This window comes from Bombus affinis, chromosome 12 (genome assembly GCF_024516045.1).
Source record: "Bombus affinis isolate iyBomAffi1 chromosome 12, iyBomAffi1.2, whole genome shotgun sequence".
In the NCBI taxonomy this organism is placed as follows: Eukaryota; Metazoa; Arthropoda; class Insecta; order Hymenoptera; family Apidae; genus Bombus; species Bombus affinis.
The window spans coordinates 5,468,827-5,533,790 of record NC_066355.1 but is presented as its reverse complement, the minus strand read 5'-3'; the positions used below and the strand labels follow the sequence as shown (position 1 = coordinate 5,533,790).

The window sequence follows — 64,964 nt, the reverse complement described above, 5'->3', positions numbered from 1 at the left end:
TTCTGATACTGCCCGGAAAATATACAGAACACGATTCTTGGTATGCGCATCCAGTGGGCAGTACCATTTTTCGGTAGGTTTTTTGCACGAATCCTGTTCTAGCCTATCATAATCATCGTCGGTATGGGGCGTTTGAACAAACGAAATGGCTCACACTGCCCAGAAAATGTACAGAAAGACATTCCTAGTATGCCCTTCCATTGGGAAGTACCATTTTTAGGGGCGTCCCGCATGAAACCACTTCCAACATATAATTTCTTGGTACAAGGCTAGTGCAGAAGGAACGAAAATTCCGAAACTGCCCGGAAAGTGTACAGAAAAATATTCCCAGTATGCTCGTCCAATGAGAAGTGCCATTTTTCGGAGGGGCCCGCGTGAAACCTCTTCCAACATATAATAATTTCCTGCCACAAGGCTGGTGCAGAAGGAACGAAAATTCCGAAACTGCTCGGAAAATGTACAGAAAAATATTCCTTGTATGCTCGTCCAATGGGAAGTGCCATTTTTTGGAGGATTTCCGCCCAAAACCTCTTCCAACATATAATTTCCTGTTGCAACGCTCCTACGCAGAGAACAAAAATTCCGATGCTGCCCGGAAAATATACAGAACAAGATTCTTCGTATGAGCCTCAAATGGGAAATACCATTTTTCGGAGGGTTTCCGCGTGAAACCTGTTCTTACATATGATAGTTTCCTGATGTATCGAGCGTACAGAAAGAACGAAAAATTCCGAAACTGCCCGGAAAATGTACAGAAAAATATTCCTAGTATACTCGTCCAATGGGAAGTGCCATTTTTCGGATGGTCCCGCGTGAAACCACTTCCAACATATCATAATTTCCTGCTACAAGGCTAGTGCAGAAGGAACGAAAATTCCGAAACTGCCCGGAAAATGTACAGAAAAATATTCCTAGTATACTCCTCCAATAGGAAGTGCCATTTTTCGGTGGGTCCCGCGTGAAACCACTTCCAACATATCATAATTTCCTGCCACAAGGCTGGTGCAGAAGGACCGAAAATTCCGATACTGCCCGGAAAATGTATAGAAAAGTATTCCTAGTATGCGCATCCAATGGGTTGTACCATTTTTCGGAGGACTTCAACGTAGAATCTATTCCAACATATAATTTCCTGCTATGAGGTCCGTACAGGAGGGACGAAAAAAACCGATAGAGTGCGGAAAATGTACAGAACAACATTTTTCGTATGCGTCTTCAATGGGAAGTGCCATTTTTTGGAGGATTTCCGCCCAAAACCTCTTCCAACATATAATTTCCTGTTGCAACGCTCCTACACAAAGAACAAAAATTCCGATGCTGCCCGGAAAATATACAGAGAAATATTCCTAGTATGCCCTTCCACTGGAAAGTATCACATTTCGGTGGGCCCGGCATGAAACCACTTCCAACATATCATAATTTCCTGCCACAAGACTTGTGCAGAAGGAACGAAAATTTCGAAACTGCCCCGAAAATGTACAGAAAAATATTCCTAGTATGCTCGTCCAATGGGAAGTGCCATTTTTCGGAGGATTTCAACGTGGAATCTCTTCCAACATATCATAATTTCCTGCTATGAGGCCCATACAGAAGGGACGAAAAAAACCGACACAGTGCGGAAAATGTACTGAACAATATTTTTCGTATGCGCCTACAATGGGAAGTGCCATTTTTTGGAGGATTTCCACCCAAAACCTCTTCCAACATATCATAATTTTCTGCCACGAGGCTGGTGCAGAAAGACGAAGAATTCCGATTCTTCCCGGAAAATGTACAGAAAAATATTCCTAGTAAACTCGTAAAATGGGAAGTGCCATTTTTCGAAGGATATCAACGTGGAACCTTTTCCAACATATCATAATTTCCTGCTATAAGGCCCATACAGGAGGAACGAAAAAGCCGATATGGGGCGGAAAATGTACTGAACAAGATTCTTCGTATGCGCGACCAATGGGAAGTACCATTCTTCGGTCTGTTTTTTGCACGATACCTGTTTTAGCCTATCATTGTCATCGGCTGTATGGGGCGTTTGAACGAACGAAATGGCTCACAATGCCCGGAAAATGTACAGAAAGACATTCCTAGCGTATACTTCCACTGGAAAGTAACATATTTCGGGGGGCCTCGCTCCAAACCTCTTCCAACATATCATAATTTCCTGTTGCAACGCTCCTACACAATGAACAAAAATTCTGATACTGCCCGGAAAATATACAGAACACGATTCTTCGTATGCCCTTCCACTGGGAAGTACCATTTTTTGGGGCGTCCTGCATGAAACCACTTCCAACATATCATAATTTCCTGCTACAAGGCTAGTGCAGAAGGATCGAAAATTCCGAAACTGCCCGGAAAATGTACAGAAAAGTATTCCTAGTATACTCGTCCAATGGGAAGTGCCATTTTTCGGAGGGTCCCGCGTGAAACCCCTTCCAACATATAATTTCCTGTTGCAACGCTCCTACGCAGCGAACAAAAATTCCGATGCTGCCCGGAAAATATACAGAACAAGATTCTTCGTATGAGCCTCAAATGGGAAGTACCATTTTTCGGAGGGTTTCCGCGTGAAACCTGTTCTTACATATGATAGTTTCCTGATGTATCGATCGTACAGAAAGAACGAAAAATTCCGAAACTGCTCCGAAAATGTACAGAAAAATATTCCTAGTATACTCGTCCAATGGGAAGTGCCATTTTTCGGAGGGTCCCGCGTGAAACCACTTCCAACATATCATAATTTCCTGCTACAAGGCTAGTGCAGAAGGAACGAAAATTCCGAAACTGCCCGGAAAATGTACAGAAAAATATTCCTATTTAAATATTCCTATTCCACTGGAAAGTATCACATTTCGGTGGGCCCGGCATGAAACCGCTTCCAACATATCATAATTTCCTGCCACAAGGCTTGTGCAGAAGGAACGAAAATTCCGAAACTGCCCGGAAAATGTACAGAAAAATATTCCTAGTATGCTCGTCCAATGGGAAGTGCCATTTTTCGGAGGATTTCAACGTGGAATCTCTTCCAACATATCATAATTTCCTGCTATGAGGCCCGTACAGAAGGGACGAAAAAGCCGAAACTGAACGGAAAATGTACAGTGCAAGATTCTTCGCTTACACGTCCTGTGATACGAAACGTTTTTTGGTGGGGTTCCCGCGCGCTACTTGCTCTTACACATCATGTTCTCCTTATGGGAAGTTCGATTTTCGAATTACGAATTTGCGCTAGCACTTTTCATGATAAAATACCATCATTATGTGGCTGTGTGTTTTTACGCAAATTCAAATTTTTGATACTCATATTGTTACGCCGCGCAAGATATCTGCACTCCATCCCGCACGGCTTGACAGCCAACGGTCTACGTGCCGTCCTACGAACCCTTAATAGGCCCAGGGACCCACAATAAATTTGAACTCCTAACTGCATTGCTCGCATATGTTTTAAGTCAATCTGTTTGCCCGAAAAGACTTTCTAATCCTAGAAGCGTTTTCGGCTAGTTTTTAGAAAGTTCCTTGGGTTTATTACGTGCTGTTAAGAATTACGGTGAAAGCGGGTAGTGGCCTAACGCAAAAAGCGGAGATTTACCTAACGGAAAATCCGGGTTTTTTTTTCATAAACAATGTCGCCCATGAACCACGTTGGTAGGAGGCTTCTTACTCCAATCTTCCTTCCCAGCATTGGTCATAACCAATCGGCATCGCAGATCATTGCCCTCATTTTCCTAACTAAAAATGTAAGCAACGAATCCGCGTTCTTCGTTCAAAGAGCACACTCATACCGAGCTTTCCTCCGTAATCATATCAGAACGAACTTTAGAGTCCCTATACCTTTCACAGTGCCTACAGGTCCGAGAGTTCCGACGGCTTTCAAAGTGTCTCGCTAGTCAACCAAAGTCAACATATACACGAATTCTCTCATCTACGAATAATCCTTTTCTTCGTTACCTGTATCTATAACAACGGCGTTACTAACTTGTGTGATTGTACAAAGCGTTGGAAATATACATTTTTATAACCCTGTGAATCACAGTGTTATACTACAACAACCAACCCTATTATCCTAAACGAAATAAGGGGATCGAACTATTCGTGGTGTATCGACTCCCGTTGACGCGTATTCTCGCGACCGCGTCTCCCCGCGATAGCTCGAATTTACACATATGCACAATTAATTGAGATTTGCCTCAACTATTAAAAAATTATAAATACTTTATATAGTTTTGTATGTTTTATGTATTCTATGCAATTTTGTATCTTCAATTTTCACATAAAAATTCGCAGTCCAATAATCCCACTAAATGTCAACATTCATTGCACTGCCCATTCACTCATTCTCATTCCAATATCATAAGATTTTCTTCAAGATATTGGAAATTACTGGTACGTGCGGTCACCGCTATTGATTACTTTACTGTTCGACATATTCTTCGCGATGTCGTTTCCGCGCTTTGGTATATCACTCAGAGATGTCAAGATCCGGACAGGTTACGACGTTCTCCAGTTTCCACCAATTTGGTGACACTGTCGCTGTAGTCTTGCTATGCTCTGCTCGAGTTATTGCGGGGTAACGCGTGAAACGAGGCCGTAAATAATATGGAAAACCAGGCTGGGATGTGCCGCGACATCCGGGTGAACGCGCTTGAATACGTTTCCGGAGGACCGAGATACGCGAAATAAAAGTATCAGGTGCGGAGATGGTGATAAACCTGTGGCTATGGGTTGGGTCGTGTACGAGTGTAAGCAAAAGAGGGAAGAGTAGGTGATTCCTGGGTATGCAGAGGATGACCCGAGATGTTATATTTCAAAGTGGGGCGTCCTCCGAGGAGCCGTGAATACCTTAATAGTTATAAGATGTATTCGTATGCGGCTGCTATACACCAGTTGTCCCCTCTAAACGTATTCGAACGTTCCAGTCATCTCCAGCGCGAAACGATGCGGCCCTGGACAGCCGTTTTCCAGTTGGGGATATGACGAGGACCGAGGTACAACTTTCGTAGAAGACGATGCACTGGCTGTATCCTGGTTATGCCGAGGAAAATTGCAGGAATACTCGAAATTGGCGCAGCGAGAGTATCCACGTCGTGCAATAGAATTACGCTCGTCCTGCTACTTGCTTGAAATGTCTGGTTTCCAGGGCAATCTTCTTGATGTTCGATGCAGATCCTTGGGTCTCTGTATCTGTTGCACCAAGAAGGAAGTGAAACCAAGGAAAGAGTTAAAATTCTTGCGTTAAACTTTTCTAACTAAATTGTGTTTCTGTTTAAATAAAGGATTGGGACTGCTTTTGTTAAGTCGATTTTTTAATTGAAGGAAACAGCGTGTTCTTTATTAGAGATGAATTTATTAAGTTCAGGTAATGATCATTGTCTTTTATTTTTTAGTTACGTTTGTTTAAAATATATTTATGAATATAAAATAGATAGTGAAGAGTACTTTGCACAATAGTTTAGCAACTAAATAACGTTTAAACATTTTTGTACAATATTATAGATTAACATCGTAAATGAGATAATCAGATGGCTTTAGCGTGTAGAATTTTGCTTTCTTTATTACTAATTTTCTAACCGTTATGCGCGAGAGTTTATTAGTAGTGTTAATTTGTTGTAATAACAGTGTTTGTTATACACTTAAACGAAACTTGATCATCTAGTAAAAAAGTCAGTAAAAGCAAGATACCCCTATTATATATTCTAAATCAAGAGAATATATGAAAAGATGTCGAATCTTAAAAAATTTAAATACATCTAAACTTTTTCCAAATTCATAGAATAAACCACAAAAAAGAAACGACTAACCGCGCAGACACAATAAAAAATCCAGCGTTAGCACATGAATCGAGAGAGACCGTACCTGGGACATTGGAGGAAGATTCCCGGCGTACCTGTCCGGAGGAAATGAACAGGCTTCATAAATCTGGCCAACGATACGGTGCTCCCGGTAATCACGTCATTACGTGAACAACCGAACGAATGCGCTCACGGACAGCATCTCGCGCTATTTAATAATGAGAGGCTCTCTATTACTCAATGCCTATTAGAGAGGGGATGAAACCAGCGAATGGAAGGTACAGGTAATAAGGGGGAAAGAGAGAGAAGACGAGGGTTGGCTTTCGGTTCCACTCGGTTCACGGTGCAATCGGTTAATCACCGTTCTCTCATCCCCATTTCTGAGACACGATTTAAGCGGGCGGCATGTTCCAGCTACCCCCGCGAGTCCCCATATCAATTAATCTTACCCAGAATGCAATAACTGTCCAATCTGCCCCCGTGGCTGCGTCATGGTGTCGCGCAGTCAGTGCTGTAACGTTGCTCCTTTCTCCTTTCGCTCTGTTCAACCCCGTCTGTATTTCCACTCGCTCGTTTTTCCTTCTCCATTCTCGACAGACGATGTCCTTTCTACTCTTGCGTGTTGCCTCGCGAAACTCGTGAAAAGGCCCTAGACGACGAGAAACGAGAGAGAAAGAGAGAGAGAGAAAGAGACAGTTTCTGGGAAAATCTCACGTCCGAACGGTGCTTCCCTCGCGTAGGTATATACATTTTCTGGGATGTGAAATAATGAGAGGTGTACGGAGACAGAGAAAGAGAGATAGGTTTGTTGGAAGAATAGAAAGGAAGAGAAAAAGGTAGGGTCGAGGAAACTCGACGAACGAAACTCGACGGAAAACATATTGGGCCGTTAAGGGGTTCGCCGTTAAGGGTAGTCTGCTTAATTGGCACGGCCGTTTAACCCTGAATTACACTCGACGAATCGCGCGGCCTGAAATGAGTCTGATCCGAAGCAGCCAGATTCTCTTGGTCAATGATTAATTCGACGTTTGAGCGTTCTCCCTCGTTACTTCGTTAAAGGTTAATGCATTCACTAACCACCCATAAATTTGTATTGTTTTTGTTAGTAGAGATGAATTTATTTTGAGTAATAATGTGCTGTCCACTGCCTTCTTTATCTACAAGCTTTTATCGAAACGTACAAGAATTAAAATGCAAACAATTGTGTCAGTAGTACTTTTTAAGTAATTGAAATGGCGCAACATATGCGCCGATAACGGCGAGTGTACTGAACTGTTTAACGCTGACAATTTATCGCGCGTAATGATTGGAAATAATAAATTTTCACGAATTACTTTAAAAAGTTGTTTTTTGGAATAATTGGAAGTCGATCGTCGATAAAATAAAACTGATAGAGAATAGAAAATGAAATTAAGATATTTATCACGTGCCGATTTATCACGTATGATAATCGAGAGGAATATGCTTTGGAAAATTATTAAAGATACAAAAAATTCTTTTATAGTCTAAATTCAGTATACTGGGGATAGTGAATACAAAATAAAAAGAAAGCTCGATCAATTTGAAATAAATCTTCTTTTTATTCGAATAACGGTGATATAAACTTTGCGTCAGAGTTGATTCAACGAATTGACTACGGGAAATAGAGCCAGCAAAGAAAGAAAGGGATTGATACGTGTCACTGAGAAAGAATTACAAATGGTAACAGCATTTATTGTTAATAATAATAATATTAATAATAATAATGGCAATAATATTAATAGCGAATTCTCTAATTACAATAATTACATAATGATAGGAATGGTACAACAATAAAAACTTCAATAGCGTGAAGAGAGAAAGAATACAATTATTCTTCTTGGCGAGACTGAAAGAGGGATGATTCATCACCCTTCTTTTCCTTTCGATTACGATAAATCGTTTTCAAACGACGCTTCTTCTTTAAATCACGTTTCTATTTATAATATTTATAGCCTCGATTCGTTTTGTGCTTTTTTCGTTTATTTATACTCGTATTTATATATGTATATATTTATACGCTTAGGCTAGGCGAGATACAATCTATGTGCTATTTACAAGTTCTTTTTTTGGTCACTGTTGTAACTTTGGAGTGGGTGATGCCCTTTCTCGAACGATAGGTGCTGAAGATATGCAAAATACAGTACGCTGCTCGTACTTTCTTACACGTTGTTCATTGTCGACGATCAAACGAGTTTTAATAAATTTACACAGTCGAATAAAATAAATTTCTCGTTACACTCTTTACAATACAGTACTATCATTCTTATATACTACATTTAAAAATGTTTGCAAGTATTGTAGAATTGGATAAATTGTATTATTGGAAATAAACTCGTTTAATCGTCGGAATAAACGTTGCGTAAATGTCTACGTAATAAGAGAAGTAGAGAGAACGATTATCGATACTTAACGAACGATTCAACACGGAGTGTAGCAACGCTGAAAACAAAAAGAATTCTCGATGGATTTCACCTTTCGTCTTAAATAGAATCCACTAAAAATACCTAACGATCCTACGTAGAAACAGCGGAAACGATTTCACAAAACAACGTAGACGAATCCAGTAAAGTGTATGTTTCGCTTAAGAAAAAGGATCGTCGAGGATCTAATCCTTTCCTATAATAGTACTTTCTTGCTCGAGCCGCGAGTATTGTGGAATGTACAGCTTTGGTAACAATTATGCGCGTATATCACTTTGCACACTTCGTTTCCAACCTGGAATAACGTATCGGAATGTACGGTTGCATTCCAGTCGGTGAGTCCTAACGCAGCTCTCCTTGAAGCCTCACACTCAATTGCACTCAATAAAAAAAAAGAAAAAAAATAAAAAATAAAATAAAACATATCGTTCATCGAATTATTAAATAATAAATACATGAGTTCGTTAAATGTACAGTTAATGCACACCCTTCTAGTGTATAAAGTTCTCTTGTAACTTCGACGACGAAGAAAAATGAGATCCGTCGCGTCGAAGACGTTTCGTCGATTGCACCATTTGGAAAGAATTCAATTAACGTACATCAACCAGCTTCCTCTCAGAGGATAAAAGGTTTATAGTTTCTTTCTTTTGATTATCGTTTGAGAGTTATTCACTGCATCATTGGTGGATTGCCGTTTGGTAAAGAGTTTTGCCCAGGGATCGATGCGATCGACGGTCGTTGAGACGTGTTCAAATCGGCGTGCTGGGTCTCTCGATGCCTTCTCAGATCGACTTTTCGTTGGAAAGCTCGGCCACAGAGCTCGCAGGCGAACGGTTTGAAGCCCGTGTGCTTCCTCGAATGCGTAATCAGATTACTGCTTTGAGAAAACGCCTTGCCGCATACCTGGCACTTGTGCGGTTTCTCGCCTGTGACAGAAATATGAAAATGTTAAAGAAAAATAGTTTATACAAATGGTAAATTAGTATAATATTTCCACGTTAATTAGCAGAGATTTTTCTTTGTTAACTAACCGTCGGTAGTTTCACTGATAACTTACTAATTTATAATTGGAGTAAATTGATAAGCGACAAGTTGTAAATTATATACTTCTATCACGCAATTTTGACAAATTTCTAGTTTTATATCGTGTGGAATAATCACTTTACGCATAATTTACAAATTTTTTTTATAGAACTTTATCTGTTTTACTATTAAATTTGTTGCCTCGCAAATTTACTAATCTTAATAATTTCTAATATTCTAATTATACAAGAAAATCCAATTTCTGGAAATAATTTCATGGAGTGAACTTTTGGCGCGATTCATGAAAGTATTGGAATATTTACCATAAAACCTTTGGTGTGTATGTAACTTATGATTATCAACTATATTTGTTCTCTATTCTGTTATAATTTCTTCATTTTTCCTTCTTTAAACTTAATAATGTTCCAATAAAACCGCCGAAAGAAGACATCTTTCACCCTATATCTTATTTCTGCAGTCCGAACAACCAGAAAAGTACTCCACTATAGTCATAAACAAGCCACTGTAAAACCCCTGAATCTCTAGATAAACCTAACCCCACCAAAACTTTATACAAGTAGTGCAAGTCGATCGAAATCTCTCCAACGACAGGCTACGCTATTCACGTTTGCCTGGGCATTCTGGCGGTCAAGAGCGTTAATTCGGAAAGCAGAGGCTAACCCTTTAGTCGAGAGCACCTTGGCGATAGCGCGCGTACCATCGCCTACAAGTAGTACAAGCGAGGGAACGGAAGCTCGGCAGATACTCCTGGAGAAATTGTGGAGGTGTTCCACTGGGTGAGGAGGGTGGTATCAGGGATGCAGGGCACGCCCGGTCAAGATTTTCTCCCAAGCGAGAATCTCAGCCTCCCCGGCGGCGAGGCAAAGGGAAGAGATCGCAGTAGACATGGTGGGAGGGGGGACGTATAGGGGTGCAGCCGGGTCTGAAGTTATAGTGGTGGGAGAAGGTACACAGTCGGTGGATGAAACGGGGTAGGGTAGCCGTTCGTTTCTCTCCTGGTAGCCGCGAGATCTGATTGGCGGCCGGGGGCGGCTCCAACCCCCGTGTTACCATGACTACCGGGGATAACCCCGGCGGCGGATCGCGAAAGAACGAGAAAGAGAGATCAAACGGCGGGGGTTGAGAACCGAGAAAGAGCTCGTCCAATGGAAAAAGGCTGGCAAAGAATGACAGAAAGAGAAAGAGGAATGATTTCGTGGAAGGAACGAGACATTCAATCGGATGGTTGAAAAAAAAGGCAAGGTAGAAGAAAGAAGGGAAGGTCTGTCGGAGGAAGAATTTCGTGAACGGAGACAGAGGATAATACAATTGGAGGGGAAGGTGAGGGTGCAGGATCCGAGCAATGCGAACTATTCTGACGGAGGGCAGCACAGGCTCGTTAATGGACTCCCCTATTCCGGTTGCTACGTCCACTCCTCCGAGTTTGTCCGACAGATACAGGATGCACACACGCAAACGTGCGCACACAGCCTGGGGAGATCACTGTGAGGCGGTGGGTGGATCCATAAACAACTCGTTAGCCGAGCCTTCAATCTCGCCCCGCCGATACGACCGGCCCGTCGATCACCTTTGCGATTATACCTGATCGTTATCTTGATTTCTTTTCGGATAAACTGCGAGGCGTTTTGATTTTTGCCAGCATTCTCACCATACGATATGTTTCAGGTGGGAAATCCACAAGATGGAGAAACAGCTAGGAATTCTTTAGGATTTATCTAGATGTTTTACATAGGGGCGGGAGATTAGGATCGAAGGATATGACGAAAATTAAGCATTCGGGACGATGGGGATTCGTTAAGCGATTAACGTCCAAATCTACAAGAAGAACAAATTCTTGAGAATTCTCTTAGACACGTAATTTTGCAAAATAAGGGAAGATTAAAGAAAAGAGGTAAAAGCAGACAGGGCGGTAGAGATTTGATGAAGTAATTAATTAATGACTAAATCTACAAGATGGAGAAATAGGCCATGATTCTCTAAGGTTTGTTCCAATAAAATAAGATAACATTATAAAATTAGGAATAAAAATTACACGCAATTATAATTACATATAAATTTGAAAAAGAAAAATAGTCAAAACTAGAGAATTTGCATAACGAAAGAAAACGTCATCAAATAATAGGACTTTGAAATGGAGAAGAACCGCAATGATTCGGATACACTTAAAATCGAGATTCAAGGGAAGGTTCAGGGTTAAGGGTGAGTCGTCAAGGGCGTTTTGGTGGAATTCACCGGAGCCGGCGCTCGATGAAATTCCACGAAGTTCTCCGTGCCCGGATGAAACGGCAGAATGAATAGAATTTTCACGGCGTTAAGTGAGAAGCTGGAAAACCGGAGAGAAATGAAAGTGGAGAACGAAGTCTGAAAGTACCGTTTGGAATTTACGCGGCTGTAAAATCAAAAACTTTTCGTACCGAGGTTGCCTACTTGATATAAATCGATTCCTCTCAAAAAATCTCACCAATCATTTATATTTATACTTGAAATATAACAGGAGAAAAACGAAACCTAACTTCGCTGCCGGCTAAATACATAGATAAATATATAACATACAAAAACTACAAAATAATTTAAACTACAAAAATTCTATTCTTTAAGAAATTCTCACGAAAATTCAATCTTCCAAATATTCGTTCAAGTGAATTTAGTTCTCCACGGAAAGCATCGAATGGAAGAATTCCCGGTAGTACGAAAGAGAAAGAGGAACGGGTCAAAAGAGAAAGAAAACGAAAGCCTGGAAGCAGGGACGTCTCCGGGAATTTACGTGCTCGTAAAAATCAAGAACCGTCGGAGCTTTTGCACCGAGGTTGCCCTTTTCGTCTTCATCTCCCGGAGAAACCCACCCACCACCATGGCTCCGAAGCTTCGTCTACGACGTGAATGCACACCAACGCATTCTATGTTTCCCTTGGCCATTGCCTTTGGTGCACACCAACGACTACGAATCCGTATGTGGTTTGTCGTAACATCTAGCTTACGAGTGTTGAATACACCGATAGGAAACCATGTTACCGCTAAACAATACAACATGCAAACATTTCTTCATGCAACTACGTGGTTACAGAGACAAAGAGAGAGAGAGAGAGAGAGAGAGAGAGAGAGAGAGAGAGAGAGAGAGAGAGACAGCAGTAGAGATTCCGTGTTCTAGATTTTTTAAAAGACACGTCTCGAAACGAGAAAAGAGGAGAAGGGTATGGAAGAAAGTCGAAACTGAGAGCCCCTGAGGTTTAAGACGCCATTACACCCCTGGGCTGTCGGCCGACGCCCCTAAAACTATATTAAACTCCCGGAAATCTTGCGAGGGTCCTCTCTCCTTCGCTAATTCCCTCCCTACTTCTGCGTTCCTTCTGCCTGCCCCTACAGCAGTGCCCACTAGAAACATCATCCCTCGTGATCTTTCAACCCTCTGTTTCGCCCGGAGGAACTCTCGAGAGCGGAAAACCAAGACGGTAGTTTGATCGTTTCCGCCATCGGGACGACCAACTTTTCGATCGTCTCGTTGTTGAATGGACTTGTTTTGACGACGCGTCCATGAAACAGGGATATTTCTTCTTCTTTCTTGAGGTACTCGTCGATAGGATGAATGTGAAGGAGGGAAGTTTTGGGCGATTCGACTAAGACATTTTAGAGATTTTGTTTTTTTGTGACCAAATATAATAGGAGATGCAAAGGATATTAAAGTGCATAATGGTGTAATAGAGATTTCGTTTCTTGCAATTTTCAGATAGCAAATTAGTTTGATTGTTGGTAAAGGGAGCGTAAATTTTTATAAAATCCGAGTGAAGAAGTGGAAGCTAGATCGAGACTTGTTTCATTCTTTAAATATTGTAAAGAGCACTTCGTTTAGGATATTTTGTATAATTTTGCACATTATGCACATCCAGCATAGTTTACATTTAAATATCTAATGATTTAATAAAATAAGATATGAAATAAACGATTATGTGTAATACATCATTTCAGAAACTACAGAATATATTCTTGCAGTAACGTCGATCAATACTTCACGCAAGAAATCTATTCCTTTTTCGCAACAATACACTAATAATATATGACTATTATAAAGAACGATAAAAGAATTCAAAACCTTTGTTATGTTAGAAAAATATTCAAACTTTAGTCGACGTTTAAATTATACAGAAGAATTATTTTAAGATGATCCTTAAATTACAGGAGGGAAAATACAATACTAGTCTTTACGTCACAAGGTTTGAACAATTTTTCATGTTCATAAAATATTTTAAATGTTTAAGAGGAATTATTTCTCACCGCAGAATTATTTTCATGATTTTGCTTAAATTTGAAGAGAAGAAACGAGGCGAGTGGCACGGAGGAGTGGCCAGAAAAGAGAGACGAAGGTGAACCGGACTCTGGCTGAGGCATTGATTTCCTCTCGTCTTCATCGACCACGTTCCGACCCTCTGGGGGCGTCCCTACCCTCTAACTGAAATCCTCGCGAGAGACGAGAGAAAGAAAATCGAAGGAAAGTACCATATCTCATATTTCATATCGGGGGGCAGCATGGATTTTCTTGCGCGTCTGCAAAGCTTCGCGTAAGCGTTACCCAGCGATGTCAAGCGAATCTTTTCCCAGCTAGAGCTCCGTTTCTGTCACAAGGAACAAGGGAAAAGAATCCAGGTGCTTTCAATCGGAATCCCCGTCCATGTTTTATTTCGATCTAATAATGGGATTTCTCGCGAGAATCTTCGAGATCCCCAAAGGATTCATCGTGGAAAATTATTGTGATAAATCTTGATATTTTATCGAATTATTGAAGAAACTGTGATGATATAGAATGTCAATTATAAAGATCGGATTTGAGAAAAGTTTATTCTAGAAATAGATAACGATGTCATATAATGAATCATTAAACTTTCATGGAATTTACTTGTATCTTGGTACAGCTGATCTTAGTTGATCACTGACTGACTGAAACTAACTGGCTGATCTTCAATTATTCCTGGAACTATCTAGAAACTATCAAAATATCTGAATAACTAAACGACTACTTGAAGGGTTTCTCTCGAGTGCTAGAAGATTTCAAATCTTGGGTAACAAAAACAGATTCTAAGGCTATTGACTCGTAATATTAATATTAATCCTGCTACAATGTTTGAATTTTTCTCATTCCAACAAATACAAAAATTTTATTGTTTGGAGTAAAATTTTAATAGAAAATTAAATCGAGCAATTATTTCAACGATGATTTTTTCATATTTGTATGAAACAGAAACAATTCTTCTAAGGACAGAAAAATTTCATTAGGTAAAAAATGATTCGAGGGCGCAGCAGGATTAATTATTGAAGATATGAACTGATAATCTCATACATTATAATCAAAACTAAGATATTTACTCATTATCACTTTGTAGCAAATAATAAATACACAAAGATTATATTAAAAATTCATCATAAATCCATACTCATTCCATTTATTACCCCAAATCATAAAATCACTAACTATTAACCTTCATTTCCATCAACTAACCAAGAAAACCACCCTCAATGTCTATAAAAGTTCTTATCCTTAAACGATTCTATAGCTTCATCCATCCAGTAGCGTTTAGTCAACGAGTGATAGCAGTCCCATGGGTCAGTCGGATGCAACAACTCGGTTGTATTTACTATTTCACGCGTACACGAGTACTCTATGGCAGACCAGATGAAGTGACCAGCTAAAACGCCAACACGATACGAACGCGTTGTCGACGCAACTACATCAACGAGTACAAGAGTATATGTGTGTTTGCGTTTTACATGCCGCCACGTAACCGTCCAGGCTACATCGTTTTCACTTGCTGATACGTATACAGGGTGGCCGCGTTGGTGAGTGGATGCAGGGCCACCAATGACAAGAGCACAGCCCTGGGAATTTGCAGCGGTCAGGCTGCAGCTGGAAATGTTTTGCACGGTACTGATATTCCGGCTTGACGACGAAATGCATGGTAAACACGAAAAAATCGTCGGCCGGCCCGGTTTCTGGGAATGAAAAATATCGTTGCTTTAACGACATCGAAAGCATTTTAATTTTCGAAGATGGATGGATAAAATGTTTCTGCTACATCGATATTTCCAATGAAAGATGTTGATTAACGAGCTATTGGAGATAATTAAGAAATATTGTAATCATCTCCGGGAGAAAAATTCAAAGATCAAATAATTCGACAGCTCTTGGACATAGAATGAGGATGTGGAAAAATTTTACTTTTTTAACTATAAGACCGTAATAAGTCTCATAAAAATGGAGAATTTCTTTCATTAAAAGATATTTTAATATTTTCATATCTAAACAATTTGCATTAGCAACTTGCGTTAGCAATATGTAAAGTTTACTAAAATCATCAGCTATACATATAAATCATATCAGGATGGATATAAATTTATAATTAATGCGTTTCAAACTCCAAAACCAAGCCTTACGTAAAAAAAATTATATTCTTTTTTCTCAATTTATTTTTCCATGTAGAATCATCGATCGATCAGTTGTACCACGATTTTGGGTACACCTTGTATATAACATCTTATCAATTAACAATCTCTGCTATTTAGAGAGAGAGAAGGGGGGAAAAGAGAGAGCGAAGAATACATGTATATCAATTCTACTAAAATAATTTTTGAATCGTTCTAATTTGATAACTAGAAACTGCAACTTCGTGTTAATCTTTCGACTGACATAAAAGAGAAACGCGAGTAAAATTAATTTGAATAGTGCACGTGTAATAATGGTCCATTATCTTGCACACGTTATAATGCAGATGCGTTTCTGATTGCCAGTACTTGGTCGCGATAATTCAAGAAGGGAGAAAGCCGGGTTCGAAGCGAAGCAAGGAAGAAACACGATATCCGAGCTAAGTCTGTTAGCTCCTTGTGCTTTCAGTATACCGCAGGGATCCGCCGTAATAATCCTCTCTCCCGGACGATCACGGAGGATGTATGGCTATTAAATTATTACAGCGTCGATCAACATTAGGAATCGTGACAAATCCGATCTGCGCGCGAAGGCCCTTCGCCGGCCCGCTTTCCGTGTGCGCGCACCTTAATTGACAATTGTGACTCAGACGATTTCCTCTTATCCGCCTATTGAGATTGCTCTGTCAGGGAAACCGCTAATAACAAATCCCTTATCGACTGTAGGCGAATTACGTGTAAGCTTGAATTGTTCCAAGAAATTGAGTCATTCACAATGCATAAAATAAATAGACATAACACTGTCTGAAAAGCGAAGAAAAAAAAAATGTTTCGAATGAACAATATTGCATATATATGGATAATTCAAATAGGTTTTCATTAAGTAATATATTGCGAGATAAAAATTCTGAGGTATATTACGAATAGTAAATGTATTTCTCGCTTTATTACAGTGAGTAAGTCCTTTAGAATATTTTAGAGTACTTAAGGTGTTTATCAGTTAGAGCTCCAAAGTAAAAATGACGATTATTATTCTTGTTGATAAATTTGATTGACAAAATAACCAGTTATTGTAATTTTACGAATTTTTACGAGATTAATAACGAGTTCCTTTTTAGCATTACTTTAGAAAAGTAGACAAAAACGATTATTCAAGTATGTAAGACACCTCTGTAACTGTGTTCTTATTTAGAATTAGAAACTAAAAATGATACAAATGTCGCTTGACCTTATTTTACCAGTATTACTCCTGTAAGAATACATTTTATTGCTCAAATACTTAAATATCTAAATACAAGTTACTGCTCAAGACTTTATGCTAGGGATATATCATTACATCCAAAGAGATTAAAATACAAAAAGGATTTCGATTCTCTATTTGCAGTTAACCTGTATCAAGGGAAGGATAAGATACATATGAATGCGTGAATGCAATGCTGGCATTCTGGGCGCAGTTAATTTCAACTCCCGAGGCTGGGGTTGGTTCGAACTGCCGGTTACGCGGATAGGTGGAGAAGCGAAAAAGGAGGATACAGAGGGATGAGTGGCGAGATATGGCGGGGCAGGTGGAAGGGGCTGACGTGCTTCTGGCATGTCGATATCCCTGGAAATTTAATCATGCCGCTTCACTATGAACACTATGCGCCACTCGCCGCTATATGGATGATGCCTTGGAACCGTGGAACGTTATACCGGCGAATTTGCATGTTTAATGCAGTATCGGTTGCTTATGCCGCCTCACCGGCGTGACATTAAATATAACGCCGCGCAGTCTAACGAACACTAAGGTTCTATCTATTTACACCCCTGTCTAAAGATGGTTCACCCCTTGCAGTCTGAAGCTGGAAAACCATCTTTGGTGACAGATCTTTCATCTTACATTCGTTACGTTCACGTCAATTTTCTTAATATTGAAGAACTAATCATTGTATAGAGTACAATATTACGAATGAACTGTGAATTTGGATTTTCCAAAGCAAAACTTCTTCTTCTACAGTAATTTATACAATAAAAAATTCGACAAGTGACAAATTGTAGATCATAGATTTCCGTCGCGCAACCAATTTTTACAATTTCTTATCTGAAAGATCTAAAAATTCGACGAAGCCCTTTTTCTCTCATTATAAACTTATTTGTTTTATAGTAAAGTTGATTTCTGTTAGACAAAAAACAATCTATTAGCTCTAGCCACTTAAAAGATACTCTCTGGATACAAGAAGGACTGGTTTAAAAAGAATGCAAGAACCAGCGGGAACATGATTCGTGTCGCACGTGAACTATTATTTCGTCGACGGAGGGGATACGTGGTCGTCGTTAACGAGCCGTAAAGACAAAGACAGGGCGAAAGATGAGGAAGGTGGAGCGAAAGGCGTGGGGCCAGTGCCGCTCGTGCGGAGCATGTCGCGAAGTTTAAACAGCTTAGAGGGATGTTGCGGAGCCCCCGATGCTTGGGGCGCCAAGTCAGCCGGAAACCTCTAATAGCCCTGTCTCGTCTACATAGGAAGGAGAGGAATGAACCTATACAGCAGACTGAGACAGAGGAACACAGCCGGCATACGGCAAACGCGGCCACAAAGGTGGCTGTATAGGTTGCACGGTTGTATCTCGTCGGGTATACGATAACCGCACCCTCGAGGTGAGTTTGAGGGAGACGTTCGGCCAGGTATCCCTACATTAGAGCCACCGCTAAATTCATAATACGACGGCAAAACGCGTCCGTATCTCTTTCATGTTTATAGAGTTGTCTCGTTTAGTTACCGACCCGTCCCTTTAACCGCAAACTGGAAAACTTCCCACATTCGAGAATTGTTCCTTTATCTGCATTGTCCAGGAATTATCGTCTTTTAAATTTATTCCGAATGTTCTTTTAGACAGAGTTTGTCAACATGTAGGAAAATATTAGGAACCGTGAGTTTTTAATTTAGAAACATCATTTATTTTTGAGCAACTTGGTGAGAAAATAGTGTGATAGTAGTAACATAGATGCAAGAATATTCCTAACGATAACGAACATTCCTAACTGTTTGAAAAATTTTTGTAAAAATTTACAGGTCTTTGTGAATATGTGTAGCGATTGACATGTTGCAAGCTATATAGTATTTAAATTAGAGTAAAGCAAGAAAAAGTGCACTGTTGTAAATTTATAAAACTCCTATTTCTACTGCAGTTCTAATATTAACAGAATGAATGCTGAATCTTACTCTTCGTCGTTTGCCTGATAAAATACCGTTTTCTTTTATTTGCGACATGTTGCACCGAATATCGAGGAACGGTTCGATCGAAATCGACTCCTGAGTTGATCGAGATAAAACGTCGGAACGTAGTACGAACGTCCAAGGAAATCGGGAACGAGGAAATCGATGACGATTTACGATGAGCGTGATTGAACCTCTAAAAACGAGAGCCTCCGCTTTGCAACTAAAGTGCACACCATCTCAGGGAACGTAAACATCGAACTTATATATAGGGTAGTCTACGTGATGGGATCGAAAATTGTATAGACTGTATGGTAGCCCTCGCCAATCTTCATCCCTATGTCGACTTCGCACCGTCGGTGGACAGGTTGTGTTTATTGTGAAAACACCGAGGTCACTGTTGCAAGTTCGATCGTAGTGGCAAGCATGTGTATTTAAGCGCGCATGCACCCTGCAACTTGATGGTCCTGATGCTAGGAAGACACGCATTTTGATCGATAATATTTTCCTGTAATCAGAAGCCCTGCTCGCAAGCTACACGTTCATGTAACTGATCGCACGGGCTACTGAAGTTGCACCGGAGCATGTTTCTCAATGTAAGGGAGCTTGCAACCAATTTAAGTTCTCTGATGCTCTCTGTTAGAATTCGTGGAATATTACGGAACTACAACTTGAAATACCACACAAGCGCACATTAGAAAAAAGGAAATTTTTAGCATTTATAATTGTCAAGACTTGTAAATCTGTTTGGTTCTTTGAAACATTGATCTTTCAATTATTTTGATTTATGAATCTGTTAAAGAACGTAAGAACTGTCAAAAAGACACTGCCATTATTTCAGTGTTTATATCTAAAAGCATAGAATCTCTATGTTTCTTTAACAAATAATATAAATATATTGATTCCATAAAGAAGATAGTATTGCTGATTCTCGTCGAGCTACTATTGCTTTAGACAGTTAATTTGATGAACTTTCTATACTGTTACCAAAAATCCATCAGAACTTCTAAACGATACTTCTGAACTATATGATACGCTAAAGAAATAAAACCTATAAGACAATATCATCACCTACCGCTACATATTGGGGAATCGAGTAGATTCTTCATCCTATCACCGGCTAACGAAACTTATCAACGAGTCTCTTAGTTTCCCCAAATCATCAGGACGGTCCACGCTACTCGAACGCTCACATTGGCGCGAACTTCAAAGAGAAATATTTTCCTGGGGCCACGAAGGATCATCAGAAATAGATAAGTTGAATGTTTTCTCATCGGAAGCGGTAGTGTGTGGCCACTTGTCGGTCTGTCACCGGTTCGTCCGTACCATTCAAGCGACTCGTCAACCCCTTTTGCAGCCACCCCGGGACCCCGCGCACTTGACTGGTAGGCCAGAACGCAGCCGAAAAGGCGCAGCTAACAGCGAAGGTAACGCGGAGTAACGCGCGCTCGACCCCTCGCTAGCTATTCCGGCTGCTGGCTCGCGCACGAACAATATTTGCAGAGCTCTTATTCCCGCACTTCCCAGCCCTGTAAGCGCCGTTTCAGCCCCCTCGCCTCGCTGTACGCGCTCCACCAAGCCTCCGCGTTTCTCTCGCCGCCCCTCGTGTGCACCAGCAACCACCTACCTACCTACCTACCTAATAATGATTTTACGTTACGCCATGCCGGTCCCCTGGGAATCCGACGGTGCCGCACCCTTATTGCACATGGCCCGTGCTCACGACGAACAGAATACGGAGGGGGACAAGGGGCTACTGGAAAGAGAGGACTGATTATCATTAGCAGCGGAGTCCCAGAACACCCTCGGTTTACTGCTTGACGCACGTACGCACGCCACCTCGAGGTCATGCCAGTGAGGGATTTCGTTTTACGGATTGAATATGGGAGTAGGATATGGACGACACACTAAGATTTTAATTGAACTAGTTAATAGTGGAATTGTTGGTTTTGTAAAGTGTAAGAAGGGAATTTAACCCTTGGTGATCGTACTTGGCACAGATATGGATACATGTCAGAATTAATTTTTATTCGACGAACATTGATAACTCAATAGGAGGAGGGGAATGTTCAAAAAGTTACAATGAAATTTATTATCACTTAACTTCGTAGTACACGTCTTTCGCTATTTTTTCCTCCTTTTATTTTGGAATATTTCCTATAGAATATTTTAAGACGGGATCCAATTGAACCAACTTGTAAAGTTTTATTAATATTCACATTGTTAGTATGATAAACAATGAGAATTGTTTTCTGTTGCAGTGGCTGAAAGTAGATATACGACTCTTAAAGGCTAAAAATTAATTGACGACTGTAGAATAATTTTATGTTGGAAGCAAAAGGAGATATTTTATAATTTTGGAATAATTTTAGAATAATCTTATATTGGCAAATCTCTCGAGAAAGATACGATGATGAAACAAATGTAGGGAAAAGAGGGAAACGTAGACGGCAAAGAAAATTGCGTCGACCTCCTCTTTCAGCTCGAGCAGCTCTTTCGACCTCCCTTGAATTTTTCATCCCTTTGAATAATGAATTAAATGTTCCGTGGCGACCCTCGAGGATGTAGTGCGTGAAGGTGACCAGCGCGTAGACAACGGTCCCATAGGTTGTTAGAAACCAACAGGAAGTGACCATCGCTTTGTATCCTCTTTCGACGAGTCCTTCTTCGGTTGTTTCACCGAAACGAGGGTGAATGAGAGGGAGGTGAACGACAGTTAGAGCGACAAGGTGGCGGAGAAGGAGGAGCGTGGGGGAGGACAAGGTGATAATTTGATAAGACATTGGGAGAGTTGCCATGGAGACGATACAAAACCCAGGCTCCCGACTGGAACACTCCTTCGCCTCTAGCTTTCTTCCACCCTTGGAAGAACCTACTGCTCCTGAAGGAGCATCGCTCCATCAGCCGTGAGACACCTAAGTGCCAAGTGTCCCAACACCATCGCCCACTCACCTACGACCACCTAAGGGATGCTCCCTTGCATGGGCTGGTCTTCAACTTTCGACAGGGATGCGAACTGTCGATGGCAAATACGGAAAGGGAAGAGGGTAAACGTTTTCTCTGACACGCCGTTAAGAGACCTCGATATGTAAAACTTTTCAATTGATCTTGGATGACTGTGTTTGACGAAGTCTTTGAAAATTTATATGCTTTAAGAACCAAGAGATAAAGATTACACGAAGAGGGTTCTGTATATAAAATGTCCAATTGCTATCAAAAGACTATGTTTGAGCAACAATGTTGTCGAAACGTTTTATTATATATTTTACGTGATAGAAATCTAGACTAAACGAAGAATGATAAGAAGTTTCTGCATGTAAAATATTTCTCTTTTCGTTTTGAATAACCACGTTCGACGAGGTTTCCAAAGCTCTTTATGTTTTAAGAATCAGAATTTAGAAATTTTAATTAATCGAAGAACTTAAGCAGGTTTCTCGCAAGGCAAAATTTTTGGTTAATTAAAAATTTTGCTTAAACGAAAAATTCTTTAAGAGAACAAAATAAAAGTTTACATCCAGGATGGTTGTTTCTGGAAAATAGAGTGGATCTTGTTCGTGTTTCCCACGAAAAATTTTCGTCATAGAAAAATTCCATCCAAAGATTGGGGGTCTAGTGTGTCAGGCCAGATTATGAGAGCAAAGAGAAAGACAGAATGATGGGCACCCCGAAAGACATTACGATTATTACTGAGTGAAGCTCGCAATGAGGGGCTTGCCACCCCTAAAACTGCACTGGCCACATGTGCCACGATCCGACTGGATCCTCTTGCTTACGACAAGACTCTGTCCAGACGGTTAACTACATTATTTATCGTAGCAACTTGCTCTGCTAATTGATCCCCAGCATCCCATTTGCGATCAACCGAAACAAAGAATTCCATGTGTACGATTGTAGATATTAAAAGTGAATGCACACGATTTCGCATGGCACCAATAAAATAATATAAATATTTTCAGAATTCTACAGAGATCTTTATATCGAAGATTCATAAATTAATCGCATTAGTGTATAGTTTGTAAAATTTGTTTTAAAAAATGTAAATCTTCCATATTCTTTACTAAATAGATTAAATAAGTAAAATTTTGATGTCTTTGTTTTGGGTGCATTTAGTTCCTAATTTCAATTCGAATATTTTATAACATTTGTTGTAATAATATAAAGCTTCTGGTTTTTTAACTAACGTCGAATAGGTAAAACTTTATATTATATTTAAGAATTTGCTGAATTTCTAATTTTAATTAAAAGCACTTATCTTAAGGAATCACTCACCGGTATGAATGTAGGTGTGCTTCTTCATGTCGCTCTTCTGATGGAATCTCTTCCCACAGAACTGACAGGGGTACGGTCTCGTGTCCGAGTGGATTAAAAGATGAGTACTTAAAGTACTGGAACGCTTAAATGCTTTGCCGCACTGCTTACACTCGAACACCTTCTCCGCGGAATGCACGGCTCTGTGTTGGGTAAGGCTGATTTCATGGCCGAACGTTTTATTGCACAGCTCGCAGGCAAAGGGTCTCTTCCCATTGTGCGACCTCCTTGCATGCACCTATAAAAGATGCGTTCTTCGTAAGAATTTTTTAAAAAGACATTTTAAGTTGTTATATCTTCGCTGGATACATATATCTCATACAAAGCATATTTGTGTACAAGACATTAATGAAATATATTTTTACAAAATATTAATCAAACAAAATGCTAAGTTGTATAATGAAATAACCATTGCTAAGAAATAAGCTATTTGGAACCCATATTGATTAATTCCAAGAATTGAGGAATAGAGAAAATCGTTAATGTTATAAGCATTATTTCTATATGACAAATAAATTTACAGAAGTGAAAATTAATTATGAAATCTGGCTAATGAAACAAAGAAATTTCTCAAAAATGTATTTTTATATCCATATTCAATAATATTTAGATAGTATTTTTGTTTACTTTAGAATTTAATATTATTTATACCAATTTATTGTAAATGAACTTATAGAACTAAAAATTAATTGTATACCAAACTAATGAAATGGAAAAATATGCACAAAATAAATTTCCACGGAATTAATCAATTTCTTTCCCAACAGATTCAAATATCGTATTTACAATAGTAGTCTCTTCTAAAACAATCATGCAGATTCAATTCTCGAAACCAGTAATTCGTCCTTCCGCGACTTTATTCGATACATCAAGAAATTGCTACCACCCGGAAGCTCTTCTCATCCGATTAAACCAACCTCGAGTCCGTGAGGCGTGCTGAACATTTTGTCGCACTTGACACAGCTGTAGACGTCTCCGAGCGGATGATGATGGAGCCCATGCGCGGTGTGGGTAGAGTGCAGGCCAGGGTGACCTGGATGAACGCCACGTAGCAATGGATGCAAGTGCGGAGGTAACAAATGATGAGGCAGCAGTTGAGGATGCAGGTACGAAAGGGGATGATGAGGATGGGGTGGTAACAGTCCACCTTGAAGATGAAGAGGTGGATAGAGAATGGAGGATCCTGGTGGAGGAGGATGTGCACCGATCGACGTTGTGTCTCTGTGCGGCGATGCGTTCTGAAGATGGGCAGAGGGTGGATCCGGCCTGAGAAGAGCGGAAACGCTGAAAGTGTCACCGGATTTCTTTGGTGGATTCGAGGTGGGCGATATCGCGACGCTGGTTGGAGAAGGTGTCGTGGATGAGCGTGGAGGACTCGACATGGCATCGCGATCGTCTTCGTCGCCGACTTCTTCAACGTCTACGTCGACTTCCTCCTCTTCGACGTCCACGTCCACCTCGGCATCTCGACGATCCGACGGAGGAGAGTCTGGACAAGGAGAGTGAGATGGAGACGGACTTCTTGTTGCTGGGGAACCCACCAGACGGCCCACTCCGAAAGACAATCGTTCTGAAATGAAAATGTAGCAACACATGAGATAGAAAACAATTCAAATCATGTTGCTGTTTTGCCTCGGAGTATCAACATCGTTAGGATACACATAATGTAAGAATAAATAAACTCGATCAGTATAAATAAGCGGACGCGATCGCAAGGAAATGATTACAGTCAGTTGTCGATCAGTTATCAACCAGTTATCAACGAATTATCAGCGATCTAATTAACGAGTCATTAGCGATCTTATTTTACGACTTGTACACTGTCTTAGCGAATATGTTTGTACGAGCGTCTCGACAGTATTTATATTTATTAATTTATTTAATTCTTTTAAATATATTTGGCGGTTTCAACAACGAGCAATCTCATCCATTAAACCTCATCGACCAGCCATCCTTTACACATAAATCTCTACAAAAACATTGCCTCCTGTTTTAGGTAAAATATTTATTTGTAGTCTGAAGAATAAAATATCGATGAGAAAGTCGGTAAATTATAAACTGTGTACTGTAAACTGATTGGTCGTAGTGCAATAGATTTTTCTCATATAATTCTGAAGATAAAGCACAAGGATTTTTATTACTGGATGAAACTTTCATGTTACAAGTCAAATCATTTCATATTATGCAATGAAAAGAGAAAATCCATTTGACTACGTCTCGAATCCAAATGATACACGAAGTTCTAAATGTGGGCGTAATGAACGCAGAATGTTAACTTAACAATTAATACAGGATAAAAACCGTGCGACATAATTTATTTTACGACTAGAATACAGTATGAATGTATTTATATAAATCTGAATGTAGAACGTGCAAATCTGTACTAAAAGTGTAACAATAAGGTCTTTATGACCATAAAAAATGAAGTGACATGTTTCCAACACTACACAGTAGTTAGATAATACAGAAGAATCAGAGAACGGAAAAATTCGGTTGCTCCGGGCGTAGGAGTAAAACCGAATAAGATTTGAGTCACGTTCCAGGTCCTTTTTCCCTTACTAACCCTACGCTACAAGGAGTGGACGGTTAACGAGGCATCACGAAGGAAAATCGAAGCTTCAATTCGTTAGCTAACATCGAATCTTATCTAATCGAACCTCGATACTAGATTACAAAATTCTGAAAATTAATCAGAAGTGAACCAAAATCCGGCAAATACGTTGACATTCATAATCACACTTCAGATAGATTATTGCCGCATACGTGAGTATTTAAATCAGAACAATAGTAACAACGGTACGACCGATCATCAAGGCGATAATCAGCGAAATATATTGATAGGTTTAACGTCGAATACGTGTCTGGTATTTCTAATAATCGAAAACGGACTCTTCAGGCAGTGATTTACGACCTTCATCGGTCAGAAGATCCATTGCCGTTTCTCTATCACGAAGAATGAGGGCGTTCTGCGTTTCCACCCTTCCAATGGGGAACAATATCAATCTAGCTCTTCTAGGATGCACGGTGTACACCCAGTATATTATATTTATAATCCGCGCGCGTGACACGCGGTCACGTGCCTGGGTATATAATGCACCGGTCTCGGTTAATCGCATTTAAAGCTCTCCACTATTCCCGTTCTGCAAGGGCCGATTATTATCGTGTCTCCGGGTGGCGTTGCAATCGAATCAAAATACGTCAGGAGTCTCGGTAGAGTAGCCTAATGTAATGAGAAACGCCTGCGAGTCTGCCGAGGACTTCGTGGAAAAAAAGAAAAAATCGCACGATCCTGCGGGAGAAGTTAAAATAGGGGATGATTCGATTAGGGATGAGTACACGTGAACAAACCTTTGGGATGAATCTAAGATATGAAGACAACAGGAGAAAAATATGACAAGTACAGCTTTGTTAATTTTCTGATTTTAATGTTGCTTTATGACTAAAGAAGAGTATTTTAATATGGAACCTGAAAATGAATACAAACTATGATAAATTTTCTAAAATCCAAACATACAACTATCAAGGTAAGAAGCAACGATTTAATACCTTTAATGCTTTAATATTATAACAATAAATATTTTGAAGATTATAAAGAGGTCGAAACAATAGATGATCAGCTCCAAAACCAATTAAAAAGACAAATTTAGTACAATGTATAGCAACGAATTAAATTTATGATTAATCCTCCGTAAAAGATAAAAAAATATACTTGGTCATGTTCTTCTCCTGAATTGCTCATATGGAAAGATGAAAATCTGGTCGATTATATTTCGCTTATTCATCGTATTTGATAAGAGACAGATAAATAAATCAATTTAGATTACTTAATACTGTTTTATCAATAACAGAAGTTGCAATTGTCGCAAATATCGGATTAAGCTGTTATTAAATGCTTGAAATGATAGTCGAGTGTAATTGAATCGATGAGTAGAGGAACATTCCAGAACAAATACAAGTCTAACAAACCCGTTTTGAGAAATTTAAAGAAATAGCTTCAATTTTCGTATGCCAACAGCATTATTGACGTTATAATTCATTTTTAATTTGCATCTGATTACGTTAATCCAGGTGAACGTTTATATGTATGTATGCCCGATTATGGTTATAAATGGCTAATTTTCAATTATATATACTTTTTTTTCAACTATAGATTCTATCGATAATTCTGATTTAATCGAATACGGAATTAACACGAGGACAAACTAAATAAACGGAACCTTTATGACCTCAGAACACAGTCTATAAAATCTCTCATAAAACCCTAAGTATCTGAACGGGATATGGTCGAAAAAAGTCGAATGAAACTGAGAGCAGCCGAAGAAGGCGAGAGTGGCAATAATCGACGCGAAGCAAAGGGTAGAAGACGAGTCTGGGGCAAAAGCGAAAAGAAAAAGGTAGAGGAAGTCCGGACAGATGGTGACTCGGGGCAAGATAGGAAGAACTGCTTACGCAAATGCCACGTCTGGCCCTGCTGGAATGCGGTAAAAACCGACGGTGCAAGCCGGCGAGAAAAACCGTCACCATCGTGGCAACCGTCCGGCAGATGGGTTACTTTGGTCCGGGTTCGGCAGTGCTTGCATACGCTTGCACGCCTCAACACGCGTATTTACGTGAACGTACATATACATCTGGTAGCTCATGGAGGATTCGCTTCACGTTTCCGCCAGCTACGTTTCTATTCGAGAGCGCGACGCGCGCGCGAGCCGAAGCAAAAAATTCTAGAAACGCGTCCAACGAAATTATTCTTTTACGAGAACTCTGATCGAAATTTTATAACGCACTGGAATAGAGAAATGGGGAAACTGGAAGAAGTAACTGTTGAAATTTTGATTCTCGTTTCTTGATTCAAAGGAGATAGGACATGAAATCGATAGATAGTTTTGTGATATGTAATTTTCTCTAAATAATTCTTAATATTTCTACGAAATCATCTTCGCGTCTTTTAATATAAATTGAAAGGTTCCTAACAAAAATGATCCTTGTCGTTGTTTGCCTCTTTCAAAGCAAGCATAAGGATACTATAGCATCCTCAGATTTTCTTCAATACATCTGAACGTTTTTTAACGAAACGAAATTGTAACTAATTTTTTATGAACAAAATACTATTGTCACAAGTGTGTCTGCATTTATATCGCAGAACAACTGTATTTCGTTAAATTATAAATTGTTATGTTTAAATATAAATTATTTTCAAGTGATTGACAGGGATATCATGATTGTCATAATTTTATGAATATTACTCCAAGGAATTCAATCGTTTGGTCGCACTAGCCGTGGTCACGATTTGTCTGGAAGTTGCAAGATAATTTACAGAGACGCAACAATGGATCCGCAAGTAGCATCAAGAAGGAGGCTCGTGACAAGGGATGACAATGATGGCGATGCCAAAGATGCTTGTGGACGTGGATTAATAAAGGAAGGCCAAGCCGGGGGAACAATTAGATCGAGTTAACGGCCAACTTTAATCTTCTGTCGTCCGTCAGTCGTTTACTGCGTAGCGATCTGCCGCTATTAAAGCCGTTACACACTTCATCGTTTTCAAACCCCTTCCGTCCTGCCTACCAACGTATCGAAAGAAACTACGACTTTTGTATGGCAAAGACCGCCATCAATGAACCCAAGTGACAGGAAGATGTGGGTTTTCAAAAATGATTCTTTCATCCTCGTGTCACTACCTATTTAAATCTAATCCTTGGTTGCCTTTCAGTAGCAAGATCTGAAATATCATACGAAACACGAGGGAGAAAAGAAAGAACATCGTGAGGGTATCTGGACATCGATTAAAATCTCTGACTACAAGATGAAAGACGCAATAAAGAATGGTTCAGATTGTAAGAAATAAATCATCAAAGCTGTTCGATCACCATGTTAACGATGCATTATACTCGTCTACAATACGATTTTTAATACGGAGTACTGATCTCAACGATTAATCAAACCTGTCTCCTGTTTGATTAGTATGAATTTGTGATTAAAGACACGTTTATCCGTAAAAGCTTGATTCTGACTGTCTTATCTACTTCGAACGTGCCCAGGTGAACAAACAATTCGAATATTACGACCGTAAATGTTTAAAATATTATAAAATAATACTTCAACGAATTGCTTAATTCTCATCCTATGAATCTTCTTTTACGAGTTTCTTATAAATTACTGAACAGACGTCTTCGTTTTAAAGAAGCAAGGAAGTCTCGCAGCTGAATGACTTAGTCGATCATTCTGAAGATTATCTAGGTGGACGCAACGTAATGAATGACCACGTGCACCAAGGAGTCGGAAGAGAGGATGAGCTATATGCACGAGCGTTTAACATGACAAGATGTTACTAATTCAGGGTAGGTAGAACTGAGATGCCGACCGATGTACGAGTACAAAGGGGCCGACGGCCCGAATCCCTGTACTGCGCCTCTAATCTGCTCCAATTGGGACGGCAGGAGTTAGAAGGGCCGATGTCCCTCCACGGTATGACGCGTGCTACCATTTATCCCAATCATCGGACGACCGGTCGTTCTTAACGATCGACAAATAAAAACTACTACTCGTCATCCGGGCTGAGGAGGAAGCTGAACGGGGCAACAGGCCGCCCATCCACACCTTCTTCGGAGCTGGCTCTTTGACGTATTAAAACACCATTAAACCGAACGAATTTGTAATTTCCTGATCAAAATGGACGCCCACTGTTTTTTTATATGAATAACACAGTAAAACTCTCCATTAAGTGTTTTCTTCATAATATCAACTCACACATCGCAATGAAAATTTTTACAGTACTCACAAAATATGATTAAACACCACGGAATGTTAAATTTGACATTTTTGCTTCTTTTCGAAAAGCAATCTATTGTTTATGTAAGCATAGGAAATATTTACATAAAACATTTACAGTTAAATTATAAATGTAATAAATAAATAAATTTTTAAATTTAACGTTTGAGATAATTAAAATGTATCGCTGGCTAATTCTATTAATTCTAAAATTAATCACTAAATTAATTTCTATATTGTGACACGAGTCACCTATATTGCGATTTGCGAAATCAGGAAGCTTTAAACTTATCTCTTATCTGATATTGCAGCGATATGTGCTAATTATCCGAAAATTGGTTAGGCAACATTCATATCTTTTAATCCTACGTAAAGTAAATTAACGTAATTGTTCCAATTACCCTCGAAATTATCAATGAGATTACACGTACCTGAATGACTTTTGGGCAAAGGGGGTAGGTTCGTGACCTCGGTAGCATTTCCGAAAGGAGCCCACAGTCTGGGGAACATTAAACGAACGTTGCATCCTCCTGAAAGCAGAAAAAGACCGCCGTGAAATATGCTGCCACTAGAGATATGGAGTTCGACTCAATGTTACGTGAAATCCTGGTGAGAATACGTAGGAGAACCAGAAGAGGAAAAGAAAGGATGGAGCATATTTCTGAATCGTTCATGCATCATTATTCGCGTCGCCGGAGCAGCCGCTAACGGTGAACCGACGTCTTCAGCTCTGACAAATTTGGTATTCCCTGGCCGTACGAAAGATCAACCCCTCGACAAGAGCGTCTTTATTAGAAAGGAGGGAGACCCTTCTCTATTTATCAACCTTGCCCTGGCCATTATTCGCTCTCTTTTCTCCGTGGCTGCATTCCTATCCACGAACGTCCGCCATTCATTTCCCCCGGTCTTCTTGATCGACAAACCGGTAGCGTACTGGAATTCGAACTTTGCACCGCCGACTGCAATCTCACGTTATCGACTATACACTAGATCGAATCAAAGTACGCGACGATCTAAAATTTTCTTTCACGTAGCAAATTATAAGTAGATCTCCTCAATCATCCATCAGAAAGAAAGAAATTCTACAATTAGCTTCGAGGTAATCCTGGAAACTCAGCCGAGATGTTAGATTTAATGCCAGTAATCAGCCAACTTATCAAAATTGGATTTTGCTATTGCGTGCTTCTTGGAATAAAACTGCGCTTTCTTGGCCGGCTAACGGTCTGAAATCGACCGTCGATACACGGTATGCACGTATCAAGAGAAAAGAAAAAAAATGAAAGAGAAGGAAAAGCAGCAAGAAAGAAGGAATGAAATCCGTAATCCGGGCAATATAGTACAGGTCGGGATAATCTCAGATAGCGGTGAAAGATTAGCACGCCACGCCGCAAAGGCTATCTCATTCTCGCAGGATTATCAGAAATAAATCATATTTTCCTATAAAGCGGGCACACCACGCGGTCGAGATAAGATGACCAGGCGGTTAGAAGTGTATAAACCAACATCGATACTGTGTGTGTACACACTGCACAGGTAATGCGTGTTTGTTACCCGTGAGCATTGGCGATATCGTTTGCGTTTGTTCGTACGACGCTTATCCTGCATGTTGCCTCTTTCGAGCTATCGTTCGCTCGTAAATCTACAAACGGTAAATCCTATAGCGTGATTTCCGAAGGAAAATCTTAGGGATGGTTTGCGGGGACCCACCTGCGTACGGTACTCGCGCTGAACCAGCTTAGGGGCCGCGGGATGGATTTTTGTTTGAACAAGCTGCAATCGATACCTTCTAGACTCTTAGATCTCCTGTTTCTAAAAAAACAAGCTGTTCGACGATTCACTTGGTAAATCTTACAGAACTGCCCTGTCTTTGGGTTGTCTAACTGTTTTTCTATTATCAGCAACATTTGTGTATACTAAGATCACTTTAATATCGATTTTGGTTTAATAATATTTAGTTATAATGTTTCTGAAATAACAATTTACTTTCTGATCGACTTGGTAAATTTTAGAGCTAATCCAGCCTTAATTTATCTACCTGTTTTTCAATTATGAGAAGCATGTGAATATAGTAGGATTACGTCTGCCTTTATTTGTTCAAAAGGATAATAGCTTTTAAATATCCCATTCTTGAGGAAACAATTTACTTGTTGATCTAGGAATTATTCGATCTGTTTCTCAACTATGAAAACAAATTTCTCTTGAATAAGATAGTTATAGTCCAACAACAAAAAAAGCTACCTACATTCATCCGGAGCCAAAAACAGATCATTCGGTGTATTGTTCGCTTATTTATTATTAAAGTTAAACTGATCCTCTGCCGATAATTACCTATATATAGCTACCGAAAATTCGTCGTTCATGTAGTAGGAAGTTACGTTCAGATATATGTAAATAGATTCGATCCGCAAGAGTTTATTTAATCAGGCAATGATTACATTGGAATAAAGCCGATTTAATAAACAAGAACGATAACCGAATGAATCGAAGTGTCTCAACCTTCGTTACCACCCCCTTAAGGCTTATCCTGTAAATGAGACACCAAGCATGCTACCCTTAAGAAGAGGAAGCCCTCTCCTGCCCATCACCTGGCAATTATCGCATAAACCGTTTAAGCCAATTCCTACACGCTACCAGCTTGATATTATTGCGTTAGCTGTTAGCCTGATTAGCAGTATTAGTAAAGGTAGTCGTCTAATGCCTGTTCATCCCCTCTCACCTGTTGAACGACCGTTGTTGCGTGCCCTTTACGCACCTGTACGCGCCCACGCACGCACCTACACATAGAAACAACTATTCGTACATGATAGTAGAGAGATAGACATTGGAGCGTGCGCGTGTACATGCATTTCGCCACGGAGAACCAGTGGTGGAGAGTCGAGTCCCGATCCGTGTACGCACCGGGCAAACGTGCGTACACGTACACGCGTGCACACGCGCGGAGAGCCAGCTCAGGTGTCGGCGCGAATTCAAGGGCGTAAACGGCACGGTGCAGAGATAATAGGCAGGTAATAGATAGCATGATGACAGGCGACAACGGGATGAATGTCAGGGGTGAGACGCGAACCCGCGAGAGGAATGCAGAAACGATCGGGGTGCGCTTGATGCGGTTAAGGGAAATTGTAATTTTGCGATCTGCGTTTCATTTCAGAATCTACCATCGATTATTCATTGCTTTTGGAAAGTTTGTTTTATAGCGTACAGGTGTTTAAATGCAAATTCCAGCTACCTTTGAATGCATTTGATAGATTCTAGCGAATGGAGAGCAGATTTGATGTGATTGAAGGAAACGTAATTCCACGGCCTGTGTTTAGTTTTAATTTTAGTCTCTATTTACTGAGCTAGGACCTGCTTTCTCTTTTCTTCTTTTTTTTTTTTTTTTAAATTGTATCTTTTGCTGCACAAGGTCTTCTTCAATGTAGATTTTAGTATCCTTGAACGAATGGACCAAATGGAAAACTCGTTTGACGGGGTTGAGAGAAATATAATTTTGTGTTTTGCGTGTAATCTAGAATTTACCGGCTTAGAATCATTCTTTCTCGTTCCTGAACATTTGCTGTTTAATATACAGAGTATTTTAACGCAGATTTTAGTTACTGAATTTCAACAATCGTTTGTGACGGACGGATTGAACCTAAACTCGTGTTTGGAATCGATGATAATTGCACGCTTTGTGCCCGTTTATAGGGAGCGACAGATAATGGGAATATCGAAAGTCGTGTCGCGTTAGATATTGTGTCACTAGATCAGAAACAGAAATTCTAATTTAATGGGTTTGAACGCTAACGAAACTGCGATTTGAAACCGCACGATAATTCTAATTCAGTTTGGTGGTCATTGGAACGACAAATATTATATCTGCACATTAACCTATTGTCTCATAATTTTTTTACTCGATACTATTATCAATTTAAAAAATTCTTCCTCTATCAATTTAAGAAATCCCGATCTCTCGTTAATTTAAGGGTTGAATCACTGAATGAAGAAAATAGGAGCGTCAATTATGGATGAAAGATCTTACCTTCAGCTTCCACAGGAATTTGCGGGTTCTCCTGAAGATTTTCGTTGTTATTGGTTTCCGGCGACAGCACTTGCTGATGTACCAGCGAGGATGCCGACTGTTTCGGCTTGACAACACGAAAAGCGGACGCCTCCGCGACACCCCTGCGTGAAAAGTCCAGAGGACCCACCCCTACAGGCGAGTGCTGCTGCTGCACTTCCATCATCGTGCTCGGAAAGTTCGATCACTATTCTTTACAACAATCCTCCCTTCACTATACACAACATCCGCCCCTAGTTCAAGGAGCGTGTTGCACCACCACGGGGTGTCAGCGAACCACGCACCCTTATCTTTTCTTTTATTATTATTACAGCAACGAACAATAATACACGCTGCTCCGTAGACTGCTCGAATAAACCTTCTCACGGACACTGTTCCTCTTCAACGATCTCCAAAAACCATCCCTTTCCATGAAGTATGAACCCTCAACAGCCTTCAGGAAGAAATTTGCTCCAGTAACTCCGACGTAGATTCTTGCAATACGTCAGATGCTTAAAACTGACGATGTTCGGTCGATGACAATGCCGATCGCTTGTAAGGGATGCTCGTTGGATAACGATACACGTATCGAATGGAACGAGCTTCCGGCTGTCGAGGACACTGATTTCCGTGCGGCCCATCGGCCGGACAGGTCAGGAACGGCGAGCACCAGCACCCGGGGATGTGAGAGACGTTATAGCGGGTGCCTCGACGCCGACTGCTGTTAACGGGTCTGATAGTGGAGGAACTCCCATGCGATGACGGACGAAAGTCGCGAGTTAGACTGCGAGAAAGAGAGGGGAGAGACCGCACACGAGCTTGATCATCCACTGCAGTACGACTGAGAAAGATAGTGAGACACTACAGGCAGGAACACCCACACAGATGTTGGATGCATGCCGGGATTTTCGATGGAGACTCCGCCTCCGAGGCACGCCTTCTTCTTCCCTACTCCACCCCTACGAAACCACTCACCATGGCCCTGATCACGCACACTGATGCACGCTTTGGATATCACGAGACGTACACAAGCGAAACGACGATTCCCCAGAGCTGATGCCACCGCACGCTACCAACCACTAACACACGTTATTTTCTCTGCTGTGTGTATGCGTGCGTAGGCACTACGGGTGGATATGTTTATTCGTTTTCCAGGTGATCGTGTGGGTGATTCTGTGTTGCGTCAAGATACGTATATGGACCGGTACGGTGTCGTGTGTTTGTGTACAGAACCAGTGGCGAATGGACACGAGACAAGGTGTGCAACTCTCACCTCCGGTTGCAGCATTATGTGGAACCACTCGGCCACCCTGATTCTACTCTTGACTCCACTGATTGATATTTGTGCGCGCTCTTCCTACACAACCGGAAGTAAATGCGCCGTGTAGACGTTTTCTGTACGTTTCCTGCATGCCGCGGTATTCGTATTTGCTGAATTCTGGGCAAACCTACACGCGTTAAAGACGACAGATAGTTGCGGAGAACTCGCTCCGGGGGTTGCTTGAAGCAGATTTATTACTCTGACTCGTCGACCGTGTTTTTTTAGAATGTTTCGTTATCTGGATAGATAAAGATATAAAACTTCTGACGTGAGATTTTCCGGGATTTTGTGATCGATAAGCGATAGATTTAGTGTTTAAGCTTTGACTGTCTAGTTGTCTAGTTGTCCTAGAGTTTCTGAATCGGTTGTGTATTATCAACACTTATATGTAAGGTATGAGCAAGAACAAAAAGTACGAAACTACGTCGTTACGTTGCATCAATCACACCGCATTAATTCCTTTTGTTGACTCGATAAGAACGTATGAAAACAGACTAAGAACCAGATTATCGATGATTCGAGGATTTAAAGGATTTGATTTTCTCTGGGAATGAATTTGAACATTTACCTGTCGTTTTACTTTCGTCTCACTAATACTTCTTCTTTTAAGACACGTTGCAAAACCATTTTTCTGCGACACTTTTTATCGAAATTTCGCCGAGTTACGCACTGTATATTTCGTTCTGGATCTATAACTGACGAGTCGCATCGAACGACAGCACACATCCGTCCAAGACGATCCATTATAGCTTAAGTGATTACGACGTTCATCTTTTATTGCGGTCTATTCACAGAACAGATTATCTGCAGAAGAATTTTCCACGCACAATTTCTTTCCTTCCATAAACACTTCGAAAAATCATTTAGTTCTAAGTGAATTTCTTAAAATAGATTTCAATACTAGGTATTCAATACCGAGGGACATTCTCGCTCCTCCCTATTTCTCGCACACAGGTCAATTTGGTAATAAAATTAAAGTAATCCACAATTTTTGTACCACTTCTACTTTCACAATTGTTCTACGGTGAACAACTCTGTTGCCAGTGTAAATACTACAAATATAAGCTATAAACCTGTCTTCCTTTAATTGTCAAAACATAAAATATAACACTTAAAAACCAAGACTTTTCGTACTTATAGTAATATCTACAAAATCCTTAGCTTTTGTATCTGTCCAATATACAATATTAATTTTTCGAGGATTTGAAAAATATTAATCATAGGAATCAATAAATAATTTAAAGAATCAATCATAGGAATCAATAAATAATTTAAAGAATGTAAAAATACACGTAAATGGAAGTTGCAATAAAAGGAGTGATGGAGTGAGAAGTTACTTAATCCACATGCTAAGCAGAATACAAACAAAATCATCGATGAAATAAATTTTATGTAATGAAGTTATGCATAAAGAAAGTGCAAACAAACTTACTATACAGCTCAGACACAAATTCCGCACCTTTTATAAAAATATTTAGACGTCTTAAGTATAACTAATATGCATTCGGTGAATCATCGATGCGATATCAGTGCCACCAAAGAAGATAACCACGACACTGTCGGAACGTAATAACATTCTTTCAACTATTCACGAATTGAACTATGGTAAAACGTTCGTTCCCAAGCAAGATATGCCCCGTAGACGAAAGAAGTATCGTCAGGGGCGTAACTAGAAGCCGGGACGAGATGTTGAGCGTAAGGAGAGAACGACAAATCGCATCAATCATACTCACTCACTCGCATCTTGTCGCGGTGTGTTCTCCCCGAAGTATCAGAGGGTGGTCCAAAACTCGTTCTATCTTCTCGAAGAAAATTGCTTACTCTTTTACCGCGAAAATAGGAAAACTCTCGACTGGAAGCGAGACCGTGCGAACGAGCGGTGTCCTCTCGAGCCACGCTTCGAGGAATCGGGCAGAATGGGATAGGGTAGAAAATGGGGTAAAAATGTCTCAGACAGTATTACGAGACTTGGTTGTCGCGATGGTTGAAAAAGGAATCGTTTTCTTAAAAACACATAGACGGTGTGTTAAAAAATTTACGCGAGCTAAAATGAAAAGAGGTATTCGAGTAATTTTTGCGACAGATTCTGACAAACTTTTTTATGTTTGCGAGTGAAGGAATGGAGAGAGAAGAAATGATTTGTAGAAATTGAATTTGTTTTACTCGAAAATGTGTGGATATCATGAGCATATTAAACATCGATCGGTTTTCAAGATACTTTATCGGTCTTCTTATTCATCGGTACGCTTCACACACAGCTCTCATCCGAACCTGCCTATACGTTTGTTTGTTCAAGTATATACCGGACGTGATTTACAGGCTGTAAGATAACTTAATCCGTCAGCACACAAATGGACATCCACGAGCGGTGAGACGGGCGTCGAGTATGCCTCACACTGTCACGTTTCTCCTCGTCGAATCGCGTCAAGTATTGTCTCTAGACGCGCAGCCTTGAATCCATCAAACTGATTTGCAGTATTACTTGTAAAGTGGATGCATATCGTGGATGCAAAATCAATTGAAACAAAACAAAAGTACGTTCAAATTACGCTCGAGTTTCTCGTATATCGTTATCAGTTCTTTGCGGTATTTTTTATTAACCAAGCATTTTCTGACTTGCGCTGATACAATTTTGGTGCAATAAGAATTACAAATTAATCATTAATCGCTTGTTAAAATATTCACATGGTAGAAATATTTCTTATTGAGTAATTAGAGCATAGCATAGGTGATGTGATTTCTTGGTTATGTATTTTAAGGGAAAACGAATGAGAAATTCAGAGGAAAAGCGATACTTTTAAATATTAAGACATGTTAGTATAAGTATTCATAAAGGTTTAGAAATTCATAAGAAATATTTTTTGGAAAAATACATTACGTTCTCACTGAGAGAGTTAGAAGTGCTTTAAATTCAGCTCTCAGAATTTCTGTAGAACATGAAGGTTTGTTTCATCCTCTAAGCTTAGCTTTGGATATTTTACGTTATCTTTAACATTTAAGTTTCCTAGAAATACATAATCTTAGATCTACAGATTACATGTTTATCGGACGACTTAATAATTGATCATCTGTTTAAAAAATCCTAAAACTTTAGGAATACTGTAAGGGAGCAAATCGCGTATCTACCTTGACAAAGTAGTTCAATGCGCCGGATACAGGAGACGAGTGGCTGGCGCCACGAATTTAACACTTGATTGTCCCGTCGAACAATTGTTTCGCCGGTATTATAGTAGGCTCACGCTCGTATCCTCTCCTCGAGAGGCAGACGGGAGGACGTACACGAGGAATGACTCACTCCTCAATCGAGGAGAAAACATATTAGCGATTGTCTTTACCAATTGGGGGATGTGGGTGATGGTTATCGCCGCACCGTACCACGCTGGACAGAAAACGATACGTGAAACACGTCTACCACAGCGATGAACGATATAATTCGAGATGATATTACTCGTTCCTAAAACAACCACACGCTGGTATGTGGGCAGACGCGAGCACACAATCGAAGGATTACATATGAAAAAAGATGGAAAAAGAGTGGCAAGCAGATGGACCCCTGCGGGTAGGCGAACGATCGTTTTACAGTAAGCGTTCGCTATCTGGAAACAGATACGTCGTAATTGGGAAGAATTGGTCTAATTGAAACCGATTAATCCGGATCTTGACGAATCTTGCACTAGTGGATCGAACGATCGGTGATTTCGATTCGATCACGCCCTTGTTCCGATATTTTTCATCCGTTTAAAAACAATCTGATCCCTTCTGATAAAGCATAAGACTTTATTTATCGGACGCTAGAGTCATCGAAACGAATGAAATTTATATAGACAGCGTTAACAAACTAAGCTAAAGAAATCGATGCACGTTCGGAAAATTAAAAACTTTGAAGGCTACCGGGCGCAGGTAATACAATTTCGAAACTGTTAATTGACGTCTTTCGATCGAGGCTGCATAACCAGAGAATAATGTCAACAACATTACGAGTGCATTAGCGCATTCGATGCTTCTTCGAATCGCCGCACTCTTATCTAATCTTCGAGCGAACGATGGAATGGGTTCGCGATTTAAATCCGCGAAGATCGATGGATCCTCGACGTCGAACACATTCACAGACAAGCCGTGCACAGGGATCAATTAAATACTGGAGTCATTGATCACGGCAAGGCCGTTGTTCTGTTCTCCCAGACGAAAACAGTCTGACTACGCAGAGTTTTCGCTCGAGACGCTTTCGTCAGCCTTGCACGACGATACTCACGAAACAAAGCTTCTACCATGTCATCGTCACGGGCGAAAAATCATTATCTCCTTGCTGGGTTACTGTGACACATAAACAAAATAGTTATTACTACGCCTAATCGCGGATTTGCTCGTCGGTATAAACACTCCAGCTCGACCTAGACTACGTATCTCGAACGATTCGGTCACGTGTCACTGTATTCCACTGTGCTCTTTCTTCTTCGATATTTGCAGTTGCAGTGATTGGATGTCTCGCGTAGTATATTTGTACATAGAATATTTGTTCTATTGAACTACACTGATATATTCCACTGAGATATAAAGTGATCCATTAATTCGGATATGCCTATTGTCCTTTCGATAGAATGATTCTATTATATTACCGCATTTAGAAAATTACTTAAGTTGCGATATTAAGTTAAAAACAGTACAAAAATTTAATCAATGAATTTAATTTAGACCGTTAATAGAGAAAATTGGCATTATTTTGAAAAACAATAAAAAAATTCTGGCATGTCTGGGTTAAGGACAGGTACTTTTTCTGACCTGTAGATCCAATAGCGTTGAAGCGACAAAAAGGAAGGTCGGTGAAAAAGGTTCATATCGAGAAAGAAGAAGATCGTGACGTGCAATAACAATAAATTCTTGAAATATTTTCTACGAACAAAGATAATCATTTTTTGTTTGAATCTAAATAAACCAGACGCGCCTCTATATTAATAAATCCTAAACTATCTCAGCGACTTCCGTGATTAATGCTGCAAAATATCTCAATCTGGATTCTCTCTGCTCCGAGACGAAATCATAGATCACACCAGAGGGAGAGTAACGTTATGGGGTATCGAAGTACCCTTTTGAACAGTTATCATCGAGAACGTCAGCCAGGTCGACCCTATTCGTCTCTCTTCATCTTCCACCAGCTCTCTTTTCCTCCTTCGTAGTCTGGCGTGAAACTGTTAATGAATATCAGCCCTAAATATCAGTCCACAGGGATCCACGAGGGTGGCTGTATTCGTCGGTGCATATGTCTGTATATTATAGGGGATTACATAGCCCGTTGAAATTTACCGTGAAAGTCCCCATACGTGTACGTACGGGGCCCCGACCCTGGTCACGCTCGTTTGTCCCGCGTTAAATGTTCCCCTCTCTTTTTCACTTCCATCGACGATCATTGCAGTTCTCTTTCCTTCACGGTGGAAATTGTGCATCACGTCGTACCATATGCCAGCTCCCATCATACGTGAGTCAAGCCGTGCCTTCGAAAAGGGATGTCTTCTATGAAAATCTAATCGACCCACGACTTCATGACTTAATGCTTCCTATTGCGTTATAATGATTCGACACGAAGCAACATGTTAGATTTTGGAATATGGAACGCACTAGTAAACTAAAAATAATGCAATGATATTTAAATACGGTTTATGAAACGCTTAAACTTTCTCTACTTTACGAAGTGAGTCTGAAAATAATTTTAATTGATGCTGCAACGGAAAGATGCGATTTCCTTAGTATCAGATACGGTTTATAAAACGGTTAAGGACTCTTTTCTTCACGAAGCAAATATAAAAATAATCTTAATCAATGACGTAGTTGCTCCTCCGCACTGTGAGGAAAAATATGATTTTCTTCCAGTATTGTATTCAACACTGTATGAACGATATCTCAGAAACAAGGAAGGGTTTAACGCTTCTTACTTCGACTTGTTCGTCCAACGCTATTGAAATCGTCCCGAAATTTCTAGCAGGGGACAACAGTTCGTAATTGGCGAAAGGGACGTCCTCCTCGTTCGCTCCTAAACTTCGGGATTACGTCAGTGGCTGAACGAAGCAGACGAGAGAGGCATATCCGGTTGGCTTAGATTGACTTGGCGCCAAGCGCTGCGCGTACGACTGCCGGAATTAAATGATTATTGGGTTATACACGACAGTCGGAACGAACTACGAACGTAGAAGAAGATCGACTCGCCGGCGAAACAAAGAAGGAAGATAGAAAAGAAAGAAAAGGAGAGAGTATTAGTTATGAAGCACTTCGGGGGTTAGTCTCGCTCGGTAGGAAGCCGAGTGGAAAGTGAAAACCCGCATGACTCGCTCTGTCACCTAAAGACTCACTTTGACTGTTGGACCGCTCAGCCTCGAGCAATGCCCATACAAACCAATTGAATGCGAGTCGACCCCCGTTGAGGCAGGAATTAGGAAACCGGGCAAAACGATTAATTTTTATAAGCGTACACGTCGCGACACGGCTATTTTACGTTCGTGGAAATTCGTTGCTCCGGAAAAGTTGATAATCAGCGGGAAAGGAAACGAGTTAAATTTAGCAGGGACGAAGGAAGACTTTATTGTTATATTTAATTAGAAATAATTTTTAGACGATGTCAGATATTCTATGAGTTGCTCTGTGAATCTTTGGAAGTCGTTTCATCATTCATTCACTCGTTTTGTTTCATATCTCACTCTTAGTCTTCTGAATGTGATCTTCAATAATCGTGATAAATTATGGTTGCAACTATTTATAATGAAAAGTCTGGAATCGTGGAACGCGATGTTATGTTAATGAAACATTGAAATTTTGTGGCTTTCATCACGAAACTTTGGAATTCTGTTGAATTTTACATGTTTATTAAGAGTCTATAAAATGTCTCAACAACACGTGGCTAGATCTTGCCTGGAACGTTATCAAAATTGCAATTATGGACCAGTGAATTAAATAGAAAAGACACGACGATAATTCACTGTCGAATCCTCTAAGTTGATGCAAAATGCCCACGGCTGTCTCTGACACAGCGTGCATATCTCTAAGTATACCGTGTATCCGTGTACACGTGGCAGAGTGAACCAGATCAAACGCAGTTTTACCAAACGACTGTACCTCCCTTCCTCATCTGAATTGATAATATCGACGTCAGCATATCAAAGACTACCCTTACGCTCGATCTTCTATCTCTGACGCACGTCTTCACCCATACAAGGACTCACAGACGAAGCGGAAGCTCTGTTCTCCGTATTTAAAGTGAAAGACAACGGCAAAGAGGAGTAAAGGATTCTCTAGATTCAAATAAGATCATCGTCGTGAGGATATGCGAACTTGTGGGAACCGAGACATCCCGTTCGCCTGCGGGATACACAGCCGAAAATTTCCTTTCCAGCGATTTCAACAGTGAGCTTACCAAGTACTGGCAGCTTGACTCTCGAAATGTTGTCAGAAAATATTTGTCTATCCTTCGTTCTTGACCCTAAAATTAATAAAACATAATATTGAAATATGTGGAGCAAATTTTGTGACGTATCAATGTCTGGATGATATTTAATTTCAAGTTTAATACAAAAATTATATTCACTTACGAGGTATAACTAAATAAACCATATGCACGTAATTAAATAAAAATATTGAACGAATAGACATATTTTTAAAGTAAGATGTTATTGGAAAATAAAATCGCCATAACATGTCATCATTTAAAAGAAAGGTGATACGATTTCACTAAAAAGTTAGTGAGTACTTCCTTTAAACAAAAATTACATTTTTGCAAGAGGTATAAAATCACGTTTCTATGCCAATAAAAATCAACATTAATTTTTACAATGTAAATACACGTTTGTTATCATCACCTTGACATGTTCGGTAATTTTAGTATTAAGAAATGATCATCTCTTCAAAAGTGAAAGGTTGCAAAAGTGAATATATTTGAAAGACTAGAAAGTTGAAAAACCAACAGATACCTGTTTGAAAATATTCGTGATAAGTTCTGCCCTACGATGATCGTCTAACTTCAAGCAACACACTCGATATGATTTACCATAATCACGGTAAAAAATTCATGAGATTTCGACGCGTCTACAAGCGGCAGCTCGGTGGCTGTAAGAGGGTTGTTGTTTATCCGAGTTTCCGCGACGAGCCAGAGAATCGGATGTTACAATCTCTGCCACCTAGCTGGCAGAATGCTTCCACTAAAATAACGTTATATTATCCGGCGACGGTGCCACCTGAGCCGCTAAAAGCGTCGGTCCCGACGCGGCCATAACGCAACCTGGAGATTCGAGATTTACTTCATGCGTAAAGTTGCGACTGGACCAAGTGGTCCAACCAAGATTTCATCCATTGGTATCTTCTCCTTCTCACTACCTCGATAACTGTGGATCTTAAGTGATAAACGACCTAAATGCGAGAAATAATGGTTCTAAAAAAAGAAAGTAAAAAAAGAATTTTTGTCAATTTTACCATTATCGTTTGAATATTATGGACTTTCAGTGTTTTATATACATCACTTGTACTTTTCTTCCGATGAAAATAGTCGACATTTTACCATTCTATCTTGTGATAGCTGTAAAAGCTAAAACACACTATTCTAGAAATATCTTAAATAGATTTTTTATTTTATTTTCTACTTGTACTACTTGTACTATATATATATTACTATATATTTTGTACTATATGTTTTGCGATGAAAGACACATTCTTTCATACTAAAAAATATTATTTTATTTTCTAGCTGCTTACATCGTTTACCATTCTGACTCGTCAATTTTATAATAATTTCAAGATAATTTGAATGAAATTAGATTTTCGGGGCAGCTAACGGAATCAACCACCACAAACAAGATTTTATGAACCTTGAATTAAAATTAGCGTTGAGAATAAGTCTTCTGGATGTACTTGAGTCACCCGTGACGAATAAGAATTCAATTTCTTAAGAGATGGTCGACGTTCGACAGCCGCGAAAATGGCGACGGTTAGAACAGTCGCGTCAATGAATCCGATTGATCGCAGATCAATGGGTCGTTGCCGCCGGACGATCGACTAATCTCGAGGGTCAAACGACGCCGGTCAAGTCGGACTTCCTTCGCCAGTTAACCCCGACGCTATTCTCAATCTCGACTCTGACTCATCCTCGTCATCATCATCGTTCGTTGTTGTTGACTTTATGTTCGTGTCTCCTTCTCCATCGTGCGCTTCTCCTAAACAGCAATGCCGTAAGAAAGAAGGCGCGTGTACATTGTAACATCGCGATGATGATGTAATATATTCTTTAAACTGACCCTGATAGTTTTCGTGCCAGTATAGTGAGGTACTAATGTCTTCATCTATTCGTGTGTCTGTCAAACGTGGATGCAACAAGAAAGTATGCTTGTTGAGCGGCGAAGAAGATGCAAACACACTCTTCAAAGTAGTAAGAAATCGTTTAGAAAAATTAGGAAACTTTATTAATATTGCAAATGCAAATTGTTCTTCGCTAGTGATTGAAAACGGTATGAAAGTTTATTCTTAATGATCACTGTGCGTGTGATTATTTTTTTAAATATTCTCAGAATTAGAAGACAACTATTTAGACAATTAATTTGCAGCGCTATTGCAATTGCAAGTTTTACTTTGCAAGTGATGAAAAATAATATAAAAACCGTGAGATCTTGTATCACCAAATAATATTTGATTCTAGGTATTCTCAGAATCGGAAAGCAATCATTTAGAAAATTTACAATGCTATCCGTTATTAATGTATAATTTCCTCTGCAAATGGCGACGAATAGTATGAAAACCTTGAAACCTTAAAATCGTTAAAAATTTTTTCAGCTATTCTCAAAATCAGAATACTCGTGCGTGTAAAATTCGCGAATCCGCCAGAACCACGAATTTTCCTCTATAAACGCTGGGGAAAGGAATAAAAACCTTCTCTCGAGATTTCTAAACAATACCCCGGCTTTAAAGACACGACAAAATCCGAGTTCGGTGTCTCTTAACCACGATATCTATAATAACCGAGTTAACCAGCGAAGGTATCATCATAGGGTCGATATTAACTGTCTGCAATATGAAACCCTCTTTACTCCCGAGATGATACGTGGAATAGAATCAACGGACAAAGTCGTAAACGACGTTAAAGGGAGTGAGGAACAAAGGGGAGGTGATTCGAGGCTCGCCTATGTTTGCCGAGCAATCAAGCCCAATCATTAACCCCTGGAAGCTCCGATGGATCGAACGTGTGGGCATACGATATATGAATAAACTCGTATGCGACGCTGAACCGTCGGTTTCTATACGTAGACGTTGCGGTAGAATTGTTGCGACGGCTCGTGGACAGGAAGTCCAGCTAATCAGGGGTAGTGAGTGGCAAACAGGGGTGCGGTTATACCCATCGGGGGTACCTAGTGCAGTACACCAGGGATTCGAGGACGAATCGCGAGACTTTGACGAAGACGAGGACTAGTTTGTTCACGATCATTCGTCTCTATTCGCCGTTACGATCGTTAATTTAATTAGTCGTCAGTCTCTGATTAATCAGGCAGGAAAAAAGGGTATGTATTCTTTCACCTAGATAGAAACAGCACACTCATCGTCCGCGTTCATCTCATCATCTGCTGAAAATCCATTTTATCCTTCTCTCTTTCTCTCTCTCTCTCGTTTTCTCTAGAGTTTGCGGTGCGTTCGCCTCTCGCGGCTTTGGTTTTAATTAAATTTTTTTGTCCCCAGCCAGAACTCCGCTGGCCTCGCGTGATAAACTGAAAGAATAAAGAAATCCTCGAGGAATATACCCGAGGTCCTTCGTCGAAGAACAAATCGCTAACATAATTTATGGAAAAAATTGCATTTAGCGATGCCAACAATTAATTCTTCCTTTCCTTCTTTTTTTCTTTTTTATATTTGCGGGTGAAAATAGAACGAGGTAAACAGGAAACGATTGTTCGCCGAAAACGCGATGTGGCTCGCGATAAATAATACCAATGTTTCATAACTGCTGCTACCGTTGGATAAATGGAAAGGGCTCGAGTTATTATCCGAAGGATTTTTTCCCCTCCTTCCTTCTTTCTCATCCCCCGCGAAAAAAAGGGCGGACGAACGAAGAAAAAGTGGCGCGTTAGAACCGCGGACTATAATAATAAGGCTGGTAATTCGCAGTTTGACGAGCTCTTACGGAACCCACGACTTAACTTTTCGAGCTTTCTTCGTCGTCTACGCGATGTCTCCCCAGCGTGCTCGTCAATTAAAAAGCGAGCACCTGGACGCAGGAGGGTCGAAAGAAACTCGAGTGCTTTGTTTCAAAGGGAAGAAAAATCGTGGCACTGATTAACACTTGATGGGCCACTTAACACAAATTAACCTCGTCCTCTGATTAAACAATTTTTCATTGTATCGCATAAAGAAAATTTAAAAAAAGGAAAAGTCCATTTTATACAGAGTTAACTGTAGCTTATTGAAACCTACTTTTCCGAAAGATTAAAGCTAACAGAAATATAAAATAAAAGAGACAGAATGAGCGAAGCGAATGTGACCCCTTCTCGCTGCTGGCGTAACGTCCGGTTAATCGTATCGTCGTTTTTAATTTCAATTGGACAAACGCGCGGAAACAAAGTGGATTTGCAGGAACGAACGCACGAATAGCGGAGGGACAACGAGTAATTTACGAATCTGGATGATTACTCGCGGGAACAGAAAGAAGGGAGAGTACGTGTGAACCGGTCGGCGTCGACATAAAAACGCTCGCGTTCAGCTAATTTAAACGAAATTGTCGGAATAAACGGAACTGCATGCATCCCGTCGCTCCAGATGTTTCGTAAATGAATCCTGCCGCGACTACTACTAGCCTGCTATACTCTCGCGGCTCGACTGGCTAATTACTTCCCCTCCTGCTTCGTAGCCAGAGAACCATAATAGAAAAAAGGAATGGTCTCTTATGAAAATATTACGACCACGTTATCCCTTCTCGCTTTATCCTACTCACGAGTTCTCTTCTTCTACATTATCAAATTCCCGTTACACGCATCGATGCTTCCGGTCTGGCGAACGAAGAGACTGATTCACTTCGCGCGAGGATGAAAAATTCGCGATCCAGCAGATACGTTCATTTACCAAGCTGTACCTTACCAAAAAATCAATAGAATGTGTGTAAGATATTACCGATATATTTTTTACGTTTGTGTAGTTTCGTATTGTGAGATGAAAAAATATTTTTAAATACAGGTTCAAAATCTTGTACGATTGAGGTGATACCATTAAAGGAATTTTACAAGTCTCAAGTATAAACGAGATGGAAAGATAACAGGTTTGGTAATAAAACAAACGAAATTTTGCAATTACAAACTGTCCGATTATCCTATGTGCCGAACAATGATAGAAAGAAATGAAAAAAGATAAGTCTATTACCTATAGCTTCTAATTTACCAATTAACCGAAATATTATTATAGTATATGAACATTTTAAGAAGAAGAAAAATATGAGAAATATAATGAAGGTGGAGAAATAGAAACGAGAATTCATGAAGAATAAAACAATAAAGTACTTTGTTTGTTTGTAAATATCCTTCTGAAGCGTAATTCCTTCAGGGATCCTAGAAAAGAATTATACTATACCTACCTACTAAAATACGACTAATCCATCTCTATATATAGTATATAACCTTTTTATTAAGAGTATCTTTATTTTAACAAATACCGCTTCGATATAATGTTCGCTTTCTTTAACTTTCGAAACTCAAAAGGGCAAAAATGTAACAGTTATATTAATAGTATTACTCAAATCAATAGCAGCGAATACATTAAGCGTTTCATCTATTAACAAAAACGTTACAGATGACACATGAGTCCTAAATGAAACTTCGCTTCAAGTGGACTAACAATAAGGCAATCCAGCCAGTAGCAAATTTCTTTCTCTTGAAATTTCATTAAAACCAACCAGCCGGAGCGATATCTTGTCCGAGCAAGCTAGACGAAGCTTAATTAAACCAGACTAGTGGGGGGATTCTGAGCTGACCACGCTCTATGTCCACTGGTGGATCATGTAAAAACCTCGTGTTTCAATTCCACGCATGCCGGAAACGCTCTGGACAACCGCTCTGAAAACGAACAATAGGAAGAACACGAAGGACTATAGTGAAAACCAAAATATATCTACCTTCAGGCAACTTGTGGTTTCCCTGAAGACACCGAGAAAGGATTTATTCCGTCGTAAACGGTAGCATCTAGCTTAGAATTCATTCTTGCCACAGGTTTTCGCATATCTTTCGAAATCAACGCGATATCTTGAAAATGGCTGGAAAACAGGGAATAGAGCCGGGGCTTAATTAAAACGAGGAACGAGCGAGTTTCGCTGTGTTATCATCGGCCACCGCATCGTATAACGGCGTGTTTCCATAATTCGCCCGAAAACCCAACCAGACACGGTGGTCAGCAACGGTGGTCAGCAACGTTAGTGGACCGTGGATCCAAACCACGGTTATTAACTGACCAGGATGAACGAGACACCGGGGACCAACCAGCCTGGTGAACACAAACTGCCGGATATAGACGCAGCCTCCTCGAATTCTGTTGCCGAAAGGATTGATGAGAGCGGCCGGAGCTGAACGAAACGCGTTTCAGTCTGTGTGTGCAACCTGTATATACCGCTGACAAACGAACCTCGCTGCAATTGAATTATTGACGCAATCATTCGGTTTATGCGCTCCTGAATATCTCATGGTTTCCATTGGACGAGCGTAAAAATTCCATCCCTGGTTTCGTTCAAATAAGACTTTTAAAATTACTAAAGAAGGGAATGAAATTGGCAATAATTCGACCTATTAAAAGCTAAAATTAAGTTTATGTATCGGATATCTTGTGTGACATTTTATGATTTAGACTCCAGCGGTGGAAAACTTTGGAATCTAGAAATGTTGTCCTTGGTTTCAGTGAAACCATGCATGCTAAGATATTTTGTGATTTCAACCAAATAATTAGAAAAATTGTCACTAAGAGAGTTCTCCTTGGTTCCAGTCGGAGGACTTTAAATTTATGTAGAATAATTCGATAGAAGCTGAATTTTGATTCCTTAGATATATTTTATTTCCAACTAGATATTCTTATCCAAATAAGGCATTTAAATTCCTAGAAAGAATGGGCTGAAATCAATGATAATTCGAAAGAAGGTGAAGCGGTATTCACGATGGCGACCCCTCATCAGGCTGCATAAAAGCAGGGTAAAAAAAGGGAGGCAGAGAGAACAGAGTCGAGCTGAGAGAAACCACCCCGAGTAAAGTCAACCGAGGATCTATCGTTCTCCAGGGAGTAAGTAGATCGTGCAGGTCGGAGATAGAGAGCGACTAAAAAAAAAAAGGTACAGGAACGGAAGAGGAAAGGAGAGACAAAGAGGGAGAGACCAACGGAATTGAATCGAATTGGACCAACAGTGGTAGCGTGTTTGCAGGCAGTTCGTCCAAGGATATTTGTTCCGTACGTACCCGGGACCTTTGGAGACTCTGCTGTTGGGTGTAGCAAGAACGAAGGACGGGGACATAAAGCACCGACCCGGTCGAGGCACGTGGTGCATGCGAGTATTAAAGTCCACGTGGAAAGTCACGCTCGTCCCGCGAGACGTAAACCCGAATATGGGTGCGACCGTTCCCAGGAGAAGCTTGGCAACACACCCACGCTTGGCTAATTGTTTAAAATCTGATCGTACGGTAGTACTAATTAATCAGTGACGTAACTCATTGCTCCTGGATGTGTGATTTATTCGTGGTTATCGATCGCGACTGACATAGTTTCTTCCGTGATTAATTAAACCTACTTCAACTTAATTGCCATCACGCTACGACTCTTTAAAAAGAATCATACAATAAGTATGTACGCGATGTTTGGAATATTCGTGCATAATTCACGTATCTCGTGTTATATTTCCATATCGGCACAGAAGAAAATCTTCAGACCCTCTTTTTGGTGTTTTATGTGGTTTTTTATTACTGGCTCAGATCTCTTTATTTAGTATACTTGCTCTGTTATTTTATTCCTGCTAACCCCCCTTTTGTTGACCCCTTTTCTTTTATTAATGTAATTTCCTTTTTTGGTGTCTCGCTTTACCTTAATTCTCTTTCTGTTAAAGAAGGTAGAACACTACATACGCGATATTCAATGCCACTACTTGATCCTCCGATTTGGAATCTCGGTGCATTACAAGACCAGTTCAAGATATAATATTAGTTCATGGGGTTCAAGAAGCTGCAATGCCATTTCATCGATCACGAAGATCCAAGTTAGCGGATCGTGATGATGCTAATAAAGATTTACGCTATAGCGTTTCACTATCGAATTGTCTGTATCGTTTCGATACTGGTTCGACAACGCAGTGTATTATCATGACGCGGTGCATCGAGATTGCGAGATGCCAAATATCTGTCCGTTGGTCATTGCCCGACCTACTTCAACAAATGTATCGGTACAAGTATCAATCGTTTATAGTTCACCGAGGTCGACAGAGATTGTTCAGCTCAATCGAAAGGAACCTAACCCGACCTCTCTCGTTCTTCTGGCATGCATTAAATCCAGCATGCGTCTAACGAAATCCAATCTAACTAACAATCAACCAACAACTGACTGATCCATCATCTAAAGCCAATATAATATAACTACACAGAACGTTCTAAAAAAAAGAGAATTAATTCAAAGCTCGTAGACCTCTTCACCAGCGGCAAATCATTTTTTCTTCTTTTTTTTCCGACGAAGATTGGAAGGTCCACCCTCGCGTATTCACATTCACCTTTGATTTATTCTCGAACCATTTGCACGCTTGCTGGCGGACGATCACAATGAAGCTTCAAACGATATCGTTTCGCCGCGGAAAGGGTAGTAGAAGCGCGATGAAAATGGGATTGAAAACCACCAGACTAATCTCCTTCTCCCGGCGTGTAGCCGTAATATCCACACCCACGCCCCTGAAACGCACAAACACACGTATATTCACGATCGTCCACCTGCACGATTCCCTCCGCCCAGTGTTACTGTATTTTTCCACACAAAAACACTTTACATGTATACATGATCGTATGTTGAAACAGGCACGCAAACACTTACAAGCATTCCACACACGCGAGAACGTAGTCGAGGAGAGAACATATATTAAATGCGTGTACGTACTTGACGGTATGCGTGCTAGTCGCGCTACGAAGTGGGGCTGCCATTTAAATAAATGTTTAATCTCGCCCACCTCTTGACGCCCCCTTTGCACCCCAGGTAATATTCTCTCTGTTCTTCTCCGCGTCCTCGCTCGTTTCTTTTTTCCGCTTTCTACCCCATTCTCCTTCACTCCGCGGTTGAAGATAACTGTACGAAAAAGCGTGGCCGATGAAGTGGAAAAAGAGGTGGCGGCAGATAGAAGAACAGAAGAAGAAGTTAAGAGAGAAGAGAACATAGAGAAGGATCGAAGAAAGAGAACGAAAAGCTTTGTGGTGGTGAAAAGCAAGATAGTACAAGAGATAGAGAGAGAAGCAGAGTGCTGGAGAGGCAAGTAAAAAACCAATCGAGTCTGTGCAGTGGCTGCGTGCTACCTTCCCCCTCTAACATTCCATCCCTGTTTCCGCCCTGGACCGACCCCTGCAGCCATTTAACCTCTGCATTGCAAATGCCACCCCCTTTTCGCCACGGCCATCGGTCTGTATAAGGGCGGCCAAGGGGGTAGTGGAGGGGTTAGTACTCAGTCGAGCCGAGACTGTTATTTTAACGAAATATCTTTAAACGGCAGCCGAGGAGAAAGAGAGAAATAGAGAATGAACCCCCCTCGACAGTCAAGCCTGGAGGGAAGTGAACGTGAAAGAGCGAGGTTGGCGGGGGTGTGTGGGGTGGCTGGGAAGGAGGATGGTTAGCCTCGGACGAGCTCCGAGGCAGAGAGATGAAAGGATACCTAGTTACGGGATGAGGGCCCAACGGTTTAAAGGATTACCGGCCTGCCCATTATTCAAATGTATGCTAAACGCGCGCAGCGATGTACGCGATAGCCTTATCAACCCTCTTACGAGCCATCCTCGCTCGGAACCACACCGACGACGTGCTGCCGTATAGCATATGTGTATTTTACGGTGGCACGCCGCAATACCAGTATGCACCCGCCACATAGGCTGGAATTATCGATATGAAGCAGAGATGAAGTATCCCGGCACGAATACACCGACAGCTCGTTAATTCTAACCCGTTTTTCTCGCCCACTGACGAATGGAAATATGCCCTACAAAAGTGCTACAAATCGATATCCTTAAAATTGTAACAGTTCCTACAACGATCGGATACTTCATCGAGTTTGGTAGATTTCGCTGGCAAGAATGATACAATGGTATTTAGACAGAGAATACAGTAATTAAGCATCTAGCTGGCATATAATGGCGAGAACGTGGGAAGGAAAGGCGAAGGGCCTTGTTCCTCGAAGATAAGAGAAAAAAAAAGGTGAGCATGGTGCTCTCTTTCCCTCTCTCGTCATTCATGTACTTGTGTACACGTACTGGTTGAGTAGAAGGAGGAAAGAAAGAAAAAATTAGATCAGTCATTAAGCGAAGAACGATTTAATGAAGATGACCTCATACTCTCCGCAGCAAAGTTTGTACAGCCGTCTAAGCGGATTCTCACGTCAATCGCTGGCCGCGAGTCAAGTGGCGAGAATTGTCGGCAATTGTTTCCGAAATCCCGCGCAGATGCGCTCGCGCTCGCCGCTGCTCAAGCGCGTGTGCGTGCGCGAAATATCGTGTGAGTGACGCCGCGAGCACGCAAGCAACCACGGACGGTCCGGCCGCGCCGATCCTGATGTGTGAATCACTCGGCACAATTACGACAATTACCGGACCCGGTCGCAAGTCACCACACTATCCGCGTTCGCCGTTTCCCACGCCCTCTACTATTCACGCTTCACGCAAATCTCAAGCGTACTTTCCTCCGCCAAGCGTTCATTCGCCGGATGGTCCTTCTTCTGTCGTTCCATCTCCGGATGAACGAGTTTCAGCTATTCAGAAAAGAATAGTTGCTGGAGGGAGGGATCCTGCGGAGAGATCCTTGTAATGGATGGTAGAATTTTATGCGTTAATTGGAAGTTTACGAGAGAACAGCGTAGAATGATGCATTGATCTTGATGAGACTTTGTGACTGATTGGGAAGACAGATGAATTTGACCTGTGGCAGACCGTTTCCGTAGAATGATGAATAGAGAAAGATGGTAATAAGTAACAATGAAATATTCGACGTTTTTAAGATGGTATAAGACGGAGAACTTTTGTCATTGATTAAAGCTAATGTTAATCCTGCTATATCTCTACAAGTTTCTTTGATTCGTTAATTTAATCGTCAAATATTAAAAGATTTTTGATACGTAAAAACTGTACAAGACGTTATGTAGAAATTGATGTTTGAAATATAAGTAACGTTCTAAGATGATATGAGACTAGGAATTGTTCTCATTGATTGAACCTATTCTCTCATCTTGGTATTAACCTTGTTATATCCTTTAAAGCAACTTCCAGCCAGTTATATTTTTCTATCATTAGAAAAATTATTCAAGTCTATGAAAAATATAGAAGAATTGTTTTCAGTAAACAATTCTATGCCGAAGATCGTCTTGAAATAAGTATCTCTTCTGGACATAATGTAATTATTACTAGTGCTTGGAGGATAAATTCGAAGGCCATAGCAAGGTTAAAATTAATAATATAATCGTACGTGTTTCTCCACCGCATAAGATGCATTCCTGTAAATAGAGATTTCGCAGGTGCACGAATGTTTCCTTTATGCCCACCAACTCTCGGCGTGCTCGGTATTGCGGCGCTATAATGGTAACTCGCTGAGCCACTTTGTCTCCGCATCCGCTTCCGCAGAGTTAATGCTCACCAGTCTAGAAGGTCGAACTTCCTCGTTCTCAAACGGTGACAGTTTCAAGCGTACCAAGACAAATTCAATTTATCCGTTCCCTTTCGAACGGAATCTTATTAGAATCGAATGTCGACGAATATACACCGGTGCCTCGAAATCAACCCTAACGGATCAACGAAAGAAATCAATCCACGTCCCGCAGGAGTTGACATTTGACACCTTACTGCACTGTACCAGTGATTGGCTGATTATGATCTCGGTAATCCGGATCGCAGTCTGCCAGGCTTGGACCACCCTCGACGTGATTGTCGAGTTCTAAAGCAAATACGCAGAACCACCCCCTGGCGTTCGGTGTTTCGCTAGTCACACGGAGAACGCGACCCCAATTTTCGTGCACGCGTGCACTGCGTATGGCGATTACACGCGATTCCACTGGGCATTCTCGTCCACGGCACGAACGAAAATCCCGGCCATTTCGACGAGTAACATTCGGAAAACTCGTTGATCATAGTGGACGTTCGTGCGTATACTTTGTCTATCCTCGCGGAGGGTGCTCGTGCTGTAAATTATTAGAGATCCGTTCGCTTTGTAATTTATTTCAGACATCCAGATGTTAATTGATTACCTGTAGTAAAATTTTTCTGAGAATAAATACGTAAATGATAGGGTGAAATTATTTTAGGTTGAATTTTTCTTCTTTTTGAAGAATATCTTTCTTCCTGGAATTTCAAAGATGACTGAAGCGATATAGCTGAAAGGTGCAAAGCTAAGAGGAAGACTTGGCAGAGGAGGTCGCAATCAAAATGGTAATCGCCGCGAACAAGGTGTAAGTCCATAGAAATTGGATGTGAGACTTAATATTATGGATCGCTAAAGAGTATTACGGAGGATTATCGGGGTAAAGTGACACCCCTGCCCCGGGGCTGCGGCAGCGTGCGGTGTGCAGTCTTAACAAAACACCGGGGAGTTAGCCGAGCCTTCTGTAAATATTGTTACCGCCACCCCGTCGGCAATTTCGCCAGCCATATGTTAGACTACGGATGTCCTTTTTACCGTTTTCGCGTATCTGCCTATATAAAGCCCCGATCTACTTTGGTTTCGTTTGCCTGAGAGGTTTGGACCAATGGTAAAAATATTCTTAATAGATATTCTATATTCTATTCCATCTTTGTGTTTGTCAACTGTGTCTTTTTGTTTAGACAATTACGGAACAGCAATAAATATTCTAGAAAAATTTCAGTTATCTTACGATCAAAGTTCGAAAGTGTTAAGTAGATACATAATTCTTACTAATTATTTTATAAACTATTAAAAGTTTTGAAAAAATGACGAACAGATGAATTCTTTTTCTGTATTTAATTACCGCAATTATATCATAAGCCTCAGGATAAATTTAAGAAATATACGTTTTATATACTGATTGTTTCGAACGCAAATTTTAAAAAATCAGATACAAGCAATTCAAATGACCCGATCGATGTTCATTATGCTGATATAAAGCGTATATAGAGCAATAACTACGGGGTCGAAGAGGGTGAATCTCAAATTAGAAAGCAGCGAGGACGGAATGAATTAGCATTGCTTTCAAGTCGCTTTCTAATCTCGGCAACTGAACAAATTGCTACTGAATGATTAGTAACGAACGAATAGATGATCTAACCAGTTATTCAAGTGGATTTTGCGGGAACAGAAAAGACGTGGATAGATTCGAGGGGTGTAAAACGACGCCCTATCGTCATTGATGACACGTGGCATGGATTACGAGCATGTCACACGGTCAATTTCGAACGTCCAGTTAATACAATACGCTCAAAACGATACCTAATTGCTAAATCAAGTCTCTTGGAACCGTGATTATTATCGTAAACTTCATTTATTGACAAATATGATAATCAAATTACTACTATATTTATGCAAATTCATATTTTATGAGCATAACTAGAAGAATGGGATCTAAACAGAGATTCATTTCATTTACTGAATATTGCAACAAGTACTATACTTCAGATATTTTATATACTTTTGCATATGAAGACCATATGGGAAAAATATGATAAGTTTATTTTTATCGATTTTCTGATTTTTATGTCACTTGGTGACTAAAAGAGAGTATTTTATTACAGAAAAATCTAAAAATCTCTAATAATAAGTATAATACGAATAACAATGTTTACGAAGATGATTTTTAAATTCAACCTAAAATATCCAAAAAAGTATACAGATCTGCAACGATGGTTACGACAGATTGTAGATGATACGCCCGTACCATTCTTTCGCCCATAGCTTTCGTAAACATAAATTTGCCATATATCCCGGAACCAGGATTTATTACCCATGAATCGAGGTGAAAGGGGCGGTTTACAATGGGCCAGCAAATTGCGGCCCGTTTATATCGATGGAGACGTTATGGGGGCGGAGGAGTTTGCCAGTGCGAACGAACAAGTGTGAAATCAGGTGCATCCATAATGCAAAGGGGTGGTTCGACGTCCGAAACTCACCCCCGACGCTATCGTAGCGCAGCCCCAACACTGGGGCCGAAATCAATTAGACACGCAGCTGAACGCTACATTTATTCTCAACGTGACGAAACACAAAACGGAAAATCGTCGTTCTAATTGTCCTAGGAAAAACTGTAATATTTACACGTGTTCTTGGACTGTAATATTAATTGAAATAAATTCTTAAGCATTGAAAATTAAAAGATATGCGATTCTCTGAACTACGGTGTATAAATTTGTGCTTTTTTCATAGCATCTCTGTAGAGTTAGCATAAAAAAGTAAATCTCAGGTAACAACCAAAGTAAAAAAGGTTAACTAGTACAAAAAGCAGAAAAAGGAAGAAAATGTAACGAGGATAAAACGCTCGGACAATTTTTTGCTATCAAGATTCTTCCGAAAGGTAATAAAAAACACTTGATGCAGTTTAATGGTTGGTTCGAGAGGTTCCGAGAATTCCAGAGAAAACCGAACAAAACGCAAAGTCGCGCAAGATCGTAGACGGGAGGGGAAGAAATGACTCTAACTTGCTAAGAATTAAAGTGAATCGCTCGAGGGTAGCAGCTAAGGGTCGTAGCCTCTAGCGATTATACTAATAGTCAGGGCGTAGACAAGCTGATAGGGAGAATAGAGGCACAGCTAAGTTACTAATTGTTTTACACAGTGGAAACTTCGTTTGGTTAATTCCCGTGCGCATTTAACGCGTTTATTCTTTCGCGGCAAAAATCCAGGAAATTACTGCAATATACACTTCCTGGCGAAAATTCGACGTTTTACTCGACAGATTAAATTTTCCACTGTAGACATCTGGAATACACTTGGAAAAATCTCGAAAAATGTTTGCTTTCTTGTTCGAAATGTTCGATAGTGTTTCATACGAGCTGAAGAAAAAAAATGTCATACGTTTGAATGGTCGAACGATCGCGGATGGTGTATCGGCAATGTGGAAGGAAACTCAACAGCGGAAAAGCGAACAATGGCCTTCTTCCTGGCAGGTTGATCCTACTTGAGTAATGTTGAAATCTGGGGCGTTCCTGGGAAAGACCACCTGACCTCAGCGTCCCTTCGTCAGCGTCGTTGCACCCCCTTGGACGAGTCATTCCCGTTTTCTCGGCAAGTATCCAACATCGGATTAATGACATTTCGAAGGCGTTACGTTTTGACGCGATACACTACGTATAATCGAATGTTCATCCTTTTTAATCTTCTTTAAAACTCGAAAGACTTTGTCGATCCGTAAATCTACCAGTTTTCCGTCGACCAGACCAACAAAACAGATTAAGTTCTGGTCGACGAGCAATCAATTAAACGGGATATCTCGGTGCAAACGATAAGCCCTCCGGTGGACTTAACGCATTTTCTTCGGTATTAAATCGGTTATAACGTTTTGAAATCGATATTCTGTTTTCTTCGAGACGTATTACGAGCTATTTCCCATCTTGGCTGAAAGTCGAAAATATTGGAATTTCGACACGACGCTGAAACGTTTCTCCGGGACCGGGTGGAAGCTGTTTGGGGATGAGCACGCGGTCGGGTAATGGAAGATGTGATAATTTAGTATGCACAGTGGAGTTTATTTGAATTTTATTGGCGGGCTCGCTGTCACGTGGGTCAACGCGTAGGAGTGGTGGTCGTGCCACAAGGGGGTCCCTCTTTCGCTTTATCGGATCGGGGAAGAGACGACGCTCCTCCCGTTTTCTCGTTTCCCCGAGGGGACACTTCCGTCCAACCAATATCGTCTCCTCTCTCTCATCTTCTCTCGCTTCTTCGCTCAGTTTTTCCACCTTCCGCCGTCTCTTTTTCTATCTTTTACCCTCTCCTGGGCCGCTTCCAATATCTTTCTAAGTTCTCCGAGCCGGCCATGAATAAACTATTCCCCGACTTTGAATATCTGAACGTTTTGCGCGGGAATGGGACCGCCATCGAGGGACCAACCGCAGAAAGGACGAGAGAAGATGATATCGATTGATCGACGTGTTACGTGGAAGGGGCTAACCCGTAGAGTCGATGGTACCATCCTTCAATTTTTGGAAAACGCCGTGACAGAAGGGAGGAGACTGTCTTGGGTGAACAGTTTCCAATAATACGAACAATATATTATTACAAGGAAATAGAAGGAAAATTATGTCTGCCAACCGTATTTATAAAAGAACGGCAGACGTTGGAAATTGATCAAAATCTGCAAGCTGATCTTTATTCTCCCCGATCAAGGAGCAATTAATTTTTCGTAACGGTGACGGTGATGAAATCAAGCAGTCAGCATAATGAGTAGCGTTGCCTGCCGCGCAATTCATCGGATGTCGTAAAACGAGAGGTGAGAGGAGGAGAGAGCGGAACGAAAGAGGGGGTGGCGAAGGATGGCGCGGGGTTATTAATATTCAGAACGAGGAACAGGAGTCGAGAGCGGTGCCGAGTGACAAATACCTCGCACCCGTCCCAACCCCGGAACGGCTCAACTCTGTAATTAACGCTAATCTCCCGGCCGTTCCTCCGACACCGTACCACCCACTTCGTCTTCTCTCCCGCCTCTGTACTTACTGAGCCAGAGGGTGGCCTTAAACAGGTTCTCGAGTCGATTCTTGGATGAAGAGGATCTATGATTCCTCTTGGCGACTACTGAAGGAAAAACGTTCACTCGAAAATTGAATAGTACGTAACAAAAATCGAACGATTTTAATCACACGTTCTTATCGACTCTCTCTAAATCATTTGATTTAACATTTTGTTTAAAAAAAGAATGAGAATAGAAAGTCATGCGTTTTATGGTGCCTTCTTTCATTTTTGTTTTTTATATAGAGGAGGATGAAGAACGTTATTTTGTTAGTCCTTTTTATTTTCATAACTGAATAAAGACAGCATAGAGATGAAAAACATAACCACTATGCGGCAGTCCCTGCATATTTTTGCAAATATTAGTGCGGTGGCACTGTTCGTTCGTCGTGCATCGTTGTCTACATTTGAATTTACAAAACCGGAAGCTGAATTACTACCTTCACGTGCAGACGAATGCGTATGAATTATCATTGCAGAGATGGTGCAACTTCTTGAAATGTTTTAATGCTGCGCGCAGCGATTCGTCATCAAACATATTTTCATTAAATAATATCCCACATAATACGATAATCTCTGTAATCCCTTTATCGAAATACGAAAAGTATTCTAATTCTTTACTAAAGAACATTTAAACTCGTATAAAATTTCCATTGCGTAAAAGACATTTTAATTATATCTATTTCATCTAATTTTAGGGATATCGAAGTATTTCATAATTTCTAAATGGCTTCATAAGAAAAATAACAGAAAATGCATGTCGAATTATAGAAGATAAATAGGAGCGTGCCTGAAAGGTCAAAGGACGGAGATTCCTTCATCCACTTCCTGCGATATAGTCGCCGCTGGTGGTTGCGCGGTTCGGTTAGCACTTGGTGGACTAAAATAGCGAGTCAGCCGACCGCGAATATCCTTGATTAAACGCAAAAAAGCTCCGAGACCTACGCTCGCCTTGCGCTCTGGCGTGGCTGCGTTTTTTCGCCACCCTCCACCATCACGATGGTCGGGTTTGAGCGTGGAATTGGATTGGTCGTCTTTCCTCTCTTCTCGTTCTCTTTCCCCTTCGTTTCATTCCCTCTTCAGCGAGAGAAAGAAACGTTGGTAGTTTCAAAGCTTCTGGGGACTCGATTAGTGCTAGTGTGCGACATCAGAAATACGTAAGCACGGTTCATTTCCAAGTATTCTTTCCGGTTAAATTGTTGTACAACGTTCTAATTTCTTAAGCCAAAGAGGATATCTGTCCCTTTCTCATTTTATTACTTTTCACTATAGATATTTGTATTTCCATAATAGGCAAGTACTAGCTTAATAATAAAAATCTAAAAGTTCTAAAATATAGTCATGGTATGCTATCTTATTCATTTCTTGTTTTCTTCATGACGTTAGTATATAATTTAGCAAATCGATATGAATGCATTAGAGAATCCCTGAAGAGATGTAAGTTTGCTTCGCAAAATTGCTACGATGTTCTTCGATGGTGACAAAGGTCTCTTTGCGAAGTGAAAGCGTGATAATCGAGAATGACGTTGGCCGAAACAATGCGGCAGGCGTTCATCCTCTAAGGCATGAGTTTCGTATGCCAACTAAGGGTGATGTCAGACCACGGTGATATATGGTGGAAGCACGGGAAATGTCACGTGCCCAGCAACCTTCCATACAGCTGCAAAAGGATTAGGGGCCACATTCTGTAACACGTTATTTCAGAATGCAATTGAATTCCTTTCACTGTCATTGACTCTGGTCTATCGATCAAAGTTGATCACTGGTTGTTACACCTCCATCATCATTCGGTGGTGATAATAAACTTCACTCACAATCAGAATTTATTTCAAGTACCATCTTCGAACCCAAATTCGAATAAAAAGGAAGCAATAAAAAGAATGTTAATGTTCTTAAAAAGAAAGAAACAAAGAATGTTTAGTGATACCATTTGCACTGATTATGAACTTTTAGGGTACAGAAATTAACTCTAATCTTTGCTTTCGCCATTCATGAAAACATAAGAGCCATCGTCGATAAATGAAATTCCTTCGTTCTCAACGGAGCACAGATGTTGCTCTTCTTTCCTTACAAAAGGCGTCGCGACGCGTCGCTCGTAAAATCGATTATATAGTCTCTACCTCAATAAAGTGACGGACCAATGGTAAAAAAAAGCGCTGATCCAATCAAAAGGTACGATCCCGAATAAGTAACAGTTGCTTCTGGTTATCTCAAAATCTTATCGTTTCGATGGAAAACGGATCTGAAGTGAACATGATATGATATTCTTGACAATACGTATCTAGCCTCACTCATCTGTCACTAATGGCTACCGTATATTATAGTAGCTTTATTGTTATTTTATTTTTATCTCTTCTCAATAATGGCGTCGAATGTTATCATGCCGTGGTCGTTATCCATGGAGTGCTCACTGGAAGCGACAGTATGGAACTTATTAGTAACAGAATCCAAGAAGTAAGTACATAAATCAAATACAAAACAAAGAAAGTTGTAGATGTCGCGTCTGTATAAATTTAGCGGTAAATATGATTTTCCACTGTGCTTAAAACGATTATTAATTTTAGATGCATCCAGGGACACAGATTTATAATACTCCAAGATACGCTGGATGGAGTAGTCTGGAATCAATGTGGCACCAAGTGGAAGAAATAGGCATGGATGTTATATCTGTGGGCGCTGCATTTCCCGAGGGAATAAATTTAGTCGGTTACAGTCAGGGTGGTTTATTAGCTAGAACGATACTGCAAAGGTTTCCCGGTCACAACGTTAGAAATTTCATTTCCTTAAGCTCACCACAAGCTGGACAATACGGAAGTAGGTGACCTCAGTGCCATGAAGAAAGACAAAGAAATTACCGTTTCAAATTGCGTGTTCTCTTGCAGCTCAATTTTTGCATTTATTCTTTCCTAATTTGGTATGCCAAACTGCCTATGAATTATTCTATTCAAAAATCGGGCAACACACCAGTATTGGGAACTATTGGAATGACCCTCATCATCAAGTTAGTATATATAAACGACTCGTTAATAGTTCCGTAAATTGTATTTTACCCTTCTTTTATAGGAATTGTATTACAAATATAGTACATTTCTTCCATACGTGAACAATGAGAAAAATTCGACGAAAATGCCAATGTACAAACAAGGTCTCACCAAATTAGAACGTATGGTGCTTGTTGGAGGACCTGAGGATGGTGTTATTACCCCGTGGCAAAGTAGCCATTTCGGATACTACGATGTTAACGAAACTGTGATAGATATGCGTGATCGACGTATTTATAAGGATGATTTAATTGGACTGAAAACATTAGATGAAAGCGGAAGACTTGTTCTTATCACAGTTCCAAATGTCCCCCATTATGAGTGGCATAAAAACGTATCTATAGTAGATGATTTTTTACTGCCATACTTAGATTAATATAATCTTATTGTACATTAGATAATTAATTTTTACTACATAATATAAAGAAAATTCCAAAGATCGAAGATCTCCAAACGATATTAAGTGTACTCATTATATTTATCACGTGAATATCATCCTATTACATAATTTTCCACATGAAGATAATTTTCTAAAGACGAACGCGTAATAAATATATTTATAATGTTTCAACACAAAAAATATTTAATACCTTATAACTACAATCAGGAAGAATTATTTATTAAGGCAGTTCAATAATAAATGTATATATATACATTCTTTTTCATTAATAAATGTTTACTACCTTTTTCAATACAAAACGATTTATTATCGTTAAATATCATGAAGATTCATTAAGTACCTAATTATTAATTTAGATCTACAACTGGTATTCTATGTAGTAAATATAGGCAGGATGTAAATTGTCATATATCATTGATAAGATAATTAATTAAATTACTTAGAATCTTTTATTGTGTGTAAAACGAGTGATGAGATCAAGAGCCCATTTTGGCTGATCAGAAGGAACCATGTGTCCAGCATTTCTTACTAAGACTTCTGTCAAGTTATCAACAGTCTTTGAATACCCAGCTAACTCAGTTCCAACATACCATGCTTTTCTCTGTGCTGTTTTGTACTTTCCTGCCCCAGGCCATTTTAAGTTTTGGATATAGTTTTCTGTCAAAGGATATGCCACAATAATATCAAGTTGTCCATTGTATATAAGAACTCTATAATGTTGAACAAGATCTTCTACTAGAACTGCCATAGACTGCATAATATCCCCCTTCAAATGTTCTTCTACTTCTTTAGATTCGATATTGAATGTTAAATTGCCAACATGTATGGTTTTTCTAATATCTGCTGTTTGAAGCCATTGTAGCATATAATTGGAATCATTACTTGGATCATGATTATGCAAAAAATTAAAGTAATAATCAAAACCAGTTAAATTTTTAAACAATGAAGGTTCTTCGGTTAAATCACCATCAATAAGTTCGTCAAACAAATTAAAGGCTTCTATATATTTCCCCTTCTTTATTAAATCTTTACCCTTTTTTTCATATGTATGGATTTGATTTCTGCCATTTGCATCAACTAAACCTATCTGATACAAATAATCTCCATATTGCAACTGATTCACTGGATCAGTCAATCCATTTCCAATTGCTAAACCTTTTAAGTTTATTTTTGTCTGTGCCTTGATGTTATAATCTTTAATAGCATGAGATACAGCTGGTACATATTTTCCTCCATAAGATTCACCAGTGACATAAAAGTCATTAGTCTGAAGTTCTGGGAATAACTTAAAGAATTGGACTAGGGCAGTATGCACATCCCTTCCCACATCTGTTTCATTAGTAGCATAGCCTTTTTCATTCTCAGTAAAACTGAATCCAGTGCCAACTGGATTATCAATGTAAATCAAATTATGACACTTGTTCCAAGAGTATTCACGCATTTCAAGAGTTTTATTTTCCGTAACTATGAATGGGCCATTTTCCAAGAATAAGCCATACAAGGACGTGGCTCCAGGGCCACCTTGTAGCCATAACACTACAGGAGCAGTCTTTGGATTATGCTAAAAAAAATCCAACCTTGCATTTCTTAGATACATTTTCTTATTTATTATTTGAAAGTTACGTATAATCAGAAACTTAATCATTAAAAGCTGCAATTATTTTTTATTCACAAAATTCAAAATATTAAATTACTTACCAAGGCCGGAAAGAACCAAAAGAACATGTTCGAATTGTATTGTTTGTTAACAGTTAAATAACCAGAATAGCTACTGACATCGTTCATATCTTTATGTTGTACAGCAGCTTTACTACGGGCCTCATCTACTTTACCGCTTTCAATAAGTGGTGTCAGGAAAAGAGGCGCACCACAATCTTCTTCATTGCGAAGCGGATAATCCTTTGGTTTGGGATAAATATTTGTAAATCCTCTTGCGAATGAAACAATGAATAATACTTGTACAAGTAACACGAATTTTTCCATCGTGTTCTATCTGATTAATCGCAACTATCCTAAACACGACCTTCGAACAGCAGCCGAACGTGACCGAAACACAATTGATATATATATTTCGATGCACAGTGCATCTTTATATACCGGCGCGATAATATTACCAACATAGGAGATATTACTATCACGTGATGCATTTAATGAGTAGGGATACATCTACGAATTCCGAAAATATAGTAAAATTTGAATTAAGCATATTTTGCATTTATATATGGAATTAGACTTAAAAAGAATATTCAAGAATTTCTTTTAATTTAGCTATTATCCAAAATTAAATAAGAAATAATGAAATGGCTACTAACTGCACTAAGTATATAATTCGAGCTACTTGAAACTGTTAATATT

General features: G+C 40.1%; 3 protein-coding genes across 3 annotated transcripts; 1 reads left to right on the top strand and 2 right to left on the bottom strand.

The window, feature by feature from the left end:
• Nucleotides 1-8,435: 8,435 nt before the first annotated feature.
• LOC126922563 (fez family zinc finger protein 2-like) lies at nt 8,436-36,381 on the bottom strand. The gene is made up of 5 exons (XM_050735270.1): nt 33,965-36,381; nt 30,378-30,476; nt 24,099-24,751; nt 23,143-23,419; nt 8,436-9,153 (listed from the first exon to the last, which is right to left on the bottom strand). Exons 1-5 carry the CDS (start codon nt 34,167-34,169, stop codon nt 8,897-8,899), a joined length of 1,491 nt encoding a protein of 496 aa, XP_050591227.1. The 5' UTR covers nt 34,170-36,381; the 3' UTR covers nt 8,436-8,896.
• Nucleotides 36,382-61,251: 24,870 nt separating this feature from the next.
• LOC126922595 (lysosomal thioesterase PPT2 homolog) lies at nt 61,252-62,686 on the top strand. Its single transcript, XM_050735374.1, has 4 exons — nt 61,252-61,622; nt 61,733-61,982; nt 62,051-62,169; nt 62,232-62,686. The coding sequence occupies exons 1-4, from the start codon at nt 61,473-61,475 to the stop codon at nt 62,583-62,585; spliced, it is 873 nt and encodes a 290-aa protein (XP_050591331.1). The 5' UTR covers nt 61,252-61,472; the 3' UTR covers nt 62,586-62,686.
• A 178-nt stretch (nt 62,687-62,864) lies between these two features.
• Nucleotides 62,865-64,714, bottom strand: LOC126922565 (venom serine carboxypeptidase). Its single transcript, XM_050735278.1, has 2 exons — nt 64,308-64,714; nt 62,865-64,170 (listed from the first exon to the last, which is right to left on the bottom strand). Exons 1-2 carry the CDS (start codon nt 64,590-64,592, stop codon nt 63,049-63,051), a joined length of 1,407 nt encoding a protein of 468 aa, XP_050591235.1. The 5' UTR covers nt 64,593-64,714; the 3' UTR covers nt 62,865-63,048.
• Nucleotides 64,715-64,964: the final 250 nt, after the last annotated feature.

Coding starts and splice junctions, on each gene's coding strand:
- LOC126922563 (XM_050735270.1), bottom strand. CDS start 34,169: ATGATGGAAGTGCAGCAGCAGCACTCGCCTGTAGGGGTGGGTCCTCTG. Junction 24,752..30,377: donor TTTGCCCAAAAGTCATTCAG/GTACGTGTAATC, acceptor TTTTCATTTCAG/AACGATTGTCTTTCGGAGTG. Junction 23,420..24,098: donor GCACGCCTCACGGACTCGAG/GTTGGTTTAATC, acceptor CATCTTTTATAG/GTGCATGCAAGGAGGTCGCA.
- LOC126922595 (XM_050735374.1), top strand. CDS start 61,473: ATGGCTACCGTATATTATAGTAGCTTTATTGTTATTTTATTTTTATCT. Junction 61,623..61,732: donor TTAGTAACAGAATCCAAGAA/GTAAGTACATAA, acceptor TATTAATTTTAG/ATGCATCCAGGGACACAGAT. Junction 62,170..62,231: donor GGAATGACCCTCATCATCAA/GTTAGTATATAT, acceptor CTTCTTTTATAG/GAATTGTATTACAAATATAG.
- LOC126922565 (XM_050735278.1), bottom strand. CDS start 64,592: ATGGAAAAATTCGTGTTACTTGTACAAGTATTATTCATTGTTTCATTC. Junction 64,171..64,307: donor TTTGGTTCTTTCCGGCCTTG/GTAAGTAATTTA, acceptor GATTTTTTTTAG/CATAATCCAAAGACTGCTCC.